At 45.8% G+C, this 58,672-nt stretch overlaps 1 protein-coding gene across 2 annotated transcripts; it reads left to right on the forward strand.

Annotated features, from left to right (window-relative positions):
- The first annotated feature begins 11,415 nt into the window (after window positions 1-11,415).
- LOC132383161 (charged multivesicular body protein 2a) lies at window positions 11,416-27,217 on the forward strand. Of its 2 annotated transcripts, none has more exons than XM_059954031.1 (6): window positions 11,416-11,572; window positions 13,858-14,041; window positions 19,170-19,349; window positions 20,870-21,000; window positions 23,551-23,612; window positions 24,872-27,217. In XM_059954031.1, exons 2-6 carry the CDS (start codon window positions 13,874-13,876, stop codon window positions 24,988-24,990), a joined length of 660 nt encoding a protein of 219 aa, XP_059810014.1. In that variant the 5' UTR covers window positions 11,416-11,572; window positions 13,858-13,873; the 3' UTR covers window positions 24,991-27,217. The 2 variants fall into 2 exon arrangements, with proteins under 2 accessions (XP_059810014.1, XP_059810015.1); XM_059954032.1 differs by having other exon boundaries at window positions 11,528-11,680.
- The last annotated feature ends 31,455 nt before the right edge of the window (window positions 27,218-58,672 follow it).

The raw sequence follows: 58,672 nt of genomic DNA on the forward strand, positions 1-58,672 counted from the left end.
AATCAGGGATTTGGGCGAATTGGACAGTACAGATCTGAGGGCCAAATTGGACAGTTAGTGGTTCTGCCGGGCGGGGGGAGTGGGGGTGTATTATCTCTCCTGTCCGGTTAGACTGCTAAGGTTTACGGAGGCGGATGAGAGCCTAAATCCGTGCTGGCGCACACAGGAGATTCCAAGTGTCGAAGCTGTGGCCCCGGTAAAGGAGATTTCCTTGCCCTCACCAGTCAAGCATACTATCGGCTCATCCTCAGGGTCCTTAGTCAAAATGGGGAAGTTCGGAAGGGAGGATCGTCAGAACGAGAAAGGGTTGCTTGTGGAAAGAAGGTTGTCTCCTGCCCTGCGGTCTATTTTGCTGCTGTGTCCGTGGGCAGTTCCGTTGCCAATGATCCCTGCCACTACAAAACAGCCCTGTTTTGAAGTTGGTGTTGCCGAACGGGGCGGGAAGTTGTTATGATTGCGAAAGGGGGAGAAAGGACGTAGGGTGGTCCATAAAGAGGCGCATTAGGGCCATATCTATCGGCCCAACCCGGGACAAAATACTGGGGTTCTATTTACTAGCCTCTGAGGGCATCAGGGTTTCTAACAGTAGCATCGGGGCCCCTGTTACGGGACTGACGAGAAGGACGCTGTACCATCTCATGTCTGACCTCAGTTGGCTTAGATTTTTTAATGCTATTCCAGTAATAAGTGAGCGCCCTTCTCATTCGCGGGCGGGTGTTATCCGGCCAATCCATATTGTTGATCCTAATAGCGGTGGCAATACCCTCTGGAATACACTGTAATGGTAGGGCATTAAATTGAGGTGAGGGGTTCCCTGCAGTATAAGCGGTGTCACCTGCATAGGTGGCGTGTGTGGAACAGAAGCGATCCCAGAAATCTGAACCATCCTCTCCCACCTTTGGGCGGCATTCTAATACTTTGGTTATACCCACCGGCTGTTGCAGGTTGCTTTGAAGAGCCTGGATTTGGTTCTGTGGCAGGGGAACTGCACCAGCAAAGGCCACCCAGTCATGTCCTCCCAAACGGGTCTTCCATCTAGATCCTTTGCTTGGGGTTAATGCCATACAGCACAAACTAAAAAGATCAGGAGGCGTAGCCTGACACATTTGGATAGTCCCTATAGTGTAATCAATAAAATCTTCCGGGCTTCTTTTTTCGGTTGGGGGCTTGGGATATAATTAAGCACATCTCCTGGGGTTTCCGGCATAGTGGCCTGGCCTGCTTGTCCAGGGTTTGGGTTAGGGACTGTCCAATTAGGGAACTGCCTCTGTCTGCGTTTATGGGAACCCTTTCTCCTCCCTATTCGGTAAGGATTACGAGAATTGACCGGTCCCTCTATAACTTCCCTTGACCATTCTTCGTCTTCAGGGTCGTAATGTTGGGTCTCGTCACGTTCACTACTACTGTCTGTGTTAGTATTATAGGATAAATTGTTCTCTCCCCGATGTGTCTCAAAAGGATTAGTTTCTTGCCTTCTCTGGTTTTTGATCGGGTTCTGAGAGCGACCAGATCGTTGAAACTTTCCGAAGTCTGGTTCGGGTCAGCAGGGTGGGTAACATTACCGGGGTAGCTGGCTGGGTAGGTATACTGGGATCTGCATCAGACTGTGGTAGTAGAGAATAGGGTGGGGGTGATGGTTGTTGGTCCTTGGACTGAGGCTGAGGTAGCGGGGCACTGGCAGATGGATTAGGGTATTTGGGTTGATATTGTTGGGCGGGTGGGGCACTAGGCGGATTTTGTCAATCCTCCTCCTGATCATTGGTATCATTATTTTGGAACAGCAATGGCAGACCAGACATGTCAGGCGGTACCTGCATTTTATTCACGTATAGTAGTTCGGCTTGGCATTTCAACCCCAATTCCTTACTTTGTCTCTCCTTTTTCAATCTTTCCTGTTTTTCTCTATTCATATCGTAATCCTCACACTGCCGCTTCAACACCTCCCAAGGCTTAGGGTTTCCTTTATGATCACATGAACTAATCCCTCTCCGACGCGTGTTATTCTCCTAGCTGGCCTGCTTAGATTTATTCGTTATTTCCTCAGCAGTCTTCCTCCATGTGGATATTAAAGTTTTCAATTTAGTCACCGCAAACGTTTCCAAATTCTGCTTTTATACATTTATCTACGTCCCAAGTTCCCCCTATTGGCCAAATTTAATTTCCCATTTTTTTAGTTAGGCATGCCGTCAGGCGTCTGAACTGTTCCTCATCTTTGGACATAACCGATACAAACGGGTTCTGACACCCAGCTTATCCAACGTCTGTCCCATTCTTGAAGCATCAACTTATTAACTTTTCTCTATGTACTAGCCCAGTGTCTTTGCTCTCCACACCCACTTCAGGGTCCTGACCTTCGCGTGGGGGATTTCCCCTCTTAACAACCGCTCTAAGGCAGGGTGGTTGAGAGAGACACTGTAATTAGCCTTATTTTCGGGGACTCGGACCCCACTATCGGAGGACTGTAACCTCCAAACTCCAGGGAGACTCGAAACTCCCCGAGACGAATCGGTCGGGCTACAAATGCGTAAGGTATCCCAGGGATTCAGTCACTACAGAGTTCTAGGAGACGAGGGGTCAACTGAGTGATAGGTTAATGAGAGAGATCGAGGTAAATCTTACCTTGTGGCCCCATCCGTCTTCCGTCACCGTCACACAGGCGATCACTTATTCAGTCCACCTTGGAGTTCCATATATGTTGGAATCCCATCCTTGTCGCCAAAGTCGGTTCGTTTTTGTGAGATTCCTACACACCTGATACAAATGTGATACGCCAACTTCTGTGGATAGCCATGATTCTTTCTTTAAGCACGTACAAGCTTTTGGAGGATCGCTTAACAAACTGCGCAGTGCTTACGGAGCCCTGTCAAGCGATGCGCTCCGAACAAGGGAAAAGTCCTCCCTTTTTAGAGGGTTTCACACCACGGTCAGTCACGTATGAAAGATACAATTTTTAGCGACCCCCACAGTCACATGCCTGGCAAAAATGATAGTACGAGACAAAGAATACTGAAGCACCAAAGGGCATCCACCCAAGGACAATGTGTGCGATTAGTATCTAAATTCGTATCTAAATTATGTCGTCAGGACAAATTAATCCTTTAACGTCTCAATAGTACTTGACAAAGACCACTTAATCACCTAAAGGCAGAAGTAAAGGCCAGCCACTCGAGAGCAATGTGTGCGATTAGCTAGTTCGTTTAGCCTTAATTTAGAGACAGAGTGTAATTAGATTGCCACACCCTGCATGCAAGACAAGGAAACCCGGGGCGTAGTTTAGCATCTAATTTCCTGCATGTCCCTGGTGGAGGCTGGTGGGGTGGTAGGTGAGCCCTATCCCTAGTGGGGTCGGGAGGATGGGGTGACAGCAGATGTGCGTGAAATGGGAGTAATTCGTTTGAGAGCAGAGTTGATGGTGGAGGAAGAGAAGCCCCTTTCTTTAAAAAAAGGAAGACATCTCCTTGGTCCTGGAATGAAAAGCCTCATCCTTAGAGCAGATGCGGTGGAGACGGAGGAAATGCGAGAAGGGAATGGCATTTTTGCAAGAGACAGGGTAGGAAAAGGAATAGTCCAGGTGACTGCGAGAGTCCGTAGGCTTATAGTAGATATCAGTACATAAGCTATCTCCAGAGATAGAAAGTGAAAGATCAAGAAAGGGGAGGGAGTTGTCAGAAATGGACCAGGTAAATTTGAGGGCCGGGTGAAAGTTGGAGGGAAAGTTAATGAAGTCAACAAGCTCAGCATGTGTGCAGGAGGCAGCACCAAGGCAGTCATTGATGTACTGAAGGAAAAGTGGGGGGTGAATACCAGTATAGGCTTGGAACATGGACTGTTCCACAAAGCCAACAAAAAGGCAGGCGTAGCTGAGACCCATATGGGTGCCCATGGCTACACCTTTGGTGCGGAGGAAGTGGGTGGAGCCAAAGGAGAAATTATTGAGAGTAAGAACTAATTCTGCTGGATGGAGGAGAGTGGTGGTAGAGGGGAATTGGTTAGGTCTGGAATCCAAAAAGAAGCGGAGAGCTATGACCTTCCTGGTGGGGGATGGAGGTATATGGTGAGGTGGGATGGACATCCATGGTGAAAAAAAGCGGTGGGAGCCAGTGAACTTAAAATCATTGAAAAAATTCAAAGTGTGAGAAGTGTCATGAACATGTTGTTGTTGTTCGTCCTTTGGAGTCGCAGACGACCATGACTTCTGTCAGCTGGAGGGTTTGTGACTGTGGGTCCGGAGGTAACTGGTGAGGCCAATCTGGGCCCTGAAAGCTCGCCCACATGTGGGACACATGAGGGTAGGTGCTGTAGTGGAAGTGGAGGTAGCTCGAGCCTTGCACGCGGCACGTTTCCTCTGAGCCTCTGCGGTGCATCTGATTTCTGCTGCATACGCTCCTTTAGTGGTCCTGCTCCACCAGGTTGGGCGGTCCAGAGCAAGCGATTCCCAGTTACTGGGATTGATGTTGAGGTCTTTGAGGGACACTTTGAGGCAGTCTTTGAAACGTTTCTTCTGCCCTCCAACTGAGCGCTTGCCCTGGCTCAGCTCTCCATACAGCAGCTGTTTTGGTAGTCGACTGTCAGACATCCTGACGACATGGCCAGCCCATCTGGCTTGGGCTTTCTGTAGGAGGGTGTAGACTCTGTGGGTGCTAGCCCGCTCCAGGACCTCCGTGTCTGGGACTTTGTCCTGCCATCGTACGTGGAGAAGTCTGCAGAGGCAGCTCAAGTGGAAGTGGTTGAGCTGTTTAGCGTGTCTGCTGTAGACAGTCCAGGTCTCGCTGGCATAGAGGAGGGTGGTGAGAACCACTGCTCGGTAGACCTTCAGCTTGGTGGTAAGGCTGAGTCCTCTCCGCTCCCATACATTCTCACGGAGTCTCCCAAAGGCGGCACTGGCTTTGGCAATTCTGTTGCTGATCTCTGCATCTATGTTCACTGCTCGTGATGGAGTACTGCCCAGATAAGTAAAGCTGTCAACTGCCGGTAGCTTCTGCCCCTTTACTGTGATGTGTGGTTCCTGGTAGGGCTTTCCGGGTGCGGGCTGGTACATAACTTCGGTCTTTTTGGTGCTGATTGTAAGACCAAAGTTGTCACAGGCTCGTGAGAAGCAGTCCATTTCTCGCTGCATCTTCTGCTCTGTGCTGGCATTGAGGGTGCAATCATCAGCGAATAAGAGGTCTCTGTCGACGGTCTCCTTTACCTCTGTAACAGCCTGTAGACGCCGGAGGTTGAATAGCCCACCGCCAGTCCTGTATCTGATGTGTATACCATCCTGACAATCGCAGAAGGCATCAGTCAGCATAGCAGAGAAGACCATGCTAAAGAGTGTAGGGGCGAGAAAGCATCCTTGCTTCAGACTGTTCATCACTGGGAAGGCTTCTGACTCGTCACCATCATCCAAAACTTTCACCATCATGCCATTGTGGAACTGCCAAACAATCATGATGAACCTGCTAGGGCAGCCAAACTTTTCCATTATCTTCCATAAGCCATCTCTGCTGACCATATCAAATGCCTTGGTCAGATCGACAAAGGTCATAAAGAGGTTGCTGTGCTGCTCTTGACATTTTTCCTGGAGTTGGAGTGCAGCAAATATCATGTCGACAGTTCCACGCTCTGCACGGAAGCCACACTGGCTTTCTGGGAGGAGACCTTGCTCAAGGTGTTGGAGAAGGCGATTAAGCAGGACGTGAGCCAAGATCTTCCCAGCTATGGACAGGAGGCAGATGTCTCGGTGATTGTCAGAAGACTGGCAGTTGCCTTTCCTCTAGTCAATGTGGACTACTCTGGCATCTTTCAATTGTTGCGGGACCTTTCCTTCGTTCCACGTAGACTGGAAGAGCTCAGTCAGCTTCTGCATCATGAATGGGCCTCCTGCTTTGTAGACTTCAGCAGGGATTGCATCTGATCCTGGTGCTTTGCTACAAGAAAGTTGGCCTGATGGCTTTTCTGACTTCTTCTGTGGGGAGGTTGTCAAGGTCCAGGTTGATCTCCACCTGAGGGAGGCGAGCGATGGCCTCATCATTGATTTCAGCAGGGCAGTTGAGGACCTGGTTGAAGTGTTCAGACCCTCTCTCCAAAATCTGCTTTTTCTCTGTCAGCAGCCGAGTCCCATCTGCACTGAGGAGGGGGGAGGAGCCAGAGGACTGAGGTCCGTACATAGCCTTCAAAGCATCGTAGAAGCGCTTGGTGTCATGACTGTCTGCGTAGCCCTGGATCTCATCGGCCTTATTGCTGAACCAGACATCCTGCATCTCACGGAGTTTCTTCTGCACTTTCCGTCTTGCACTGGCGAAGGCATCTATCTTTGCTTGTGAAATGGGATCGTTCTGGTGCGCTCTGAACAGTTGGTGTTTCTCTGACAACAGTGCCTGTATCTCCTCATCGAACCAGTCTTGATGTCTACAGATTGCTGGTCCGAGGTGCTCGAGAGCGGTAGAGTAGTCCTCATCTCTGAAAGCCGTCCAGTGCTCTTCAATGCTGGTGTGGTCATCCTGCTATCTAGGTCTTCACGAAATACTTCTGCAACTACACTGCTCTTCAGCTTGAAGACATTGAGCCTCTTTGCAGTCTTCTGACCTTGGGGTCTTCTCACAGGCAGGATGCGAAGTTTATACTTGGACACTATGAGTCGATGATCCGTCCAGCAGTCGGCACCACACATGGCCTTTGTCACTCTCACGTCTTGCCAGTCCCTCTTTCTGGTGATGACATAATCAGATGCCAGTGGATGCACCCAAGATGTCTTGTTAGGGGTAGGGAGGCGGAATAGGATGTTGGTGATGACAAGGTCATGCGTAGCGCATGTCTTGAGGAGCAGAGGCCATTGCTGTTACACTTACCAAGATTCCAAGAATCCCTTCCCAGGTCTGTTAATCTGTCCCCACTCTGGTGTTAAAGTCCCCGAGGACAATAAGCTTCTCTGACTGTGGGACTGCTGCTATGAGGACGTCAAGTTCTTCATAGAACTTATCTTTGATGTCATCTGGGTTGGTCATCGTTGGGGCATATGCGCTAATCAGCGTTGCACTCCTCTTATTGCCAAGTGGGAGCCGAAGCCTCATCAGGCGATCGTTGATGCCTTCTGGAAGCTTGGCAAGTTTACGAGGGAGGTGGGTTTGGATGGCAAATCCAACGCCAGCCTCTTGTCATTCAGTTCTGCTGTGACCGCTCCAGAAGAAGGTGTACCCACGTTCTGTAAGCTGGCCCTTGTCTGCTAGGCATGTTTCGCTGAGTGCTGCAATGTCCACATTATAGGGGGCTAGATCTTTGGCAACCAGTGCTGTTCTTCTTTCTGGTCTGACAGCCTTGGTAATGTCAAGCAGAGTTCGTACGTTCCACGTGCTAAGGATGAGCACCTTCACTTTCGTCGTCTTTGTAGTTCAACCGCTGAGTGGGATCCCCGCCAGCCGCAGTGTGCTGACCAGGGTAAGATGAAGCAGGCTATGTTTGAGGCACCTTTTCTCGCCCCTTCCTCCATGGAGGTGAGCAGAGCGATTCCTAAAGAGGACTGCTCAGACACCCAGGGGGCTGCCGAGCTCCACTGCTGCTTCATTCCAGCGGCGAGCGACCCAATGCCCTGGGCCACCTGTGTGCAGATTTGTGACTACAGCTTCCAGTGTATCCACACCTGCTGCTTCGCCACTCGCCCATCGCCACAGGACTTGAAGTTTTTTAGCGGAATGGGTTTGGAGTCGTGACTTGTGCTTGACTTGGATTAAAGTGATTGAGAGTTGCGCAAATCGTCAGCCTCACTCTCTCGTCCCGACCTATCTGTATCCAGTTGCAAGACGGAGTCGAGTCGGCTGGAGATAAGTCGGGATGCAGTGGATGGCCAGCAGTGTCCTACGTGTCTCACCGAGCCCTGATTGCGCTCCACAATGCTTTGCTGGCTCTGCCTTTCTACTCGTTGGACCACCAAGTGGTGGTCTCCTCCGCGTAGTCCGCCGAATTCAGTCTTCGCATGCGTAGGTAGACAAGCCCTAACTCACTGAGGGTTTGAGGCCCATCGGCTACCCTCACCAGGTTTTGCTGGCCAGTCGAAGCCGTTGCCTGGGGTGTGGCCACTGTTGCATGCAAGCTGAGTGTCAGGTGAGGACCAATGCGGACGAACTACTCAGAAGAGTACGACGTGTTCCCTGTCAGAGGTACTACCTCTCCCTGACACCCCATACCCCACACGAACATAAGTGCAAAGGGATTGAATGGGGTGGGGGGGATAAAACAATGTCAAGCTATGCATAAATGAGTTCGGTGGGGCAGGAGCAAGCTGAGACAATGGGTCTGCCTGGACAGGCAGGTTTGTGGATCTTGGGTAGGAGATAGGAAGGGGAAGTGCGGGGTGTGGGAACTATGAAGGTTGGTGGCTGTGGATGGGAGATCCCCAGAGCTGATAAGGTTGCTGATGGTGTGGGCAACAATAGCCTAGTGCTCCTTAGTGGGGTCATGATCAAGAGGTAAATAAGAGGAGGTAATCAGCGAGTTGTTGCTGTACCTTGGCCAGGTAGCGGTCAGTACACAAGACTACAACAGTGTCCCTCTTATCAGCGGGTTTTATAGTGAGGTTGGGATTGGTGCTGAGGGAATGGAGAGAAGAGCATTCTGAAGGAGTGAGGATAGAATTGGAACAAGGTGTGGTGAATTTGAGATGGTTGATGTCCCGTCAGCAGTTAGCAATAAAGAGATCCAGAACAGGCAGAAGACCAGAGCTGGGTGTCCATGAAGAGGGGGAGGATTGAAGATAGGAGAAGGGTCATCGGTGGGGGTAGGAGAGTCCTTGCTGAAGAAGTATGCTTGAAGACAGAGCTGGAAGAAGAGTTTAGCATCATGGCGCACGCGGGTGTGGGTGAAAGGGGACAAAGGTAAGGCCCTTACTGAGGACAGAGCGTTCTGCCTCAGAGAGTTGAAGGTTGGAGGGGATGGTAAAAACCCAGAAAAATGTAAACATTATCACTATTGAAGAAAACCAGTGGAAGAGCATGGCCCTCCATGGAAGATATCCCCACGATCTGAGCAGACTAGATGTGGGTAAGGAAAGAGGGAACACCTGGCTCAGAGTTGGAGACTACTTCCCAGAAACAGACTTGCGGTAATACAGGGCCAGGTGGCTAACACAAAAAGTTATCAAAAATATATAATAAAAGACCAACAAACTCAAGGTGATAAATATGGAAAAACTGCCAAGTAAAACCAGAAACAGTCCAACACATTACAGGTAGAAGTAATGAAGTAACTCAATCTGATTAGTTTCATAGGCACAATCAAGTGGCAAAGATCATTCACCAAAATCTTGCTTTAAAATATTACAAATACAGAACAGACAAAAATAAATAAGTGAGAACCACCAGAAATATGCTGAATTAAAGAGGAAATTGAAAGATTATGGAACATGAACAGGGTATACATTTTTCCAATAGGAATATCTACACTGGTATCATCCCAAAGTCACTACACAATAGCATTAAGCAGGTAGGCCTACACAGCAATATTTATGTCAATCTCCAGAAAGGCTCAATACTAAACCTCACCAGAATAATCCGAAAGTTCTTAGCAATTGCAAAGAGAGTGTGCTTGGTTATGCCCATAGCTCAGGTTTTACCAGCTTGAGCTGAGAAAAAAATAAAAATAATTAATATTATATACAGTAAATAAGCAATAAATAGCAACAACATGAGATGAAGAGTCTTTAAAAGTGAGCCCAAAGGTTGTGGGAACAATTCTGTGATGGGGACATCTGAAATTATCCTCTCTCGTTCAAGAACCTGCTGATTGACTGGTAATAACTGTTCCTGAACCGGGTGGTGTGGGTCCTGAGATTCTTGTATCTTCTACCTGATGGCTGCAGTGAGAAGACAGCATGACATGGGAGGCAGAGGTCCCTGATGACAGGTGCTGCTTTCCGGCAATAACACACCGTGTAGGTAAGCTCAGTGGTGGGGAGGGCTTTACCCATGATGGACTGGGCTGTATCTACTACTTTTGTGCAATTTTCCTTTCAAGCACATTGGTGCTTCAGCCAGTCGATATACTCTCCACCACACATCTACAGAAGTTTGTCAGAGTTCCAGATATCATGGCAAATCTTCACAAACTGCTAAGGAAGTATTGGCACTGCTGTGCTCTCTTTGTAATTACTGGGTCCAGGTCAGGTCCTCTGAATGATAACCCCAAGGAATTTGAAGTTGCTGACCGTCTCCACCTTTGATCCTCCGATGAGGATTGGCTCATGGACTTCTGGTTTCCTCCTCCCAAACTCAGTAATCGGCTCCTTGGACTTGCTGACATCGAGTAAGAGGTTTTTGTTGTGGCCCTGTTCAGCCAGGTTTTCAATCTGTCTCCTACATGCTGATTCGTCACCACCTTTGATTTGGCCTGCAGCGGTGATGTCACCAGCAAACACAAATATGGCATTGGAGCTCTGCTTAGCCTCACAGTCATAAGTGTAAAGTGAGTAGAGCCAGGGGGCTGAGCACACTGCCTTGTGGGCACCCGTGCTGAGGGAAATTCTGGAGGAGATGTTGTTGCCAATCTGAACTGACTGGGGTCTGCACATGAGAAAATTGAGGATCCAACTGCACAAGGAGGCATCGATTAGTTTTCAGGGGATGGTAGAATGCTGAGCTGTAGTCGATAAAGAGCATGCTGATGTGTGCATCTTTGCTGACCAGATGTTGAGTGAAGAGCATCTGCTGTGGACCTGTTGTGCTGGTAGGGAAACTGGAGCAGATCCGATTTGCTTCTCAGGTAGGAGTTAATATGTTTTATCACCAACCTCTCAAAACACTTCAGTGATTGCACTTGCCCCTGGGAAACACTGTCTCATTCTGCCCCGCAGAGCTGATGTATGGTTGGAATGACAATAAAGTTTTTGAATCTTGAAGCACCCTGGATGTAATTGCTACTGGACAAAAGTCATTAAAGCAGGTTACCACGTCCTTCTTAAGCACTGGTGGGTACCTCAGGTAGACTGCCAGAGATCTCAGTGAACACTCAGCACAGCACAGGTCTTTCGTACTCGGTCAGGAACGCCATCCAGTGGTGGTCTAAATTTCCCAGTTCGTCCCTATTGCCCTTTAGCTACTCTCCAATCATCCGGAACTTGGTATTTATCTCGAGCGGATATGTAGGGTAAAGGCTCCAACAATCTTTTCTCTTGCCTCTCTCCATAACCTGCGATAGAACCCACCACGCCCTTGGCACTTAACCGCCCTCAGTAGACCCAACACCTCCTCCTCCTCCTTGACATCAAAGTGCCCCCGAGCTCCATGCCGTGTACTTGTTTGGAGTCTCGCCCTTTTCCCCGGCTCTGATCCCCTACATCACCGGCCCAGGTTTGAGGACAGACGATCGGACCGGACTTGCTCCGCCACACGGAATCGAACGCTCGACACGGGGCTGTCGCTCCTCCCATTAGGTGACGTCATTACGCAGCCGGCCTCACGACCGCACGAGCTCTCGGGACGGGTGCGCCGCCCGTGGGACGAAAGTGATTTGTTATTGTGGGATGACGTTATTCTGACGTCGCCGGCAACAACAGGAAACGGTTCTGTGAGTCGGACGGGGGTCTCCGCGTCCCCAGTGAAAGGTGGGGGATCTCAGGGCCGCGGTCGGCGCCACAGGCGCTGAGGCTTTCCGGGGCTGCTCGGTGGAGTGGAGACACGGGTCGGGGGAACGGAAGGCAGCGAACCCGGAGGTTGGCTGAAGGCCCGGGATGGCGGGCACGGGGCCAAGTGAAGGGGCGAGGGAGAGGTGGTGGGAGTGAGGAAGTGCCGGCCAGAGAGCGAGTGGTTAGGGGTGGGAGGGGGAGTGTTTATCTGCTGGGAATCTCCTTTGGCAGTCTCACTGTGTCCTGGGCTGGGCCTGAGCCCTTGGCCTGGGAGCCCCGACTCTAGGAGACTTGGTAGGCAGTATTTGCACCGTTTGCTGAACGTTTTCAGTTCAATTTCCACTGCAGACACTCGGGCACCAAAGTCTGGCCAGTAGTCACACTGCAGTTATAACTGTCTGCTACACAGTCAGAGGGGCTGTCTTCAGTGTGAAACGTTGGGTTAAATGATCATGTGGCCTGATAGGAGTGAACAGGCGTCTGGATAATACTTCTTCAGACTGTAGAAGTAAATAGTAAATCCTGTCAATGTCTGCAGATCTGTTGTAAAAACCTGCTGGAGACTGGAGTGCAGAGATGGGGTTGGGGGACTGTGTATGTGTGTTGGTGGGAAGAATAGAGCTTGTTTTGCTGCTGTTGGTTTCTTACTTGTGTTCTGCGGAGCATTGCCAGCAAGCTGTGTGTTGGTGACAGGATGACTGGCAATGCTTGCAGGCTGTGTCGGTTATTAAGACAAATTTCACCATATTTTTTGAAGTGCACGTGATAAATAAAATTCATTTGAATCCTGTTATAATGGAGCATGCAAGACCTACCAGCACTTTGGGTCTTCTTTGGGGCTCACTCGACCCTTGGAACTGTACACTACTGATGTCCCAAATGGGCTTAGTGAAACTTCTAAATGGAGTCATCGTGGACCTGCCACAGGCCAGTGCTTTCAGTCTCCGATCCGACTTGAGTGTATCCTTCAGGAGGCTGAACCCATGGAAAGCTTCCGGCCCAGGCAGGGTACATGGCCGAGTACTAAAGACTTGTTCTGATCAATTGGCTGGAGTGTTCACCGATATTTTTAACCTCTCATGGGGGTTGAACGGCGGAGAGGGTCAGCAGCTCCCCAGTGTTAACACTTCAGAGGATCTCTCCGGAGTCCAGTATGCAAGTGCTGTTACAAAGAAAGCACAACAGCACCTCTATGTTTTTTAGATGTTTGCGAAGATTCGGCATGTCGTCTAAAACTTTGACAAACTTCTCTAGATGTGTGGGGAAGAGTATTTCAACAGGCTGCGTCACGGCCTGGTATAGAAACACCAATGCCTTTTTGAATAGAAAAAGCTACAAAAAGTAGTGGATCTGGCCCAGTCCATCACAGGTACAACCCTTCTCACCTTTGAGCGTATCTACATGAAACACTCGCAGGAAAGCACATCATCATCAAGGGCGCCCACCATCCAGGTCATGCCCTCTTCTCACTGCTATCACCAGGAAGGAGGTACAGGAGCCTCAGGATCCATGCTACCAGGTTCAAGAATCGTTTTTACCCCTGAACCATTAGGCTCCTGAATCAGAGTGGATAACTGCACTCACCCCTTCACTGAACTGTTTCCACAACCTATGAGCTCACTGTCAAGAGCTCTTTAACTGACGTTCTTGATATTTATTGTTTATTTAAGTTTTTTTTAAAAACTCTATTTGCACAGTTTGTTGTCTTGTACATTGGTGTTTCTCTGTTCTCTTGGGTGTGATTTGATCTTTCATTGATTCTGATATGGTTCTTGAATTTACTTTGAATGCCTACAAGAAAATGACTCTCAGGATTGTATATGGTGACGTATGTTTATTTGATAATAAATTTACTTTGAACTTGCTGAGAATAAATGCACCTGGAAAGATAAAGAAAACAGCTGCTTTAGGACTGGTCATAGCTTAAAGTATTAATAATATCTTCATTCTGCTCAAAATCTGGAAAAATAAAGCATAATTGGAATAAAAATAAAGTGAAGGAAGGTAGATAATTATCAACAACATGGATGCTTTTAAGATTTGTAGTATTGCAGCTGCTATTTTAATGAAGTCTGTGATAAGGGTCCTCCAAGGCTCTGTGGAAGGCTGGTGGTAACCTTTGGGGCTTCTGGGCTTGTAGCTATCTTTGAAAACTTGTAACCAGGCTTGGAAATCTGCTGTTGGTGGAAAAAGAGGGATTAGAAAAAGAGGGATTAGAGTTGTAAGCTATGCCGAGCCTGATATTCTTTGCTTTCCTCTGCCAGAGTTCAGTGAAGCACCATGAATGCCATATTCGGAAGAAGAAAGACCCCGGAGGAGATGCTCCGGCAGAACCAGCGGGCGCTGAACCGGGCCATGAGGGAGCTGGACCGCGAGCGAACGAAGCTGGAGCAGCAGGAGAAGAAGATCATTGCGGACATCAAGAAAATGGCCAAACAGGGGCAGATGGTATGTGCGCGCAAAGCCTTTTCAGGAGCTAATTCTTCCAGAGGAGAGTAAACTGACGGGCTGGATCACTTAGAACAGAGATCAGAATAAAAAGATTTGTGTTCCTCTTCCTGACAGAAGGCACAGTGCTGCGTCTGGGAGAGCCACTCTCTCCCGGTGACCTGAGTGTGTGGAATTTGCCTGTAATTGTGTCAGTTTCCTCCAGGTGCTTGGGTTTCCTCTCACAGTCCAGAGGGTCACTGTAAATTGCACCTGGTGTGTGGACCAGTGGTGAAATCTGGAGGTAAAAGGGAGGACACAATGGGCAAAATTGAGCCCACTAAACCTATCAAGAACACATCTGATAAGATACAGGAGTAGAATTAGGCCAATTGGCCCATCAACTCTGATCTGCCATTTCATCATGGCTGATCCAATTTTCCTCTCAGCCCCAGTCTCTTGCTTTCTCCCTGTATCCCTTCATGTCCAGACCAATCAATAATCTTTCAACCTCTGTCTTAAATATACGTAAAGGCTTGGCCTCCAAATCTGCCTTTGACAAAGAAATCCACAGATTCACTACTCTCTGGCTAAAGAAATTCCTCCTCAACTCCATTCTGAAAGGACATCCCTCTACTCTAAGGCTGTGCCTCCTGGTCTTGGACTCCCCCACCATAAGAAACATCCTCTTCATGTCCACTCTATCAAGGCCTTTCACCATTCAATAGGTCACCTCTCATCCTTTGGAATTCCAGTGAATACAGGCCCACAGCTGTCAAATGCTCACTCTCAAGACGCATACCTTGCCCACCTTTCAGGGCACCTTGCCATCCTTTTTATGCCATAGACCCGTCCCACTAACTGAGGTGCCCGTGGGCCCCAGTTTGGGAACCCCTGTAAGATCCAGAGAGTGTTGGGGAGCTCTACTAATAATAGTACCCCTTCAAGTCATCGTGATTGAGAAACATCAGCAATGCTTCATCAATGCACAGGTTTAAATCACGATTCTTGGCCCAACAGTACTTGAGTTCAAGCCTCTGCATTACCAGCTAAACCATGGTGCCATTAATATTGTCAGATGTTGTAATCAATAGCTATGTCTCTGTAAGAGAGACACAAAAGCACAAGGACAAGCCTTTCAGTCCACGGTGTCTGCTCCAACCAAGATGATGAATTAAACTGAGCATCTGCTTGCACCTATGCCTCAGGGTCCTGTCATTTACCGCATTTGACCTCCATCAGAATACACCTCATCTGCCATTTCCAACTGGTCTATATGCTGCTGTATCCTTTGACTGCTATCCACAACTCTGCCAATTTTTGTGTCGCTGCTAACTTACTAATCATTTTCACACTGGTGGTTCACAAACAAAAAACTCTACGCATTGATCCTTGTGGAACACGAGTGGTCACAGATCTCCATCTTCATTTTCATCCTGGTCATTCACAAACAAAAAATCTCCTGGTGTTCATCCTTGTGGAACACGAGTGGTCACAGGTCCTCAGTGAGAATAGCAGCCTGCACTCCTGCACTACACTCTGACTTAAATGGCCAAGCCAGTTTCGAATTCAGTCCACTATGTTTTCATGAATTATGTGTGTCTGTGTGATACAGGCCCTTTGGCCCAGTGAGTCTATAATGACCCCAGTGTCCAACCAGCTAGCCCCATTTTCTTGGACTTGACCCATGTCTGCCTAAGTCTTGCCCCCCGATGTATTTATCCAAGATGCTTATAAATGATACTGTTCTACCTGTCTCACTCTCTTCCTCTGGCAGCTCATTCCATGTACTCACCATTCTCTATGTGAAAAAGGACCCTATAAAATCTTTTCTCTCTCATCATTAACTTATGTCCCCTTCTCCAGTTTTGGACTCTCCTGCCCTAGGGAAAGACTTCTACTATTCATCTATGTCTCTCGTGATTGTAAACATTTCTATAAGGTGACCCCTCGTTCCCCTACGCTCCGAGGAATAAGGACCCACCCCAGCTAACCTTTCCCATAACCCTGATGCGCTAGTCCTGGCAATGCTCTGGTAGATCTTTCCTGCACTCTTTCCAGTTTAACCATGTCTTTCCGATAACAAACTAAGGAAAACAATCCTCCCCAAGTGCAACGTCACCAGCAACGTAATGTCCAGCTCCTGTACTCAGTGCTCTGACTGATGAAAACCAGGGTGCTAAATGCCTTTTTCACCACCGTCTACCTGTGATACCACTTTCAACAAACTGTGCACTTGTGCTCCAGGTCCCTCTATTCCATTACACTCTATTGCTCACATTTCTAGTACTCAGCCATTCATCGTCTAAGTCCTACAATGGTTTGACTTTCTAACTTGCACTAACTCACACTTGCCTGTACTGAAATCCATTTGCTGCTCCTCAACCTCTTCCCTAACAGATCAAGACCCCGCTGTGATCTGTTATAGCCTCCACTATCAACAATACCTAGCTTGGTATTATACATAAGCTTACTGATCTAACCTTGAGCATTCACATCCAAAATCATTGAAATAATGAGTAATAAGGGTTCCCTATGTCATTACACTAGTCACTGGCCTCCATTCTGTGAAACAGCCTTCAGTGCCACCACCTTCCTACCTCCGAGCCGTTGTGAATCCCTCTAACTAGCTTATCCAGGATTCTGTGGAACCTAACCCTCCCGACCAACCTAGCATGCAGGACTTAATCTAAGGCCTTACTGAAGTTCAAATGGATTACATGCATTACCTTAACCTTTCAGTTATCTGTTCAAAAATTAAAAAAAACATTATCAAGCATGACTTACTGCAGACACAAAGCCATGCTGACTCCTAATCAGCCTCCGCCTATCCATATGCTAGAAGATACTGCCCCTCAGAATTCCCCCCAGTGACTTTCCCATGACTGATGGCAGGCTGGCCAGCCTGTGGCTTCCTGGCTTGTCCTTGCTACTCTTCTTAAACAAAGCAAAGGCATTGGTGACCTTCCAGTCTTTGGGAACTTAACCATTGGATAACGATGAAGCTGATATCTTGGCTTCATCGTTAGGCCTGTGTGAGCAGTGAAAGGGTCGGTGACACGGAAGAGAAGTGTGAGGAAAAACATTTGCTGAAGTTTGAAAATGTATTCAGTGTGCAAACAAGAGACGCACACAAAATGTTGGAGGAACTCAACAGACTGGGCAGCATCAATGGAATAGAGTACAGTCGCGTTTCAGGCTGAGACCCTTCAGCAGGACTGCCCTTGTGATTGCAGCATCACCCATCGTGACGGAGACCATCTGGTCCCATTCTTCCTCATTCTTTCACACATTACATCCTTTATTATCAAGAGCAACACAGTTGGAGGGTCTCAGCAGGTCAGGCAGCAGCTGTGGAGGGAACTGAACAGTAGCTGAGACCCCTCATGAGGTCTGGAAAGGAAGAGGGCAGAAGCCAGAATGAAAGGGGTAGGAGGAGGGGGATGGGCATGAGCTGGTGAGTGTTGTGTGAATCTGGGAGGTGATAGTTTTATTTATGGAAATACAGCATAGAATAGGCCCTTCCAGTTGTTTGAACCACACTGTCTAGCAATGCCCTGATTTTAATTCCAGCCTAATCACAGGTCAACTTACAATGACCGATTTCCACTAACTGGTATGTGTTTGGACTATGGGAGGAAACCGGAGCCCCCAGAGGAAACCCACGGAGTCACAGGGGAGAACGTACAAACTCCTTACAGGCAGTGGCAGGATTTGAACCTGGGTTACTGGTACTGTAAAGCTAACCACTACGTCTCCATGCTGCCCTGGTGTCAGCGAAGGGCTGAAGAAGGAATCCATGGCTCTAGTAGATTTTGGAATAAAGGGAAGGAGGTGGACAACCAGAGAGAGGAAGGTGAAGGTGACAGGCAGTTCTTGAAGATGCAGGAGTGGAGAATGAAGGGGTAAAGGGGTCAGAAGGATTGGAGGAACAGAGAGGAATTGTTACCAGATGATAAAGAAATCAATATTGATGAAATCAGGTTGGAGACCAATAAGATGGAGTAGTACCTCAGTGCGTTTTGACTGCCACAACTTCCCTTACTGAGCAGAACCACTCTAGTGTGTAAAACAAAAACCCTTTTGCTCATGTCACTCTTGTTTCTCGCCCAGATTAGCGAAGGCATGGGTTTAGTGTGAGAGGGGAGCAATTAAGAGGAACCTGGGAGGATATTCTATAGAGGGAATGAGTTTGAGGCAGGTACATTAACAACATTTAAAAGTCACTTGGGTAAGTACATGGATAAGAAAAGTTCAGTGCGATGTGGGCCAAATGGGTCTAGGTTGGATTGGAAATGTGGTCAGCATGGAGCAGTTGGGCTGAAGAGTCTGTTTCCATTCTGTGTGGCTATGGATCCAGTACTGATGGCGTGCAGTCCGTGCACTAAGCGCTTAGTGGACCATGCAGGCTGGAAAAGGGAGAGCTGAAGGACGATGTGGTAAAACCCTTGCTAGGTCTCCCAGCAGGCTGATGAAGGTGTGGTTCTGTGGAGGAGTCTACAGCCAGGAGTGCTAAGTGTAGTAGCTACCATGAGATCTGACTTAAAGGTCAGGAGAAAGTCCTCTACTGAGTGTGGACAAAGTGGAACTGGGGAAGAATTGAAACAAGTAGTAGAGGAACACGTAAGAGGGGATTGAATGAGTAACTGAGGAACATGTAAGGGGGGTTGAATGAGTAACTGAGGAACATGTAAGAGGGGGTTGAATGAGTAACTGAGGAAAACCAGGGTGCAGTGAAGGGATTTGATTTGGAGTCTCATACCAAGGCCTTTCAGCCCACCAAGTCTGTGCTGACTTTCAAGCTCCCAATTACATTAATGCCAATGCCAATTTGTGTTCCCCACATTCTACCACTTAATTAAATCTTTGGGATGTGGGGGAAGCCAGAGTCACAAGGAAAGCTTACAAACGGTATGGGATTGAAGGGCGGGTCACTGGAGCTGTGGAGTAGTGACTCGAATAAAGTGGAGGAAGGAGCTGGATTTCGTGGGTCTCGTTTTGTGCTCTAAGTTTTTCCTTTTATCCACTTAGCTTAAAATTCAACAGTATTTTTTAAAAAAGTCTTGTTGTGGGGAAAGAAATGGCAGCTTGTTTCTGGACTGAATATCTCGACAGTACCTATGAATGGTATTCTTTTGCCAAACCCTAGGATGCAGTGAAAATAATGGCAAAAGACTTGGTGCGAACGCGTCGCTATGTGAAGAAGTTCATTATGATGAAGGCAAACATCCAGGCCGTGTCACTGAAGATCCAGACTCTGAAATCGAACAACACCATGGCCCAGGCCATGAAAGGAGTCACCAAGGCCATGGCTACCATGAATCAACAGGTAAGGTTTTGCTTGTGAAGCGAGTTGGGTGTGTGGTGAAATACTGTGGTAAAGACGAGGAAAACAGCTGAATCTGTTCCTTATTGAAGAAGGCATTAACTGGCATTGGGGATGTTCCATGAATAATTCACCAGGCAATTCCTGGGATGAGAGGGTTGTCCTATCATGGGTGGCTTGGGAAATTAGATCTATATTTTTCTGATTTTAGAAACAATGAGGATTTTATTGAAGTGCATAATCTCCTGGGTGGGGGGAGTGGCACAGCAGGATTATGCAAAGATGTCTCTGTAACTGGGAGTGTCTCAAATGAGGGGTCATGGTTACAAAATTAGGGGGCAGGTTGGAATTTTATCTTGGAGAGTGATGAATTTCTGGAAATATCTACCCTGGTGGGCTGTGGAGGCTGGATCACTGGGCCTGTTGAAAGAGGAAGCAGCCAAGCTTCTGAAAGACCAGGCAATCGAGGACATTGGGGACCAGGCAGAGAGAAGGAACCGAGACCTGGGTAGGTCAACGGGGGTGGGGGGGTGGGTGTCATATGGAATGGTGGCTCAGCTTGGAGGTCCTTCTCCTATTTCCTGGTTTTCTTTGGTGTGTTGAGGAATGGGTTTGGTGACTGAAGACAACAAGAGTCGTGAGGGGTGGATGAAGAACGTGAGGAAAGGAATGCAGAGAGCAGGGCTTTCGTGGTTGCTCAGTCATACAAGTAGCACAGTGTAGCAGTGCAGAGTTAACTGGCGGCTGTTCGTTGAGCCCCTGACAGCCTCAAAAAATGCTAAAAATATAATTCATCAACAGCTGTGAGGAGCAGGAGATGAGTTATTTTGGAAGAGGGAGAGCGCTATGTGCTGAATCATGATACCTAGCTAGCTAGTCCCAATTTCTGCATTCTTCCAGGTCCCATCCTCCATGTAGCTGCTGCTGTAGTGACTCTGTTGTACCTGACCCAACCACTTCCTGCGCTCATTCCGTATCCTCGCCACCCTCTGCATGGAAAAAGTTGCCTCTCAGAACACTTTAAAATCTTTCCCCTCTCAAGCTAAATCTATGCCTCCTAGTTTTTGACATTCCTACCCTGTGATAGACTTATCATCCACTTATCTTTCACTCTAACATTTCCATAAAGTTCATTCTCCTACATTCCAAGGAATAAAGACCCAGCCAGGCCAACCTCTCCCTATATCTCAGGCCCTTGTGTCTTGGCAACAACCTCGTAAATCTTCTCTGTATTCTTTCCATTTTGACCATGTCTTTTCTATAACAGTGACCATAACTGGCATCTGGGTGCTGGCAAATTCCACCCACGTTAAGCACCAGCTTCTCTTTGATCCTCAGGCACCTTCCTAATTTTTTTCTTTATGATCGATCATCATCAAAACTCTTCCAGTTTCAATGACCTGTTCATCCAAACCTGAACTCCATGTCGCTGCAGAGAAATGTTGTTGAAGGTTTGGATTAATTGTAGCTGGTGGTGAGAGTCTTCTTGCACTCAAAGTCCTGACCTTTCCTTCTCCTTGCAGCTGAAGTTGCCTCAGATTCAGAAGATCATGATGGAATTTGAGAAGCAGACAGAGATCATGGACATGAAAGAGGAAATGATGAATGACGCCATTGATGATGCCATGGGCGATGAAGATGACGAAGAAGAGAGGTAAGTGTAGAGTATCTCATGGGTTGTGACTTTTGAGTCCAGGGAGCAGGCGCAATCCGCTTCATAATTTGGGATTCTTTATTATTCATCTCTGGATGTAATGTTGACAAAGCTGGTATAGAGAAGTCAGTTGTAAGCCCACCTTTTAGAACCTCTGCAACTGTTCCCACAGCAATTTTGGGTATGGCTGTGAGGATTTACAATGATAGAATGTGGATGTATTTCCAAATTGGGGTGGTGTTTCTTGGGGAACTCTTTGATGTTTCTTAGGGAACTGTGCTCCCACACAGCTGCCAGCCATGGTCCTCTGGATGGTGATTTTGGCTGTTGGATTACTTTCACTCTTGGCCAGGACTTGAGCTCTGAGATGTGTCAAACTCCCAGCAGTGGTGGTGGTTCACTACTTTGGTTCCCTTTTTTAAGAACTACTGATGTCCAGTGCTTCACCCTGCTCCAGAGGACAGTATACCGCTCTGCCTGTTCCTGGCAGTTCAACAGAGATTCACTCTCCATGCATCCATCCTTCTTTGAAAGGATTCTGTTAAACTTGTCTCTTGGTTAGCAGACTTGGAAATAGTTTTTTCTTCTTCGTCAAAGTACTGACAGAAGGCATTGTGTGCACATGTACTCAGCAGGCAAGCTCGGAGCTAGGTCACTCTGCTAATACCTGGTGCTCTGCAATAGCACTGGATCCATGAATGCAGGGGTTTGTTTGTGATAGAGGCAGAAATATCCCTCTATCCTTCAACTGTGATTCAAATTCATTCTCCCTGGAGAGTCAGTGTTGGGTTATCAGCTGCCTGGGGAAAACAAGAGCTGACTGGGTTGCTGATGCCCAGGGAAGTGAAAGGTGATTTAAGCATGTCCATGCCCACAGAAAAGCTGTGTGTGTAGTATATCGCTGTGTTCCTTCCAAGCTGCAGGGCTTTCTCTGTTGCATCATGCATTGAACTGCGGTGGCTTCGGGCCATGAAAAGTTTGTCACCACTTTACTGACAGTGGCGGATGAATCTTAATCATCAAAGACATTCACCTAGCAATACAAAGCTTTTATTTTGAGGCCCCAAGTACAAAGTAGTGGAACAGGCAGAGTGTGCTACTGCCTCCTGGAATAGGGTGAGACGCTGGACATCAGCAATTCGTTAAACAGGAAACTCCAGATCACCAGCAACCAAAACAGTGGAAATTTGGTTAAGTCTGCACTTGGCTGTGGTTGCGTCAGAGGGATGTATTATCCTTGACTTGGACACAGAGTCAATTCAATAATACAGAAAGATCAAAAGATATTAAGCTTGTGTAAGTTTTGTACTTTCTAATGGTGTTTACAGTACAAGTATCCTCCACTTGTCGAAACTTCGCTTTACGCCACTTCACTTTTACGAAAGACCTACAGTAGTACCTGTTTTCGCTAACCAAAAGAAATCTGAAGAGGAATGTTCGCTTTTACGAAAGCAAGATGTGTCCTAAGGTATCAGAAAAGCCTAAGAGAGCTCGTAAGGGTGTTATGCTAGCATAAAGCTGGATGTAATTAAGTGTTTCAATCATAGTGAACAAAATAAAGACATTGTGCGTTGAACTTGCCTGCGTCCACCATTCATACTATTTACACACTGAGAGAAAGAATCTTGAAAGCTGCCAATGTTACTATTGGTTCTGCTAGCAGCATATCATTCCTGCTTTTACTATATGTTAGTGTTATTTTAGGTTTTATGTGTTATTTGGTATGATTTGGTAGGGTATTTTGTGGGTCTGGGAACACTTAAAACTTTTTCCCATATAAACTAATGGTAATTGCTTCTTCACTTTATGCCATTTCGGCTTATGAAAGGTTTCATAGGAACACTCTACTTTCGGATAGTGGGAAATTGTAATTGAGAGGAGTTTAGAGGCAAATCATTAACATTAGGCTGGGCAATTTCTGGAAACATTTCACACAGGCTGGATGGAGGAAAACATAGTACTCTTTCCTACCCCCCCCTCCTCCTCAAAATCTGAGGCTGGAGACTGGTCATGAGGAGTTCCATATCTCAAGTCGAGGGGGTTGTGGAGGCTGGTGCGGGATCCATGGATTCCAGTGCAGTGTGCAGGTTGGTAATGGGTGTCTGTTGTTAGTGGATTTGGTTGCTGGCTCTGAGTACTGGGGAATGTAAAAGGAAAGGAGTTTGATTGTCACAAGCAGATGCTGGAAATCTAAAGCAACACACACAAGATGTCGACTGTGTACTCTTTTCCATAGACTCTGCTGAGTTCCTCCAGCATTTCGTAGGGATTTGAGTCGGCCGTGCTGCAGCGGGATGAGGGAACAAGCTGGAGATCTGAATGGAATCTCCTGTTCCTGTGTGCAGATGGGATTAAACAGCCTGCATGCCTGTCTGGGGAGTTGGGTGAAGCTGCAGGAGGGCATGACCATCATTCTTTCAGGGACTGAGTGTTGTTTCTCAACTCAAATCCGCAGAGAGAGAAATCTTGGCATCAGGCTCCACATCTCTGCTCCCACCACAGTGAATACCAAGAATAAACTAGTACATGTGTATCTCTCTTGTATTTCAGTGATGCTATCGTGTCTCAGGTCCTGGATGAACTTGGACTGACCCTGACTGATGAGCTGTCTAGTAAGTATCACAGGGGTGAAAGGTGGGTTCAGCCAGCTGAATAATGTTGTAGCATGCAGCCGACACATTGAACCGGCGAGCTAATGAGCAGACTGTACCCGTTTTCTTCTCTCTATCGGAAGCTCTTGAAATTTATTGTCTCCTTATGGAGGGCTGTAGGACAAACTCGGGATGGGATGGCTCACTGGGCAACCCTTTTGGCATGGAGTTGGGTGAAACGGTCTGCTTCCCTGCTTTTTGAGTACCCTACAGCCATACACAGTTCAGTGAAGTCTACCTGACAGGCAGGAAGGTCCAGTGTATTAGTGAGATCCTGGGGGAGGGGTGTGGGGAAGGAGCACCTGCATTAAAACCCTCACCTGAACCCTAACCCTTTCAAGACTGCTGGATATGCCTGAGTGCTTTATATCCAGTGATGTCAAAGGAATTTAGGGTTATGGGACTCAGTAGGAAAATATTGTGGGCACCCCTCCAAGAGGACCACAACCTTATCGTGGGTTTTGGAGACTTGTGTGCCTCAATGACCTGGAGAGCTTTGTTGGCTAGAGTCAGGACCTTGTGATTTGGCTCTTGGTTGGGTCACCCATGCCAAACAGGTCAAAGGGTAGAAGCTAGACTAAGAGTGGTCCACTGCCAGGTTTGTGGGTTCGGCTCAGGGCGAATGACCCAGACTGGCCCAAAAACAATTTTTATGGAAACAGCAATGAAGAATCCTTCCAAATGGACTGCATCCTTCATTGCTGCCCTAAACACCATAAGCATAATGGACAGCAAGTATCATGGCCAACAGCAGATAAGCTTTGATCTTATTGAATAGTGCATAGCAGGTCTAAGCTCTTGTGGTTGCTTTTGGTGAACATTTGTTAAGCTCTGTCTGATAATATAACTAAAACAATAGCCAGGTGTGGGAATCAGACGGGTAAATGTGAGATAGGTTGTGAGAAGTAATTACTGACCATGCCTCTGAGTGCAGCCCCAGGGTCTCCATGTCCACCTGAGGTAGCAGACAGTTGTCTCATCTGAAAGCCATTCCCTATTGCAGCGTGGATTTTTCTTGGAGAGCAGCATATCAGGTTAAATGTTGCGTCAACTCTCTGCAGTTGGGATTGTATCCAGTGCGGGTGTGATGGGTAAGAGTTCTGGTCTCTGGAGCTCTTTGATCACAGTGGAAAGGTCATCTCCAGCTGTAGCAGTCAGAGGTCTTTTGCCTGGTCCATTCCCCAGGCAGCTAACCCCAGGATGTTCCTTTCGCCTTCTAGATCTGCCAAGCACTGGAGCATCACTCAGTGTCGCTGCCGGGAAAAAGGCAGAGCCGGCTGTCTTGGAAGACGCAGATGCTGACCTGGAGAAACGGCTGAAAAACCTCCGCAAGGACTGAGTGGGTCGCCACGTGGTTGTTTTAAAAATTTAAATTAGCTGTATAATATAGACTGCACGGAGCGATTGTGATTTGGTATTTCTTTTGGTTTGTGGGAGTGATCGCCAAGTTGGTACATCTGGGGAGGGAGGGGGTAGCAATGGGCAGGACACACCAACTTAAGAACGAGGAAATCTAAGTGAATCCACTATAGCTGGGAGTCAGTGGCAGAGAGAGTTGGAGCCTTGTTGGTTGCCAGTGTCTATTATTCCCAAGTCTTTATTTTTCTTTAATCATCCTTTACCAGTGTTGTATTAATGCTCACCAAAGTTTCGGGCGAGGAGCACTCCAAATTCAAACCCACCTCCTCCCCACCAACACTTTAAAGGAAGTATTTAAAAAGCACCTGTGATTTTGGATCCTTTGGAGGGAGATGAGCAAATTCGTTTCGTTGCAGAGGCTGGAGGAACGTGAGGGTGAACACAAATTTCTTGGTGGTTGTAACACTATTGGGACTGGCTTGTGCCGATTCACGTTGAGCTTTATGGCCACTGGCTCAACGTGGACTATGTATATTCCCACTCTTGGTCATACACCGGACTGCACCTCCTCTAACTCCAGTAAAAATACATCAGCACTTGGACCCATGCCAACTACTCATCTCGGCTGGGAGAAGGAGTAGAGGGACGTTGTAGCCCACCCGGTCACTCGGGCATTAAGGCTGACTGATTATTTTTAAAAATCACTTAGTTCCGAGGAGATTTGTATGCCGTGAGGTGAGCACTAGACCCAAAGAAAGAGCGGTTCCAACCTAATGCTGGTGCATCTAATCCTGTTCCAGTGGGGTGACTGGAAATGACATTCTATGTGCAATTAAAAATCTCAGCTCACTCTTCACTTTGTCAACTTTGTCCTTTGTACATTCTTCTGCCAATGTTGATTATGGAGTGTACCGATCCATTGTATTGTCCTGGTACAGGGCCACCACTGCTAAGACAGTGTCATTACAGCGTGACTTGCTTACGTGGCTAGATTCCATGGTAAAAAGGGACAGAGTTTAATAAATATGAGAATAAAATAAAGTTGGCCTGGGTTACATTGCAATAGCTTGTTCTAATTCTACTCCCATCTCTAACTCCATTCACATGATGTGGTCACTCCTCAATGTTGTGCTTTGGCTGCTATTGAATCAATGAATTGCTGACAAGGATGTACAAGTAGCAAGTGAATCCCAGGCTGTGACGAGTGTAACTCCCGGCGTTGCCTGGTTAAGACGTGCCATGGCGTTGTCTATACTAGGTCTGCACCCTTTCAGCCCAGTTCTGCTACCCTGGAGTTGGTTCTGCAAACCTGACTCCCCCCACGCATTGCAGACCCTGCCCTCGGCCTCTCCAGACAGAATTGTAGGAGTTTTCTTTTAGTGTTCAATTGCTGCTTGCGGTGGACGGTGTGCAGGAGAGCTTGAAGGCAGCTTGAAGGCCCGAGTCATTTTGCTGGGCTGCTCCCAGAAGACTGCAGACTCCTGTGCATGTTCCTGCCCACTGGCTGGCCATCCCTGCTCAGTGCTGTATATTATCAACACCCAGCTTGTTGCTCACTGACTGAAACATTAAAAACCGAGCGACGCAAGATGATGGAGAGAATTTTCAGCAGTGTTTGAACCATAAGGTGAACAGGTAGTTTGCCCTCAGTTTGTCTATCGTTCAAAAGAATGTACTTGAAGCAAATCTGTTGTTATATCCTCGATATCAACAACCCACTGGTTGAGCTTGGAAGTGACTGAGCAAGTGTGACACAGTATCAGAAGCCGCTGTTGTATCTCTTCATTAGTGTTCCCTGTCTCTGTAGGAGTGCCTAAGGAACTTCCATTATCCCTGCAATCTATCTTGTGAGCTTGTCTCTACCACAAGATTTCACTTGCTCATGGGGAGGGAACCTGTGGAGTCCATGGTGTAAAGATGTTCAGCTTCTAGCATGGCTAAAAATGAAATCTTGTAAAATAACTTCTATGCAAGTGGCCATTATGATGCACTTTTGTTGAATCACATCATTCTTGAAGAGAGCCTACATAAATGTGTGTGTGTGTGTCGAATCTCAGGAGATGAGTGTCAGGGGCAATGTGCAGTCAGTTAATTTTCTTGCAAAGCTTTTATATTCAGGCAACCTATTTTCTTTGGTTTCCACATTTACGATCAACCTGATGTGCCGTAATAAAGTGTTTACCATTTGGTTATTTTTTGAAATTTGACCAGAGTCCAGCATCTTTGTGGATTTCCATTTCAGCATTGTTTTCTGTTGCTGTGTAGTGATTGAACAAGGGGGTGATGGGCTGATGGACCAGGTGGGGAGGGGGCTTGTGGGTGGAAGGGAGTTGGGGAGGAGGAGCTGGGCAGTGTGCTGATGAATGAAGTGGGGGGAGGTGGGCAGCAGGCTGGTGAGCCAAGGGGGGGGAGGTGCTTGGAAATGAGAGGAATTGGACAGTGGGTTAGTGGACAGATGGAGGGAGGGGGAGGTGTGCAGTGGTCTGGTGGACAGAGGGAGGGGTAAAGCTGGCAATGTCTGGGGTACTTAGGACAGAAGGTAACATGAGGATCAGATATTGTAGCCCCTCAGGCTTGTTCTGATGAGCCATGCTCATAATATCTTGAGCACAATCCCTATATCCCTCTATCCCTTTATTTGCAGGTCTGCTCCTCGATAGCACGGTCCTGCAGAGCATCTGCTAAAAATTTTCCATTCAGCATTGGGATCCTTTTGTTTCAGTCCAAGTGGACAACTCAATTATCTATCTTCTCCTTTCAGATAAAGTCCCATTTCTACTAAACTCTAGTCAGCATAGATGTACATTTTCATGAAACTATCCTCTTTCCTGGGACTCAGACACTGCACTGACTCCAGTACATGTGTACCATTCCTTGTCTGTGGACACCTGCAGTGTGACTAATAGCTTCCTCATGAAAGCTCTAAAAGGGTATCCTTATGCAAAATCCAATTTCCTTGGAAAGGGATCGAGTGCTTTCCCAGCATTTATGATGAGGAAACTCTTATAAGGTTTCCGGCTGGGCACAGGTATCAATTTTAACTGACGTTTCAGTGACTAGCTCTGCCATCTTCATCAGGGATGATGCCTATGCACGTCTAGTACGGTGGCATTTTTACCACTGTTGTCCCTCCCTCCTGATTGGTTAGTCCTCAACCAAACAGGTTTCTGCTGTCCCACCTTGTTTATAATCGAATTCCAGTTCTTCTTTGGTAGCAATGCAACACTGCATTTGCAATGGCTTTCGGGACTGCCTAGTGAAGCAAGCCATTGACATAAAACTAGAGGAAAGGAATTTTAACAAAGTTGAAGGTCTTGCTCTAATTCAGAACTGGCATTCGAATGTAAATATGCTGTGACAGCAGAAACCTGATTGGTTGAGGACTAACCAATCAGGAGGGTCAGACGACAGGGGTATATATAGACATGCGTGATGAAGATGGCAGAGTTTATCACTGAAACATCAGTTAAAATCAATACCTGTACCTGGCTAGAAGCCCAAGAAGACTTTATTCATCTGGTTTCCTTATAAAGACTTACATAACATTTTCTTTCCTCATTGCTTGGTGTATCTTTATTCTTATTTTCTGCTGTGCATCCCAAGACCTCATCCCCTAACAATATGTACTCAATGTTTTAGAAAAATGTTGCCCACCATTCAAACAAATGTACGTAGGAGCAAGAGTAGGTTCTCCCCCACTCAATGTGATCAATAGCCCTCAGTTCTCTAAACTCTGGGGTACCTTCTCTTCAGGTACCTCGTGATTTCATCACCACAATCCCCGAGGGCCGAGAATGCCGGAGATTGACCACACTTGGTAAAAACAGTGACATAACCATTTCCTAAAAGAAACTATCTGCCTCCTTTCTGCTCTTAGTTGTCCATATTCTGTAATGTTCCATCACCCTATCCCAGCTGGCTTTGTATCATCTGCAAATTTCAATGTGCTAAAATATTCTGTGTTAAATATATTACTCCTCACATCTCTTTTAAAACTTTACACCAAACCCATGCCATCTTTTTCTCTTGCTATGCCCAATATTGGAAAAAATACTTGACTATGCATCTTATAACTCTATCTACTTCTATCAGGTCACAATTCAGCCTCCATTGCCGCAGAGGGAATAAATATGATCTATCCAATTTTTCTCTATAACTGGAATCCTCCAGCCCAAGCAATACCCTGGGATATCCCTGCATTTTTTCCTGTACAGCCACCTCCTTCCGGACCTGCACTCAATGCTCCCTGTTCAGTCTAATCATCCTTTTGTGAAGTTGCAGCATAACATCCAACGCTTATTTCATAAGCGCTCTGCACAAGTTGGAAATATGATTCTACCAGTAAGCTGTGTGCGATTGGAACCTGTGAGTTACATTTTGATAGTGTGTTTTCAGGCCGATTGAGCGATCTGGTACTTTGCTGTCTCCAAGAGAGATTGATGAATTTATTTTCTGTGTAACTTACTGTTTTTTCATTCACTAGGTGTCTGATGTTTTCTTCAATGGGTTCCATAGTGTTTCTTTGTTTAGTGGCTGCCTGCTGGAGGACAAATCTCAAGAGTTGTATTCTCAAGATTCAAGTACATGTACTGTCAAAGATTTGCTTGCTCACAAGTAGCCACAAAGCAAACAGCCTGAAAGAACCCAATTAAAGAAAAATAAAAATGAAACCAAACCACCAACATCTGATGTACAGAGAACAAAAACCCCCCACAAATCGTGCAAACAATTGAAACGAACAATAGCGTTCCAAACCAAAACAGGCCTCAGATCCAAACCTTGGAGTAGGCCCAAAGCGTCGCTTCTCATTATATCATATTAGTGGGCACAGAGCACAGCAGTTGAGGTGGTCTTCATAGTCTCAGCGCCATGGAGAGGGCCATCGGGAGGAACAAGTGAAATCTGCTCTCACCCGGACTGACCCCCTGTCTTTTCAGTCTGTCTGAGTCAAGGTTTAAATTGACTGATCAACAGAACAGCAAAAGGCTTCAGCGCCCTGTGGAAGGGTGAACTTCGCACAGAGTGAGCGAAATTGGCTCTTGCCTCTGATATGTGCTGGTGTTTAAATTGTCTGAACAGCGCACTAGGACCAGGGCACCACTGCTGTGAAAGGCTCTGGGCCTAGATCACACCACCCAGCAACTTGCTCTGGGCCCATATTTTGCCACCCAGCCTGAAGCTGCTCTCAAGCTCTTCATATCTGCTCAGTGCCCAGAGCGATCCAACCCCGTACACGGGCCAGTTGTGCAGGCACTGAATCTCCTCTGCCCAGGCTGATCCAACCTCGCTCCCAGCCCAGCTGTATGGGCATCGGAACTCCATCTGCAACGTTTCTGCAACACACCATCTCTGCCCATCCCTGGAACTCACCTTGCCATCTCTGCCCCTTCACTGTTTGTGGTGATAATTTAACACAATTTACCTCAGAAAAAGGTACTTTAGGTAATGTTTTTAGTCAGACTTTTTAGCTTTTTGACACCAGAAAGCTGTCGCACACGATCACCAGCACCATCTTAACCATTTTATTTAGTTTACATACTTTGATAATAAATGTACCCACTTTCGTCACTTTCATTCAAAAAAACCCAAGCTGGAGATTGGCACCAATTCAGAGCTGCTGCTGACGTGCTGTGACTTCTTCAGTGGTTGTGGAAAGTTGCACCCTCGGTCAGTCCTTCAGTGGAGACGAGTTGATCCACTTGTTCTGCCTGATGACAGCAGACGACAATGACTGGGGTTGTGGGAATGGATAACACCCCTCTTGCTTCTTCTAGGCTGAGGGGGGTAGGGGTTTTGGTGGCCATACTGTTCACTTAAAAAAAAATTGCCCAGTTGGAATGGTGAAACTAGGACAAGGAAAATGAAGTCTTAAGTTCAGTTTGGGCAGTGACATGGTTAAACTTCCTCACCAGGACAGTATGCTGTCAGTTCAAGTGTCATATTTTTCATGCACTAACCTTTAGCTTGAATTGCTCAGTTTTTAATTGTGAAGCCTGATCATTAGAGGTTTTTAAAGAGGAGTTAAATTTTATTTTGAAATTGGGGAATCGAAGGTGATGGAACTGGCACAGAGCAGCAGATCAGCAGTGATCAGATTGAAAAGCAGAACAATCTTGAGGGGCCTCCCGCTCCTGTTTTACTTGCAAATGTTTTTTAAAAATGAGAAATGCCTCCTGCAATGCACTGATGCGTGGTTGTAACTCCAAGTCACAGACATCGGCAGCCATGGGTGAGTTGTACTTCACACTGTCCCGTTTGACAGGGTGTGCAGCAGGCAAAACAAAACAGAGTGAGGCAGCTCGCTGTGATAATTCTGCTGTGGTGTATTTAACAAGCAGGTGACATTCTGGGAGGAGGAGGGGAAAGAGATATCAGATGTTCCGGAGATGGGGGAATCTGCAGAAAAAGAGAGATGAAGCTCAGTGCAACCAGCTACAGTTTAGGCCATGTGGAAAGAAAGATGTGTGAACATAGAACAGAACCATACAGAAAACAGAGAGTGGGAGTTGGTCCTTTTGAAGCAAAGAAAACAATGGGCCAGGCAAGATTTGTCGAGGAAGAGGGGTAGACATTAGGACCTGTGCCTCCCTTTGAAGGCAGTTTGTGTTCCTGTGGAGAAAGAGGCTTTGATACAGTTCTCCCAGGGCAGAAATGGCTAATATGAGAGGGCATAATTCTCTGGTAATTGGAGGAGAATACAGAGGGAATGTCAGAGGTAGTTTTTTTAACATTGAGAGTGGTGGGTGAGTGGAACACATGTTAGAAGGAGATACATTAGGACTTTTGAGACAATATTAGGCGCATGGATGAAAGATAAAAATGATTGGAAGCATTAGACTGATCCTAGAGATGGTTAAAAGGTTGGTGCCATATCGTGGACCAAAGGGCCTGCACTGTGCTGTTCACAGAACTCAGAATCAGGTTTATTATCACCGGCATGTGTTCTGCAATTTTTTAACTTAGCAGCAGCAGTACGGTACAATACATGATAATATAAAAAGAAAAAAATAAGTAAATCAGTTACGGTAAGTGTGTGTATGTATATGTATGTTAGATTAAAAATAGTAAAACATATTGCAAGAACAGAAATTATACATATTTTTAAAAAGCGAGTTAATGTTCATGGGTTCAATGTCCAATCAGATGGCAGAGAGGAAGAATTTGTTCCTGACTTACTGAGTGTGTGCCTTCAGGCTTCTGTATTTTCTTCCTGGTGATAACAATGAGAAGAGGACATGTCCTGGGCGATGGGATGCTTAATAATGGACATTGCCTTTCTGAGGCATCACTGCTTAAAGATGTTTTGGATATTACAGAGGTTAGTACCCAACATGGAGCTGACTAATTTTACAACTCTTTGTAGCTTCTTTCGATCCTGTGCAGTAGACCCCTCCCTCCCACCATGCTAGACAGTGATGCCGGCTGTCAGAATGCTCTCCATGGTACATCTATCTTTCAAGTGCTTTATGTTCTATCTAAATGTCAGCCCAATCTATAATAGATGCTTCTTTGGAGTTTTTCCTCCCTTTTTACACAATGGTGAAAATGGCTTGAAGCCAAGCATCAGTATTAAAGGTCAAAAATATGTGAAATCCCAGAACTTTATTTACTACCTAAAGCTTTCTCAGCTCGCCAAGGACACCGACATTCCCAGTAGGAATGAGTTTGGAAAACACAGTACCAAGTGGAAAGCAACTACTCACTGTGTTAATCAACAACTGTGGTTTGAATGAAAGAAACCAGGCTGAGTAAAATGAGGAAAAAAGAACAAAGAGCTTCACATGTGGAACTTGTATTTTTGGGGTACCTTCCCTGGGTTCATCGGACTTTGCCTAAACTAGAAATGGTGGTCAGTGCCTGGGAGCCAACTTGTGGTTTCACAAGTGAGCTGGAATTCGGAATACCCCCGACGACAGCAACAATCAAGTGGTGACCAAGACCAAGATCCGTGAGCCCTGGCATCATTGTAACTGACTACATAGTATTTTGTGTGGTTTATCTGTGCTTTCTACTTTTTGATAATAAATTAGGCTTAGCAGCACACACAAAATGCTGGAGGAACTCAGCTGGTCAGGCAGCATGTATGGAAAAGAGTAAGCAGTCAATGTATCGGGCAGAGACCTTCATCAGGACTGGAGAAAATGATGAGAGGGTAAGGGTGGAAGAAGTACAAGGTAGTAGGTGAAAGTACGAAGGGGAGTGGTGAAGTAGAGAACTGAGAAGTCAATGAAGGGCTGGAGAAGAGGGAATCTGATAGGAGAGGGCTGAAGGCCATGGAAGAACCAGAAGGAGGAAGATCACCAGGGGAAGGTGTTGGGCAGGTGAAGAGATAATGTGCGAGGAAAATGGGAATGGGGAATGATGGGGGGGGGGGCATTACCGGAAATTCAAGAAATCGATGTTCATGCCATCAGGTTGAAGGCTACCCAGACATAATATAACGTGTTGCTCCTCTAACTTCAATGTGGCCTCATCACAGCAGTAGACTGACATGGACCTATGCTAGTGCCCATGGCTGTACTTCTTGTTTGAAGGAAGTGGGAGGTGCTGAAGAGAAACTATTGAGAGTGAGGACCAGTATTGCTAGACAGAGGAGAGTGGTGGTGGAGAGGAACTTTGGGTCTGGTATCCAAAAAGAAACAGAAAGCTTTGAGGCCTTCCTGATGAAGGATGGAGGTGTATAGGGTTGGACATCCATAGTGAAAATAAGATGATCAGGGCCAGGGAACTTGATATCTTCAAAAAACTCAAGAGCATGCGAATTTCATAGATGTGGACAGGAAGGGACTGAACCAGGAGGGATAAAACTGAGTTGAGATATGCAGAAATAAGTTTGGTGGGGCAGGAACATGCAGGAACAATGGGTCTACGAGGACAGGAAAGTTTGTGCATCTTGGGTAAGAGTTAGAAACGGGAGGTGCGGGGTGAGGGAACTATGAGGTTTGTGGCAGTGGATGGGAGATCTTTAGAGCTAATAAGGTTGGTGATGGTGTGGGAGACATCGCCTGCTGCTGTTCAGTGAGGTCCTGTTCGAGGGGTAAGTAAGAGGAGGTGTCTGAGAGCTGTCACCTGGCCTCAGCAAGGTAGAGGTCAGTACCACAGTGTCCCTTTATCTGCAGGCTTGATGGTAAGGTTAGGATTAATATGGAGAGTAGAGTGTTTGGAAGGAATGAGGTTGGAACTGAAGAGAGGAATGGTGGAGTTGAGACAGTTATTGTTTCGTCAGGAGTTACCAATGAAAAGATCCAGAGCAGGCAGAAGATCAGAGTGGGGTTTCCAGGAAGAGGAGGAGGGTTGTAGATGGAAGAAGGGGTCGGCAGTGTGGGTTGGAGAGTCCTTGCTAAAGAAGTAGGCACAGAGATAGAGGCAGCAGCAGAAGAGCTCAGAATCATGATGGGCGCAGAACTCACTGAGGTGTGGGCACAGGGGTACAAAAGTGAGGCCTTCACTGCAGACAGAATGTTCTGCCTCACAGAGGGAAAGGTCAGGGAGATGGTGAAGACCCAGCGTGACTAAGAGCTGGAATCAGAGGGTGGAAGAGTTAAGGATGAGAGGATTGGGTTGAAAGGAAGGTGGAGTCTCCGAGGCCCCAAGAGCTGGTGGTGGGACCTGAGAGACATGGGATCGCAGAGTGGTGGTGGTGGAGGGGGGGAGGGTGGAGGGATTCCAGTGGCAGTGTGTAAAGTCCCAGCCTGGATGTGCTCTCTGTGAAGGACCAGGCTGGAGTTGGACGTTCTTTCGAGATGTCTGGGGTCGTCTAGTCCAGGTTCTAAATCAGCTTGAGATTGTTAGAACCGTTGAGGTCGGCAGCAGGGATCGTGGTCTGGGGAAATCCATGGCTGCCAGTGTTGGAGAAGATAGCAGGTTCTCTGGTCTGCAAGCAGGCAATCTTCCAATCCACCGAGGATCAGTAAAAGCGGGATCTCCCAGTGGCCATCCATTTCAATTTAATTTCCCATTCCCATTCCAATATTTCAGTCTCCTGCCATGATGAGGCCACACTCAGGATGGAGGAGAAACACCTTGTATTCTGTCTGGGTATTCTCCAACCTGATGGCATGAACATCGATTTCTTGAACTTCTGGTAATTGTTCCCCTCCACCCTCCTTCACCATTCCCATTTTCCTTTCTCACGTTATCTCCTTCCCTGCCCATCACCTCCCTCTGGTGCTCCTGCCCTTTCCCTTTCTTCTGTACTCTCAGATTCCCCCTTTTTCAGCCCTGTATCTCTTTCACCAATCTACTTCCTAGCTCTTTACCCCAGCCCTCCCACTCTCCTGGTTTCACCTATCACCTACTACTTTGTAGAGAGGGAAAACTCTGATTTCAAACCTCTGCTGCCTTGCGGCCATACCCACTCATGGGGAAGGCTTTGGGTGTAAACCCTGAGGACAATTCCGGTGTTGGAGTCTCTAAGTCCATCCGATGTTGTCTTCAATCTCGTTCTGGCAATTCCTGTGATGACACTGGTGCCAAGCTGTATCGGCCCTTGCCCTTCCCTTGGACAACATCGGTGGCGTGGAGAGGGAAGACTTACTGCATGGGCAACAACCGGTCTTCCATACAACCTTGCCCAGGCCTGAGCCCTGAAGAAAACTTTCCAGGCACAGATCCATGGTGTCACAAGACTAACTGATGCCATATACATGCTACCTTGTATTTCTTCCCGCTGTTTTACTCTGACTTCTCTTCTTTTTCTCTCCAGTCCTGATGAAGGGTGTCAGCCTGAAATGTCGACTGTTACTCAGTTGTGCTTCTATGCTTAGTACTACAGCTCCTGGATATTCAAATTGTTTGGGTCTGATCAGCCCTTTAGAGACATTAACATATCATTGGATTTTTCCTGGGACCAATGCATAAGTACAAAGAAGTTTGCTTAGATTTGGCATATCACTAAAAACTTTGACAGACCTCTAGTCAATAGTGCTAGAAAGTTTGTGAATCCTGTAGAATTTTTTCTATTTCTGCATAAATATTACTTAAAATGCAATCAGATCTTCACATAAATCCTAAAACTAGATAAAGGGAACCAAATTAAATAAATTACACAAAACACTATAGTCGTTCATTTATTTATTGCAATGACTGATTCAATATTACATGTATTTGTTGGAAAAAAATTGTGCCCACTGGGGTAAAGCCCTCTGCAAAAGCTATTTGGAGTCAGGTGTTCCAATCAATGAGATGAGATTGGAGGTGTGGGTTCCAGAGGTGCCCTGCCCTATAAAAAAAGACACACCATGTCAGGTTCTTGACAGAGCCTGCTCTTCTCAAGAAAGATCTGTTTATGTGCACCCTTCCTCGATCAAAACAATTTTCACAGGAACTTAGAAGAGGAATTGTAGAAATGCTTGAAGCTGGAAAAGGCTACAAAAGCATTTCTAAAGACCTGAGGGTTCATCAGTCCACAGGACGAGAAATTGTCTACAAATGGATGAAACTCAGTATTATTGGTGTACTCCCTAGGAGTGGGCATCCTGCAAAGATCACACCAAGAGTGCAACATGCAATGTTGTAGGAGTTGAAAAAGAACCCAAGGATAACAGCAAAAAACCTGCAGAAATCTCTAGAACTTACTAAAGTCTGTGTTCATGTGTGCACTGTAAGTGAAACACTGAACAAGAACGGTGTTCGTGGAAGGACACTAGAGAGGAAACTAATGCTCTTCAAAAAAAACATTGCTGCATGTCTCAAGTTTGTAAAAGACCAACTGGATACTCTACAATACTTCTGGCCAATGTTCTGTAGACAATTGATACAAAAGTTGAACTTTTTGGCAGAAATGCACAATGCTATTTTTGGAGGAAAAACGGTAATACACACCAACACCAAAACCTCATCCCAAGTGTGAAGCTTGGTGGAACGCTCATGGTCTGGGGCTACTTTGCTGCCTCATGGTCTGGAAAGCTTGCAGTCATTGAGGGAACCATGAATTCAAAATTGTAACAAGGCATTTTACAGGACCCTGTCAGGGTAGCTTAATAGAAGTTGGATAATGGAGCAAGATAATGATCTGAAAGACAAGAGTAAATCAACAACAGAATCGTTTAAAAAGAAGGAAATTCATGTTTTGGAATGGCCAAGTAGAAATCCAGATCTTAAATCCTCTAGAGAGGTGGAAGGATCTGAAGCAAACACTTTATGTAAGGAAGCCCACTAACATCCCAGAGTTGAAGCTGTTTTGTAAGGAGGAATAGCCTAAAATTCCTCGAAGCCAATGTGCAGGACTGATGAACAGTTACCAGAAACGTTTGGTTGAATTTATTTCTGTATACGGGGGTAACACACCAGTTATTGAAAGTGAACATTCACGTACATTTTCCAACAAATATATGTGATATTAGATAATTTTTCTCAATAAATAAATGAGCAAGTATAATATTTTGTGTTATTTATTTAATTTGGATCTCTTTATCTAGTTTTAGGACTTACATGAAGATCTAGTCACATTTTAGGTCATATTTATGCAGAAGTAGAGAAATTCTACAAAGTTCACAACCTCCTAGTATCATTGTAGATGCAGTGTTCAGTATTCTAATTAATTGCATCATGGCATGGTATGGGAACAGCAATGCCCAGGAATGGAAAAAAAAATCTGTAGGAAATTTTTGATACAGCCATGTCCATCACAGACAAAGGTTTCAGCATCATTGAGTAAATTTACATAATGTGCAGCCATAAGAAAGCAGCATCAATCTTCAAAGAATCTTCCCATCCAGCCTAACTACTACCATTGGGCAGGAGGCAACGATTCTCAAGTCCCACACCATTCGGTTCAGGAAAATGTATTACCCTACAGCCATCAGACTCCTGATACAGAAAATAAAACTGCTTAAACCAAGTTAGTATTTTTGAAGAAATTGGAAATTTATGCTTTTTACTTCTGGGAATACTACTTTAGATTCTGTGCAATTTTTTGATTGACAGCTGGATATAACATCTCCGGCATAAGTGTCAGGATCAAATATATAGTATAGTAATCAGGACCATAGGATGCACAAGATAAAGTTATTTACAACAAGTTATCACATAGCATTTTTGAGGAAAGTGGAAATGTATGCTTTTGCTCTGGTCCAACACCCTCATTTAGTTAACAGAATGTGCAGTTTTGTTATACAACTACACGGAACTGCAAAGAATCAAGATGCACATTCAACTAACTGATTCCAAAACACTCTACAGCATGTGATACATAAATTACAACTAATTAAAACCAATTACCACTTAGTGCTTTTGAAGACATTGCTCTGAAAACAATACTTAAGATTCTCTGCACTTTTTGTTATGCAACTACATATACCTTCTCAGATTTAAGTGCCACTATCAAATAAATGGCTGTGGAATAATCAAGACTATGAAATACATAAAATTGTTTATTACAAGATATCACATAGCATCTTTGAGGAAAGTGGTAATATATGTGTTTTGCTCAGGCAAAATTCATTTCGCTTTTGCAAATACATGAGATTCTACAGATGCTGGAAATCTCCAGCTGCAGACATATAGTGCTGAAGGAACTCAGCAGGTCAGACAGCATCTATGGAGATGCATAAACAGTCTCTGTCTCAGGTTAAGACCCATGTATTTAACTGGGCAATGGCAGGTCAAGTGGCAATAGGCAGAAACTTGGGAGCAGGAATTCTCAGAAATATGTGCAGTAGAAATGTAGAGGTTATTTAGGGAACACTTGCATTGGCTTCTAGATAGGTCTGTCCCACTGAGAGAGAGGGAAAGGATGGTAGCTAAAGGAACAAAGCTGCTGGAACATTTAGTCAACAGGAAGAAGGAATTATATTTAAAGTTTAAATGAAACAAAAATTAGCCAGAGTTTCTGAAAATTATACATTGGCCAATAAAGGATTTATGAGAGATAGGAGGAGACACAAGAAGAGTTTGGCAATGGAGACATTGCAATACAGCATGGATTCAGGCCCTTCAGCCCATCTAGTCCATGCCAATCACATTCTCGAACCGGCTGGCCCCAATTTCTTGCATTCAGCCCATTTCCCTCCGGGTTAGTGCTGCTTAAACGATGCTGTTGTAACTTCAAACCACTTCCTCTGGCAACTCATTTCATATACAGACCTTCCACCTTCCACTGTGAATAAGATGCTCCTTGGGTCCTTTCAAATCTTTTCCCTCTCACCTCAGTGTTAGACTCCATTAGTTTTAGACACCACAACCCTAGGGGAAAGATTGTTATCATCCAAATCACCTCACATAAATGAAAACCTTTCTACAAAGTCACTCCTCGTTCTCCGACATTCCAAGGAATAAAGACCTATCTTGGCTAAGCTCTCCTCATAGTTAGCAGCAACTAGCATTCATTCCAATTTAACCATGTCATTCTGAAACAAGGTGTCAAAACTGTAAACAGTACTTCAAAGATGGCATTTGGCCTTTATCTTTCTAAAACTTTCCTAACCATTTACTTAACCAAATACTTTCCAAATGTTATAGTTATACCTGCCCTAATCATTTTAGCAGGTAGCATTTTCCATAAATGCTCCATTCTCTATGTGAAGAAGTTGCCCCTCAGGTCCCATTTATATCTTTTACCCCTCAACTTAAAGATGTGTGTAAGATGATGAGAGGCATTGATCGTGTGGATAGTCAGAGCCTTTATCCCAGGGCTGAAACAGCTAACACAAGAGGGCACAGTTTTAAGGTGCATGGAAGTAGGTACAGAGGAAATGTCATGAGTAAGTTTTTTACAGAGAGAGTGGTGAGTGCAAGGAATGGGCTGCCAGCAACAGTGTTGTTAATGGATACAATAGGGTCTTTTAAGATACTGTTGGATAGGTACACGGAGCTTAGAAAAATACAGGGCTATGGGTAACCCTACTAATTTCTAAAGTAAGTGCATGTTTGGCCTTGTGGGCTGAAGGGCCTGTATTGTGCTGTAGGTTTTCCATGTTTAAATGTGCCCTCCAGTTTTTAGTTCCTCTTCCCTGGGAAAATGACCATGACCATTCACCTTATCCATGCCGCTCATGATTTTATAAACCTCTAGAAAGTCACCTCTCAATTTTCTATGTTCCGAGGAATAACATTCTCGCCTACACAACCTCTTACTCTGTCTTTGGCTCTTGAGCCTTGGCAGCATTCTTATCTACCTCTTTGCATTCTTTCTAGTTTAATTATGTTTTTTTTCTGTAACAGAATGACTGAAACTGAACACAATACTCCAAATAATGTCTCATTAATATCTCGTATGACTGGAACACAACCTCTCAAATTCTATCTTAATTAACCTAAGTAATGACTAATAGCCAGCTGGTGAAAAATGGAAATCGAATCTTCCAGACTAGCCTGCCTTGCGGGACCTTGTCAGAGGCTGTGCTAAAGAGCATGTAGATAATATTCATTGCCCTATCCTCATCTATCCTCTTGGTTAACTTGAAAAATGCTAAGACATTTGTCAGACACTACTTCCCATGCACAAGGTTTCATTGACTATACGTAATTAGGCGTTGACTATCCAAATGCAACTTGTCCCTCAGAATCCCCTCAAGTACCTTACTGACTACTGATATCCTGCTCACCTGTCTATAACTTTTGCCATGTTAGCCAGCCTCCAATCTTCTTGTGGCTACAGCTGAAGCAAACATCTCCACAAGATCCTCCACAATTTCATTTGAATCTTTCCACAAGGTCCAAGGATACACTTGGTCAGGCTCTGGGGTTTATCCATTTTAAAGCACCCCAAGGACTCCAATACATACTCCTCAATAATTCAACTGTGGTCCAAGATGTCAACATTCATATTCTCATTTATTTCACACTCACCATTTTCTCCACAGTAAAAACTGATGATAAATATTCATTAACAAATCTCGTCCATTTCTTGCAGTTCACACATACACAGCCATGAGGATCCTCAAGGAGACCTATTCTCTCCCTAGCCACCCTTTTGCTCTTAATAGACCTGTTGAATCTCCTGGAATTTTCCTTAACCTTTTCTCTCTAAAGTGTACTCCCACACTTCTTTTTATCGCTGAGGGATTCACTTTTTTCCAACTGTGTAAACCTAAGGTATAACCAGACCCTGAACACTTCTTGTCATCTAGGGGTCCCTCGGTTTTCCAGCCTTGCCACACTACCCCTGGACCTTGATATTACACTTTAAAAAGCTTCCCTCTTGCCAGTCATTTCTTTACCAGCAAACAACCTCACTCAAACTCTGAAACATCCTGTGTAACACCTCCAAAATTGGCCCTGCTCCAGTTTATTCTTAGCAGCATGAAGGAACAGGGATCTTGGGATCTAAGTCCATGCATCCCTGAAATTTCCTGCATAAGTTTGATCGGGTGGTTAAGAAGACCTATGGTCTGTTAAACTTCATTAGTAGGTGGACTAAGTTCAAACACCACAAGGTAAATTTGCAGATCGATAGCCCACAATTTTGGACCACAATTGGAGTCATATAATCACAAATCACTTCATTCCATTTAGTCCATGCTGGCCTGGTCTTCTGCATTGTCTCATCTACCTGCACCCAGACCATATCACTCCATATCTCTCTCTCTTCCGAACCAAACCTCTCTAAAATGAACCTGGATATGTGGGCTGCTCATTCCACACTCACACCACACTCTGAGTCAAGGAGATCCCCAACAAATTTCACTTAAATATTTCAGCTTTCACCCTAAACCTGTGACCTCTAGTTCTAGTCTCATCCTACCGAGGGGGAAAATGCCTGCAAGCATTCACCCTATCTGTGGCTCTCATAATTTTGTACCTCCCAAGATTTAGTGTTGTTTAATATTATTTCCAGTACACAGGGATATCATGATTTGCCCTCATTCTCCTCTCCCCCAAGTGTAAGACAACAGAATAATTGTAACTCTGGATCTGATGTAGCACAGAAAAAAACACAACAAGGAATCTGATAATAAAATAAAAAACACACCCTTTCCCTATAACTGAGGTCCCAAAGTCCCACTCCCTCACCTCCTGCTCTTGCCCTCAATGTTTTCAATCTTTCTCAATGCTTTAATCAGTGAGAAATGGAGTCAATCATAGCCTCGTACCCCATCTCCAGGCTTCTTGCCCTCAAGGCCACACACCTCACCGAAATCTCTCAATGACTCCAAAGTGCCAGGTCACTCGATTGGCCCAAAAACATGCCACCAACATATAGATGACAGGCTCCAGCAATAGGAGAACGACCTTTGAAAGAAAAAGAAGACATTAAAGAAGTGAAGAAGCAGTTTCATGAACCTTCTGGAAGGTGTTATCTTTGGTTGCATTGATCGCTGGTGCCATATTCTTCCTTGTAAATTTTCTCTGTATTCTTTCAATCTTATTGATGCCTTTCATGTAGATAGATGTTGACAACAGCACAAGGTACTCCAAATTCAACTTCACCAACATCTTACACACTGTAAAATCATTGCATTTGGTTCTTGTTGCTTCAATATAGGAAGGATGTGGAATCTTCAGGGAAGGTGCAGAGGAAATGCTGCCTAGATTAGACAACATGTCATGAGGATGGGTTGCGTGATTCAGGGCTTTTCACTGGAGTGAAGGAGAATGAGAGGCAACTTAATATAGATGGATAATATTATGAGAGGAATAGGTAGAGTGGACTGCCAGCGCCTTTTTCCCAGGGTGGCAATGGCCGATAGAGAGGACACCCATTTAAGGTGAGTGGAGAAAGGTTTAGGGGAGAAGTCAGAGAGAGGTATTTTGCACAGAGTGTGGTACACACTGCTGGGAACAGTGGTAGAGCCTGATGCTATATGAATATTTAAGAAGCTCCTAGGCAAATCAATGTAAGAAAAATGGAGAGTTATGGGCTATGTGGGAGCAAGGATTAGATTGGTTGTGGAGTTGCTTTATATAGTTTGGCATAACACTGAGGGACACGTACAGTGTTGTGCTTTTCCATGTTCTATGTTTAGAGTTCTTAACCTAACAGAGCATATGGCATAGGAATATAATTAGGCCATTCAGCCCATCAAGTCTTCTCTGCCATTTCATCATTGCTGATTCATTTCCTTTTCAAACCCATTCTCCTGCCTTCTCCCCATAACCTGTCACACCCTGACTAATAAAGAACCTATCAATCTCTACTTCACCTAGTGAGTTAGCCTCCTCAGCCACCCGTGGCAATGAATTCCACAAGTTCAGCACGCTCTTCCTAAATAAATTCCTCATAATCTCTGTTCTCAATGGATGTTCCTCTGTTTGGTATATTCTGGAGTTAGGGTATATAGCAAATATTAATTTCACCAGCGACCAAATTCCAGATTTGAATGTAGATTGCAGTTTGAAATTAAAAGACAGCTCAGTGTCACAAGGTTCAGATATGGCCCAAGTGTGGAGTGAGAGACATTGAAGTAGGTCAATAGATCAGGCTTTAATGTGAACAGTGTTAAAGGGAAAATAAAACAATAAATGCTAGGCCAAACAGGGCCGTTAACTATAACTCTCAAATGGAAAACAAAGCCTACACCGCAGCTGAAAAGAACAACTAAGAATGGAACAAACACCACTAGTCTTCAGAGTCTGTTGACTCGACCGTCCAATTTCTCAGGCAAGGCGGAATGCAAGCAGGCAGCGAACCGTTGCTGTGTCCAAGTCTCGACAAATACAACGACAGAATAAATGGAGTTAAAAACTATTACAATGAAATAATAATTAGCTGACACATGTATATTTATGAGCACAATTGCTGTACAGGCTGTTCTGCCTAATCCATGGTTGTAACACTCAGAACAATTAGACCTCAGATGCCTGCATATGGATGAATGTGGCCAAGAGTTAGTGGGGGATTAATATTGATCTTGTGTGACTTGAGAGTGGGTGTGAAGAATGAGGTGTTTGAAACTATATGTAATTCAAAGGAAGCATTGTAGGTACATTGTAACTATAGAATCATCCTGCTGTTCCCTTTGTTTATTAGCATATACTGCAAAAATGTCATGTAATAGTGGATCAAGTAGGCCCCTTCTTACAAAAGTGTCTGAATATGAAGCCTGTTGCATGCTTTTGCTGAATAAAACTCTTCTATACCCACTAACCACTAGCTTCAGTGCCTCTCCAGGAACTGTTCAAACTACAGCATTTGGGGTCTCATTTTGGATATGTCCATAACCCATCATGTGGCAGCAACTTTAGCAGTCTGAGTGAGTGAGTATTTTTAAAGATAGCACTCACACTTGGATCTGTTTAGGTCAGTCACTAGGATGTCACAAAGTATCACAAACGTGGCAGAGAATTGAACTGGTTATAATTGTAGTGTGAGTGTTTCAATGCATTTGTTGGTGAAATATCTGAAACAATCTCTGCTTAGAGCTTCTAGGTAGCCTTTAGGGATAATATTGAAGGCGCAGAACCACAACAGGGAAGTGTCAGGTAATTGGAGAAAGAGTTCCAAACTACAGGGCATTTTTGCTGCCCAACTTGATTAGATCCTCCTTAAAGTTTGGCCTTTCCTGGAACAAGAAGTCCTAATTAGAGTTCATTTTTCACTGTGGGGGAGTCTAGGACTAGAGGGCATAGCCTCCAAATAGAGGTGAGGTATTGTGAATAACATCACCAGAGAGACACTGAACTAATGGATATAGAAGTGTTTTATTCAACAAAGACGAGCAACAGGCATCAAAGTGAAAAACGCTTGGTGTGTTTTTTGTCCATTTTTGTCCTGGAGGGACAAGAAAGATCTTTTCTGGAGAATTGTCAAAATGTTACCTTTGATCTTTAGCACATAAAACATCATGTAATATTGGATCAAGCAGTCCTCTTGTTCCAAGAGTGTTTCAATATGATGCATCATACTGCTCATTTTTGTTGAATGAAACACTTCTATATCCTCTAGTTCAGTGTCTAATTAAGAGTTCTGAGATACATTTTACAAACTCCACCCCGTTCAAGCTTGTTGCACTTTGAGTGTTCTACTCCACGTGGCACCTGCCCTCTTAACTCTTTCTGAGACAAACCTCAATTTTTTTATGAATCACCCAATGCTTGCCTGTCTTCCTCCAAACCTTTGATGCAGCTGGAATTGAAAAATCCATCAGTCTCAACATTAGAAAAATTCACCTGGGTCTCAGAGCTCTGAAAGGCATAACATATGAGGAGTGTTTGATGTATTTGAGCCTGTACTCAATGGCAGTGTGGAGGCCAGAGAGGGGTGGGGTCTCAGTAAAACATACAAGATATTGAAAGGCTGGATAGGGTGGACACCAAGAGGATTATTTCTTCAGCAGGGGAGTTTAGGATCTGAGAATGTAAAGGGATCTCCATTTAGATCTGAGATGAGGAGGAATCTGATATCACAGATGGCCAAGTTATTGGGTGTATTAATACATAAATTTACAGGTTGTTGATTGGTTAAGCGTTGCAGGGAGTAGCAGAAGAATGATGATGAGAAAAGAATCAGCCATGGTAGAATGATGGAGAAGCCATGATATCCTCCACCTGCTTTTATTTCCCATTGTCTCTTCTAATGAGAATTCCTGGACTATGACGGGCTACGGAACTATATAAATGATCTTCCGATCTCACGTTCGACGGTTAAATGCGGAGCAGTTAACTGCGGCGCATTTAAGAGCCAACGTCCTTTCCACCGCCGAGAAGGCGGCAAGAAAGTCGGGATTCAAACCAGGCTGAAGCACAGGGAGATGAGGCCTCCTCTTCCGAGCATCTAGTTGGCGAATGTAGAGTCACTTGAAAATAAGACTGATGATCTTATGGCAAGACTGCTGTATCAGACTCAGATAGACAATAGACAATAGACAATAGGTGCAGAAGTAGACCATTTGGCCCCTCGAGTCTGCACTGCCATTCTGAGATCATGGCTGATCATTCACTATCAATACCCAGTCCCTGCCTTGTCCCCATATCCCTTGATTCCCCTATCCATCAGATATCTATCCAGCTCCTTCTTGAAAGCATCCAGAGAATTGGCCTCCACCGTCTTCCGAGGCAGTGCATTCCACACCTCCACAACTCTCTGGGAGAAGAAGCTCTTCCTCAACTCTGTTTTAAATAACTGACCTCTTATTCTCAATCCATGCCCTGGTACTGGACTCTCCCAACATCTGGAACATATTTCCTGCCTCAATCCTATCAAATCCTTTAATCAGATCCCCTCTCAATCTCCTCAATTCCAGCGTGTACAAGCCCAATCTCTCCAATCTCTCTGCGTAAGACAGCCCTGCCATCCCAGGAATCAACCTAGTGTATCTACGCTGCACTTCCTCAATTGCCAGAATGTCCTTCCTTAAACCTGGAGACCAAAACTGTACACAATTTTCCAGGTGTGGTCTCACCAGGGCCCTGTACAAATGCAAAAGAACATCCTTGCTCTTATATTCAATTCCCCTTGTAACAGAGGCCAACATTCCATTTGCCCTCTTCACTGCCTGTTGCACTTGCTCATTCACCTTCATTGACTGGTGAACTAGGACTCCTAGGTCTCTTTGCATTTCTCCCTTACCTAACTCGACACCGTTCAGACAATACTCTGCCCTCTTGTTCCAGCTTCCAAAGTGGATAACTTCACATTGAATGACATCTGCCAAGTATCTGCCCACTCACTCAGCCTATCCAAGTCTCCCTTTATTCTCCTAACGTCCTCTTCGCATGTTACACTGCCACCCAGTTTAGTATCGTCAGCAAACTTGCTGATATAGTTTTCAATGCCCTCATCTAAATCATTGACACAAATCGTAAAGAGCTGTGGTCCCAATACAGAGCCCTGTGGTACCCCACTAGTCACCTCCAGCCAGTCTGAGAAACACCCATTCACTGCTACCCTTTGCTTTCTATCTGCCAACCAGTTTTCTATCCATGTTGAAACCCTGCCCCCAATGCCATGAGCTCTGATTTTACTCACCAATCTCCTATGTGGCACCTTATTGAATGCCTTCTGAAAATCTAGGTACACAACATCTACTGGCTTACCCTCATCTAACATCCTTGTTACACCCTCAAAAAACTCCAACAGATTAGTCAAGCATGATTTGCCCTTGGTAAATCCATGCTGGCTCGGCCTAATCCTACTTCTGCCATCTAGATGTGCCACTATTTCGTCCTTAATAATGGACTCAAGCATCTTCCCCACGACTGACGTTAGGCTAACAGGGCGATAGTTCTCCGTTTTCTCCTTCCCTCCCTTCTTGAAAAGTGGGACAACATTAGCCACTCTCCAATCTTCAGGAACTGATCCTGAATCTAAGGAACATTGGAAAATGATTACCAATGCATCCGCAATTTCCTGAGCCACCTCTTTTAGAACCCTCGGATGCAGACCATCTGGACCCGGGGATTTATTAGCCTTCAGTCCTACCAGCCTACTCATCACAGTTTCTTTCCTAATGACAATCTGTCTCAATTCCTCTGATATCTTATGACCCTGGCCCATCCATACATCTGGGAGATTGCTTGTGTCCTCCCTGGTGAAGACAGATCTAAAGTATGGCAATTCTGTTGCCATTTCCCTGTTTCCCATAACAATTTCTCCCAATTCATTCTTCAAGGGGCCAACATTGTTCTTAACTATCTTCTTTCTCTTCACATAGCTAAAAAAGCTTTTGCTATCCCCTTTTATATTCCTGGCTAGACTGAGCTCATACCTGATTTTTTCTCTCCATATTGCTTTTTTAGTTAAGATCTGCTGTTCCTTAAAACTTTCCCAATCATCTGTATTCCCACTCATCTTAGCCCTGTCATACTTCTTTTTCTTTAATGCTATACAATCTCTGACTTCCTTTGTCAACCACTGTTGACACTGTTGACAGATCTCAGTTCTTTGTTGTATTGAGACTTGGTTGATGGCAAACACGCTGGACACAGCAACCGTCCAGAAGGTTTTACCATTTTCAGAATGGATCGAACCTCGAGATCTGGTAAGGAAATAGATGGTGGGAATGCTTTATAGTCAATTCTAGACGGTGCATGGACGTTGGTTTATGTCACCTTCTTGCTCTCCTGACTTAAAACAACTAATGATTAAATGCAGACCATTCTACTTGCCTCGGGAATCCTGATTCGGGATCCTGACCGCAGTTTTCATCCCACCAGCGGCTGACTACTGTATAAGCAGGCACTTATGAAACTGCTCAATGCGGTCTGTAAACAGGAAACAGTCCATCCCGACGCATTTCAAACTCTGGTCAGCAACTTTCACCAGGCCTGTTTGAAGAAAACTCTGCACAGTTATCACCAGCAAGTAACCTGTTGCACTAGAGGTCCTAACACATTAGTTCACTGTTACACTACAATACGGAATGCAGTCGTTCCTTCCCGAGACCGCATTTTGGCAAGTCAGATCATTTGGCTGTACTGCTGATACCAGCATACAGATGGCCTAAAGAGCAAGGCTCCAGAGATCAAAACAACTAAGAGGTGGTCTTGGGAGTTTGAGGAACGGTTGCAGATTGCCTTGGGCCAGTGGACTGGGCCGTGTTCAAGAACTCATCCGAGATCCTGAACGACTACACCAGGGTCTTTACAGACTTCATTAAAACAGTTGTGGATGAGTGTGGCCTTGCAAAATCCTTCAGTGTTTTCTCCAATTAGAAGCCCTAGATGAACAATGAAATCCAGAACCTACTGAGAGCCAGATCAGAGGCAAACAAATCTGGAGATCAAGAATGCTACAAGAGGTGCAGGTATGATCTGCGGAAAGTCATCTATCTGGTGAAGTGGAGATTCTGGACGAGACTGGAGTTAATGAGGGACACTTGGCAGCTATGGCATGGTTTGAATACCAGAACCTCCAACAAAGAAAGATTGAGTGACATAGTGGACATTAGAGCTTCACTTCCAGATGAGCTCAATGCCTTCAATGTTTGCGTTGACAACCAGAACAGGGAGAAACCATTGCACATCCCCATGTCTCCCAATGATCCCTTGGTCTCGTGTCTCTTGAAAAAAAGGGGATAGCTACACTCATTTAAGGAATCCGTTTTATTGTTATTTCACGCTTGTTATTTATTACTATTTATTTATATCTTCATTTGCACAGTTCGTTTACAGTTTATAGTCCCTGATGTTTACAGTTACCATTCTATAGATTTGCTAACTATACTGTACCCGCCAGGAAGAGAATCTCCAGATTGTATGTGATGACATGTAAGTGCTCAGATCATAAGTTCTACTTTGTACTTTCCTGATTACTTTTTCTATCCATTAACTAAACTGTCAAAATGTCTCAGCAATTAAATGTTTTTCTCATTTCTCTCACCGCTTTGTAGTCCAGTTCTGTTCTTTGTGATCTGCATGCTTGAAGGTGAAAGGTTAAGGGCAGAAGGGTGTCACACATACTGTTCCTGTTCCCTGCAAGCTGGTTCTGGAGACCAGAGTTCCTGGTTCACGCTCCTGGATTACTGTATATCGCAGACTGTAACCCACTCCTGAGGATCTGTATTTCTAATATAAACTCCCCAAGCCCCTGGATCAGATCTCAGTGAGTAATGGTATACCATAAGTAACATTTATAACATAAATACCCCCCAGTTGTTATAGCTGGGGGTGGTAGTGTGGATACGCTCACACTACCTATTAAATGCTTCCAATAGCTTGCACTACAAACAGCCTCTGACAACCAAGTCCAACTCCTGGCCTTGACATATCATGTATGCATGGAGAGGGGGTGCTTGCTACATGGGCAATAATCTGCTGTCTATGTTATACTGCCCAGTCTTATATATCCAGACAGCAAGGAGACAACATCCATGGTTCACCCTGACTGATGCATATGGACCCCCCTCCCCCTACGCCTCCTCTTCCCTTCTCCCCTCCTTCCCCCTCCTCCTCCTCCACCTCCTTTCCCTTCTCCCCTCTCCCCCTCATCCTCCCTCCTTCTCCCCATCCCAATCATCCCCTTCCTGTCTCTTCTCCTCTTCCCCTTCAGCACTCCTTTCTTTTCTCCCCTCCTCCCCACCTCTCGCGTCTCCCCTTCCCCCTTCAAACCCCTCCTCCCCTCCTCTTCTCCCCCTCCTCACCCCTTTTCTCCCCACCTCCTACACCCCTCCTGTGGAAGTCGAATCTGGATAAACTCTCTCAGAGACTGTATAAGTACAACTTCTTTATTCAAAGTACCCGGGGCTTACTCAGTTAGTCACTCAAACAGGAATAGTCTGTGACTGTTCCTGCCCGATCCACCAACTACAAATTCCCCTTACAGAATGGATATAGTCATTCAGATACCACCCCCCCCCCTCCACACAAACAAATACCAAGCTGGAGTCATATTTATCTATTGCTTGACAGTACCGAGAGACAAATTGCAGAATAGGCATAATGGCCTCATACACAAACGGGCTGGAATTGTCCTCTCTCTGTGCTTGACTGCACAAAGAAACAAAGACCTTGAAACGCTGTCTAACTCCGAGAAGAAATATGGCTCAGCATGGGTTAGCACATTTGTTGATCATCAGCGGTTTCTTTCAGAAAGAACAGGCTGCTATTGTTTAACTAACGTGTTAACCCTTTTACATACTTTATCATTCCCTCCTTCTTATCATTACATGATCAATGAAGCAGTACTTTTTTTTTACAGAGAAAGCGACCGAGTGCAGCATCAGCGGCTAAAAACAGCGTTACAACAGTAATTATAACAATGATAAGTACAACTATTAGGCCATAATGAAATATCATGCCCCACATATTACCAAATAGGCCTTCAAAGGACTACCATTTAGACCCCTTGGTGAACCCGTGTAAATCCTGTCCTGCTTTCTTGATGCTTTCTCTCCTGCTCGGAGAGGTAGGTAATGTTGGTAGACTCATCAGGGGTTTAGGTGCACCATTCTGTGTCAATGATAGCACAAGTTCCCCCTTTCTCAGGTAGGATAAAGTCGAAAGCCATACGATTCTGTAGGTCTGTTTGTTGGATGGCTAACATTTCCGTGACCACCTCAGCCACCCGAGTCTGAGTGCCTAATAGAACACTGGCAGTTTCATTTGCCAGTTCCTCCAGGGCAGCTGCCAACTTAATGCTTTGTTGGGAGTTCCTAGCCCAGGTGGGAAGGCAATCATCCAGAACCTCTCTGAATCCGTGATTCTCCGTTTCTGCCTCTGTCAGTGGGGGTGGTCCCGCAGCTCGGGCACTACCCTTAGGCTGGAGACTCGGTAAGCTAGATAACAGCACCGGCTCCACTTCTTCTGGGACAGCTGCCGGTCCCACCTATTGGTCGCTTCCCCGGGTAGCCACAAGTAGGCTTTATCCTCACAAACCCAATCGGTGCTATTCAAAGGCCGAGGGAGAAGTCCGCCATTAACATTATAATTATAGATGCTGGAAATGCTGTTCCCCAGGAAAACTTTCCCCTGGCGATTACAGTAACAAGTTGTATTTGCCACCACGTCGGTGTTGTCAAAAGGCTTCAGGGAAGGAGGTTATATTCAATGGGGACCTGAGGTACCAGCCTTCAAAACGCTGACATTTGGCATCGCTCGGAGTCCCCTTGCAATTCTGGACCGCACTACCCCGGATGTCATTAAAGAATCCCCAAAGTGAGAGTTCCTCGCTAGAATTGAGGGGGTCACTGACAACTATACCATAGTCTTTCCATGCGAGGGTAGTTGCGCACATACCCGACATCCCCCTGCTTCTTAGTGTTCGGCATAGTGTGGCAAAGGGACAGAAGAGTATTATGGGCAAAATCAGAGAGTAGGGAATGTTTTGGCCAATGCACTTGGGGAATTGCTCCCTGCGTGGGCCTTGGGAAAAAGATGGTTTTAACCGATGGGGAGCTGCCAATTCTTCGGTGGCCACTGCTCCCGCCCTTATACCTGACTCTAGTTGACTGGAAGCCATGCAAAAAGAAAGCAAAAAGACAACGGCCCAGTACATGGTGGAGTTCCTAACAGCCCCCCTACTCCATAATGTTTTACAGTCAGGACCACCACGGTTGTCCTTCCAACTTGACTGCCGTGGGCCTGGTGAGCAGTACTTGGAATGGTCCCTTCCTTCGTTGTTCTAATTTACCACGGCTCCAGTTCTTAATTAGTACGCAGTCCTCGGGTTCGATGTTGGGGTAGTCGCCTTCGCTTGTCGTATGGTCTTCGTCCTTGTATGCCTGACACACCTGTGAATGTAAGGCTTGGAGAATCTTCGTTAGGTAGTCCGTTTATATCAAGAATGGGAAGCCGCGCGGAACCCCATGGAGTCCTTAGGGGCTTTCCGAAGATGATTTCAGCTGGTGACAGTCCGTTTTTTTTACCCAGGGGTTGACCCTCATATGGAATAATGCTAAGGGCAATACCTTTAAGCAATTAAGCCTCGTTTCCTCCGTAAGTTTTGCCAATTTGTTGTTTTAACTTACCATCTGCCCTTTCCAGTATACCTGCGGCCTGGAGATGGTGAGAGCGATGGAACTGTTGTTTAATGGATAAGGCATTGCAGATTTCCTCAGTTAATTTTGCTACAAAGTGGGTACCGTTATCTGAGCTCAGTATTTCTGGTAACCCATAGCGGGGGATCACTTCTCGCAACAGTATTTTAACTGCTATCCGGGCTGTATTATTCATGGCAAGGATTGCCTCGATCCATCTACTAAACGCATCTATGATCACTAAGCAATATTTGTGACAATGCACTCTCGGTAGCTCAATAAAATCAATTTTTAAACATGAAAAGTGGCCTCTAGGTAGGGGAGTGGCGACCGCCACACAGGATGTCCCCTTTCCCAAATTGTTCTTACGGCATATTAAACGTGCTTTTGCCCTCTTTGCTGCCACTTGCTGCAATTTCGGATGCCACCATGTTTGCAGCAAACTGCTTACCCTTCCGTCCTTTCCGAGGTGAGTACAAGTATGTATATAATCAAGGAGGATTGGTAGAAATTGGGTCGGGACGCAGACCTGTCCCGCAGTGGTGTACTAGATGCCCGTCACGGGACCCTCCTTACAGCCCATCTGTGACCATAGTCTGCGTGCTCCTCAGAGGCGTCCCCCTGGAAGGTACGTACGGCTTGCATGTCTGGCATACCCGTGCTGTCTGAGAGGCGCAGCGTGTTTCAGTGTGGCCCCGATGGGACTATCATTTCGAGCGTCTGAGCTGCGGCTTTGGCAGCCTCATCAGCCATGGCGTTACCGGTGGTTTATCAGTCTAACGGGTATGAGCAGATCATTTGACAATGATTTTGGAAGTTGCAAGGCAGTGAGGAGATTCTGTACAAACGTAGCATTGCTAATAGGATGCCCTGAGGAGGCGAGGTACCCCGGCATTCCCAAAGCGCTCCGTAGTCATGAGCTACCCCGAAGGCGTATGGAGAATCAGCGTGGATGCTTGCACGTTTGTTGGCGGCGAGGATGCAGGCACGAGGGAGGGCAAATAACTCATTCTGCTTTTTGTGCTGACACGGCCGGTTCAACGGCTGCCTGCTCGAGAACCGTGTGATCTGTGACCACAGCATAGCCGGAACATCTCTGGCCTTGAGGGCCAACGGAAAAACTACCATCTGCTCACAAGGTTATGTCGGGGTTCTGTAGGGGTTGGTCGGTGGAGTCCGCGCGGGCTGTGGTGAGGAGTTGATTTCGCAGCACCAAATCGTGTTCAGAATCGTTTGTAACCTGGGGTGGCGACGTTAAGAAAGTGGCCGGGTTTGAAGTGGAACAGTGAGAAAATGTCAGTAGCGGGTTGCTCAGTCAGGCTGTCTCATAGTGATTTTGTCGCGCCTGAGTGAGGTGTTGTGTCAGTCAAGAGGACAAAAGCTCCACCGAGTGGAAAGAGAGCAGATTTACAGGCTGATGTAAGGTAACATTAGAAGCCGCAGTTACCTGCCTACCCTGAAATTTCACCCATAGGTGTCGCGTCCGTTGGTATGTTCGTTCAGAACCCTCGAACCCCAAGAGGGCAATGGCGGCCAAGGAAAGCAGGAATTCATGTTCCGACACTACCTCATGATCGCGGGTGGAAGTGGATGCCCCCGTATCAATCATAAATGGAAGCTGAATTCTAGGTAGCTGAAGGATTATGCTGGGACTTGCGGGTCGCTACTTACAACGGGCAACATTTTCCAGAGTCAGATAACGAAAACGGGGTGACTGTCCGGTTTGAAACTGGGAGTCTCTGCTGTCCGCAGGACCATCTCGTCTTCCAGTGTCCTGGTCAGCCACATTTAAAACGCAGTCCAGGCTGAGCTTCCCCCGGGCATGGGCGCTCCTTGGGGGTGGGGGGGTATTTTTTCGCTCAGGGGGATAAGGTCGTTGGGGTGGCCTTTCCATGCCCTGGATTAGCTGGTTGGTCTGATCCTCATCGTTTGGCAACCCCCCCCCCCCTCTTAGTTCTTGCCAGGTGTGGTATCCCAGTTCTGCTCTCCATTTCCGTCCCTCATCCGCAGGTAATATCATGCAACAAATTCCGAAAAGATCCTGCGGGGTAGCGTTTTACATTTGAATTGTGCTCCGCACATATTGTACGAAAAGCGCCAGTTTCTCCTTTCTGTCAGGGGCCTGATTCTTTATCATGATCATGTCTTGTGGCTTCCATGGGGTATAGACAGGGATAACCGCCGGCTGATCTGGCTCCCGCGCCCTGGGATTTGGCATCAATCAGGTAGGTTACTGTATCTGAGGTTCGGGCGGGGGACTTTTCTCGGGGACTGAGCTCATCCGTTCTTCAGTATCACCTCGCGGGATGGTTGGATATAGGGGCTCTGTCCTCCCCCTCCCCCTTTGTTTCACCCTTCGTCCCACGGTATCAAAAAACCCCGGAGAAATTTCAGGCTCCGGGGTCTTATTACTCGCCAGTCTTTATCGTGACCACTTTCATCAAACAGGGTCAGCAAGTCAGACATGATCCCGGGATTCTATATTTCATTCCCCATTTGTCAATGCATTTGTCGCTTTTGGCCTTTGGTTTCATTCCTTGGTCAAGGTTCTGCATTTATTATGACTGATCTTTCTCCCGACCATTTTTATGGCTGAGTCACAGCTTGTCACATCCCAAGTCCTGCCTTCCTGCTGTCCGATGATAGATAGAGTGGTGTGTACTGATGCCACACTTTGTCCCCAATTTCTTACCTAACATACCACTTAAAACACGTAGATCTCTCTCTTTATCATGAAACTACTCATACTTTTTGCCTGGTGAAGTTCCTGTACCTTCTTATTACGCCCATGTTTTTGGCTTTTAACCAGGCACGGTGTCTACTGCTCAATTCTCTGGTGTCTTTACCAGACCTTGATTCTGACCTGACTTTAACCTTTTAAATCCATACCTGCGCACGGTATCTACTGTTCAATTCTCCTGATTTGTTTACCTAACTTTAATTCTTAGACGACTTCAAATTTCACCCGACTTCTGCCACCTGTCCAAGTTTATCCTTTTTTTTAACCAGACATGGTGTTTACTGTTCAGTTCTCCCGGTTTTTCTTGACTGAACTTTAACTCTAACCTGATTTTAACTTTTACCCGGCACCTGTCAGCTGTACAATGATCAAATAATCGTCCTACCTTATACGAGCCTCTCGGCAGATTTGATCCGGATCGTGTCAAAGTCCTGTGTTGAGGTCCAGATGCGGGGCAGAGACTTACACTGGTATCGTAGGGAGCGACAAAGACAATTCATCTTTGTGGGCCCGATCGGTCTCCATAGACCGATCATAGACATAGACATGTTCAGTCTGTCGCTTACTCAGCCCGCCCCCGTGTCACAGTCCCTATGTTGGAATCTTGCTCGCAGCGCCAAATGTGGAAGTCAAATCCGGATAAACTCACTCAGAGACCGTATAAGTACAACCTCTTTATTCAAAGCACCCAGGGCTTTGGTCGATTAAACAGGAATAGTCTGTGTCTGTTCCTGCTCGATCCACCAACTAACTCACAATTCCCCTTCCAGAAGAGATATAGTTTTCAGATACCCCCACACATCCAAGTTGAAGCCAGACTTAACTAGTGTTTGTCATTACCGAGAGACAAATTGCAGAATAGGTGTGGCATCTGTGCCCCCGATTTACCCCCGTTCGCCTAGGGTGAACCGTTGTCACCCCACAACACAAAACCCAGACAGTACACCAAAGGCGAGAAAATAATTGCAGCTTTATAGTTATTTCTTAGTGATGGGTTGGTAGAAACAGATAACCTAAAGGTGCCAAATAGGTAAGTTTATCAGTTTGTGCCCATGAAATTTTAATACGTTAGAGCTCACACCTCCATTCACAACGACCTTCCGAGACTTCAGCCACCGTCTGAACCGCCGACGTCTAGTATCCGCTGCCCTGGAACCGCTGTCCGCTCCTCACACGTCCGTCCTCCTTGCTCACCTCCCGAAATATACAGCGAATTCCCGCTCAGCTCACACGTACAAGATTGCATAACAACTCTCCACTAGCTAGTTCCCCCGTTATCTAGTTATAACCCAAACACTCAAGATAAAGAAACCGATCACAGCATTAAGTAACATTACAGAGAAGCCATTTTGATAGTCTGAACAGTTAACACCACAGTTAACGGTACTACGTAAAGCCCTACATAGGTATAATGCCTTTATCCACAGATAGGCTGGAGTTGTCCTATCTCTACGTATGACTGCACAAAGAAACAAGGACCTTGAAATGCTGTCTGACTCTGAGAAGAAAGATAGCTCAGCATGGCCTAGCACATTTGTTGATCATCAGCGATTTCCTTTAGAAAGCACAGGCTGCTTTTGCTTAACTAATGTGTTAATCCTTTTACATAATGTACTTTATCCCCCACCCTTCTCCCCTACTACTCCCTCTTCTCCCCCTCCTCCCACCTCTTCTCCCCCTCTCCCTCCTCTTCTCTCCCTACATGCCCTCCTCTTCCTTCCCTCCCACTCTTCTCCCTATCTCCCCTCCCACTCTTCTCCCCCTCTCCCCTCCCACTCTTCTCTCCCTCTCACCTCCCGTCTTCTCCCCCCCACTCTCTTTTCCCCTCCCCCTCCCTAGTCTTCTACCCCCTCTTCTCCCATCTCCTTCCCCTCTTCTCCCCTCTACCCCCTCTTCTCCCCAACCCCTTTTCCCCCTCCACTCTCTTCTCACCTTTCTCTCCCCTTTCAAAAAGTTAAAATAAATGGTGACATGAGACATTGTACTGACGCATTATGATCCACACTGTCCAGAGAAGTTTTCCTGTGATGCCTCACCTTATGGTATAGGTGCATTCATATCACATATTAGGAAAGGTGCAGTGACCAATCCATGGCCTTTTCATGATATTCACTTACCACAGCAGAGAATACATATTGAATCAGAATCACAGGCAGTAAGGAAGTTGGGTAGTGTGGCTCTGACTTCTGATCCTATGTCACCTCTTTCTAATGATTTAATTTCATTACTTAAACATGCAAAATCCTTGTGTCTAGAGTTAAGAAAGTGTAAGTGTAGAAAGAACCTGATAAGCGTTGTATATAGGCTTAAGAACAGTAGCCAGGAAATACGCTAAAAATAACAATGGGAGATAGAACAGCGACATCAAAAGGGCAATGTTGGGTTAGTCTTGGGGTGGGGGGGGGGGGGTTAATTTGCAGGTAGATTGGGAATATCAGGTTGATCCTGGATCACAAGTGAGGGAAATTGTAGTATGTCTGTGAGATGGCTTTCTGGAGCAGCTCATGATCAATCCCATTAGAGGATCAGCTGTTCTGGATTGGGTGCTATGTAATAAACTGGATTTAATTATGAAACATGAAATGGTGAAGAGGTGATGCTGATTGAAAGGAAGGGTGTGCACGTGCATTTCATAGCCAAGGTGTAACTTGTTCAAGGCAAAGTTGCAGCTGGAGTTTGGTATCGCTGTTGGAATTGGAGTGAGCAATTTGGAGAGGAATCAATGTGGAAGTGTTTCAATGCCTAACCGGGGTGTGAGTTTGGATTGATCCAACTGCCGAGCCAATATTGTGATCTTGAGTACAGCTTTGGCCTGTGCAGCCCAAGGTTGTTGCTGTGCTGGGAACTGGGTCCTAGAGCGAGATACTACCCAGTGCTCAGAGTTTTAAACGACGGTCCAAATAGACTGGGAAGTTCGAGTGTCAGGACCAGAGGTGAGGGTTCAGCTGATTTTGCTTGCTCCCCTGTGGTGTTCATTCCTCTCTCTCCAGCACCAAGGCTATGAACTGCTCGTTTCTGAGAGTTTGTGAGAGATGAAGAACTGAGATTGAGGCGTGGGCCTACTCTGGCTGCTCTAGGGAGCGGATTCCAGACTGAGTCTGGAATGTTGTCATTTGCTCTGATTGGTGTGTGTGTGTGTGTGTGTGTGTGTGTGTGTGTGTGTGTGTGTGTGTGTGTGTGTGTGTGTGTGTGTGTGTGTGTGTGTGTGTGTGTGTGTGTGTGTGTGTGTGTGTGTGTGTGTGTGTACACATGTATAACTGAAATATGTATATGACAGAAATGTGTGTCGTTGCTATTAATAAGGAGAAGTTGCTTGAGAAGCTGAAAGATCTGTAGGTGCATCAGTCACCTGGACCAGATGGATGGCAGCTCAGTGTTCTGAAAGAGGTAGCTGAACAGATTGTGGAGATATTTGTAATGATCCGATGACTAGTGGTGTTCTGCATGGGTTGATGTTGGGACTGCTTCTTTTCAAGTTATATGTCAATGATTTGGATGACGGAATTGCTGGTTTTGTGGTCAAGTTGGCATAAAATACAAAGATAAGTGAAGGGATGGTTGAAATGAGGAAAGAAGGGAGTTTGCAGAAAGACTTAGATGAGAGAAATGGACAAAGTATTAGCAGATGG

The sequence above is a fragment of the Hypanus sabinus genome, chromosome 29, assembly GCF_030144855.1.
Source record: "Hypanus sabinus isolate sHypSab1 chromosome 29, sHypSab1.hap1, whole genome shotgun sequence".
Taxonomy (NCBI): domain Eukaryota; kingdom Metazoa; phylum Chordata; class Chondrichthyes; order Myliobatiformes; family Dasyatidae; genus Hypanus; species Hypanus sabinus.

Coding starts and splice junctions, on each gene's coding strand:
- LOC132383161 (XM_059954031.1), top strand. CDS start 13,874: ATGAATGCCATATTCGGAAGAAGAAAGACCCCGGAGGAGATGCTCCGG. Junction 14,042..19,169: donor TGGCCAAACAGGGGCAGATG/GTATGTGCGCGC, acceptor GCCAAACCCTAG/GATGCAGTGAAAATAATGGC. Junction 23,613..24,871: donor CCTGACTGATGAGCTGTCTA/GTAAGTATCACA, acceptor TTCGCCTTCTAG/ATCTGCCAAGCACTGGAGCA.